The following is a 72089-nucleotide window of genomic DNA, read 5'->3' on the forward strand; positions in this document are numbered from 1 at the left end:
AAAAATGTAGATTTGTATTCCATTATGTATGTAGTGTATATTGTAGTGTACCAGGCGTTTTAGTAATGGCCTAAATTGTGTTTTGTAGTTTGTAAGATTTGTAATATGTAATGTATACAAGCATGTTTGAATAAAATGAACATTGTTTCCTTTTACTTCGTTCTTCTGAACATGCGTGCAAAATTTCGACTTTTGGTTTCCTGTATGTTGTGTTGTACACTTTGCTTCATCTGTTTTTTCCTTGTCGAATCCGTCACCATGTGGGCACCATACTGTCAACACAGTAGAGCGTGAGGATTGGCCGTTGGTGGAGCCAACGGCCCTCCGATGCTTAAGTCAGTATGGAGCAACATAAAAATGAGAGGAAATTACGACAAGGAGAAAAAAAGAAAGAAAGAATTCAAGGAGAAATACGGGACGAAGTCGAGTCGAGTCTTTATGTTCGTTATTCCTCCTAAGTGTATACTTATGATGTTGCCAACTTGCCACGGTGTTGTCTGCAAAACAAGACGATGGCGTGAGGATTGGCCGTTGGTGGAGCCAACGGCCCTCCGATGCCTAAGTCAGTAATGGTGATAACATATAAGGAGGAAAGAAAAAAAGATAGAGGAGAGGAACTTAACTTCTTGTTACTTATAAGTGTATATAGTTCGTGATGTTCTCGACTTCGTAATACGCCATGCCCACTCTGTTTCGGGGGTATCGACATAATGGTGATGAATGCTAGAGTACCTGTTGCGTTAGAAAAACTAGAAAGCAAAAAGTATTTGAGTGTTCAGAAATGGTACAGTTTTAGGTGTGTCGCATTCCAACTTCTTGGGATGGGTGTGCCGTCTTTGTCGACCAACTCGTATGCGCCATGTCCTGTTCGTCTCACGATCTGGTAGGGACCTTCCCATGTCGGGGCCAATTTTCCGTGTCGAGGATCCTTTTTATTTGGGAAGACCTTGCGTAGGACCCAATCTCCCTGCTGAAATACTCGAACCCTCACGTTCTTGTTGTAGCTATTTGCAACTGCTTGTTGATAGGACGCCATCCTAACCAACGCTGCTTCTCTGAGTTCGTCAACAGTATCGATGTCGTAGACCAAGACTGAGTCGTTCATTCCTGGAGCCATGAAACTACTTCTTGCTGTGGGGAGCTCGACTTCGGGAGGAATGACTGCCTCGCAACCGAAGACTAAGGAGAAAGGAGTGTGATTGGTCGCCGTCTTGGGCGTCGTCCTGTCAGCCCAAAGGATCATAGGTAACTCGTCTTCCCATCTTCCTTTGGCGTCGTCGAGGCGCTTCTTGAGGTTGTTGATGATGATTTTGTTACTTGATTCGGCTTGGCCATTCGCTTGAGGATATCTTGGTGTTGAGGTGTGCAAGGTGATGTTATACCTACTGCAGAATTCTTTGGTTTTGTTGCTGATGAACTGAGAACCATTGTCGCAGACGATCTCGGAAGGGATACCGAACCGACTTAGGATATTTCGTTTGATGAATGAGATGACTTCGGTATCTCAAACTCCATTGGACGCTTCTGCTTCGATCCATTTGGAGAAGTAATCAGTCATTGCCAACATGAAGACTCGTTGTCCTGATGCTTGTGGTAAGGGACCTACTATGTCCATCCCCCATTTCGTGAAGGGCCAAGGGGACAAGATAGGGTGGAGTACTTCACAAGGTTGATGAGAGATGGAAGCGAACCGCTGGCAGGAGTCGCACTTCTTAGCAAAGGTGATTGCGTCTTTCTTCATGGTGGGCCAGAAATATCCCATGGTAAGGTTTTGTGGGCTAAGCTTCTTCCTCCGGCGTGGTTTCCACATTCCCCATCATGTATGTTGCGCAATGTCGACTCAATCTCGTCATGATCAAGGCATCTCAGGTACGGTCCTGCAACTGACTTTCTGAACAATACTCCATGGATTAGGATAAATCTGGAGGCTTTCCTGCGGAAGGCTTTTTCGTGGGTGACTCCAGGTGGGGCGGTGTTATGTTTAAGCCAGTGTATGTAAGGGTCGCGCCATGAGGGAATTTGAGTAGGTTAAGACTGTTCGGTGATGGGTAGGTTATCTTTGGCGATGGCTGGATACATTAAGTGGACTACGGGGATGGAGGTGAGTTTAGGTTTGATGTTTGAGCCAAGATTGGCTAAGGCGTCAGCCTGGGTGTTTTGGTCTCTTGGTATTTGTTGTAAGGTGCATGAGTCGAACTTGTTCACGAGCCTTTTTGCTATTTCCAAGTAGGCCTGCATCTTTGAATCCTTCGCTGCATACGAACCGTTAATCTGGATGATAATTAATAAAGAATCGCAACGTACCTCAAGTCGGCGGATATTCGATCATGTCGAGTGCTAATGACAACCCCAAGATCAAAGCTTCGTATTCTGCTTCGTTGTTGGTAGCTTTGAACTCGCAACAGACAGATTGTACTATGGTGTCCCCTTGTGGCGACTTTAGCACGATGCCGAGGCCTGTCCCCCGTATGTTGGAGGAGCCGTCAGTATGTAGGGTCCATATTGACGAGGATCCATTGTTGGTCAGTGTGTTGACTTCGTGATCGACTTCGTGTTGGAGGCTCGGGCTGAAGTCAGCCACAAAATCATCCAGGGCCTGCGACTTGATGGTTTTGCGAGGTTCGTACCTGATGTCGTAACAACCTAATTGTATTGCCCATTTGGACATCCTGCCAGAAAACTCGGGTTTCCTCATGATTTACTTCATGGGATAGTTAGTTCTAACAGTGATAGGATGACATTCGAAATAAGGACGCAATTTAACAGAAGCAACGACTAAAGCAAGGACAAGTTTTTCGAGATGAGAGTACCTTGTTCCACGCTAAGTACAGACTTACTGACGTAATAAACAGGTAGCTGCTTTCCGTCTTCTTCTCGTACTGACACGGCACTGATGGTCGACTCTGTAACTGCGAGGTATACTTGTAGCACTTCATTGTTTTTTGGTTTGGATAGTAACGGGGGGTTTGACAGGTATTGCTTGAGTTGCTGCAACGCGGCTTCGTGTCGGTCAGTCCAGCTGAACTTTCCATTCTTCCTGAGGATATCGTAGAACAATTTGCATTTGTCGGACGACCTGGAGATGAAGCGGTTGAGAGCAGCCACTCTGCCTGCTAATTTTTGTATGTCCTTCTAGTTTCGAGGTGATGGTAGGTTGATGATTGCGCGGATCTGATTGGGACTAGCTTCGATGCCTCTTTGAGTAACCATGTAACCTAAGAATTTTCCAGAAGAGACTCCGAACGAACATTTGGTGGAGTTGAGTTTCATGATGTACTCTCGCAACACGTCGAAGGCTTGCTGAAGATGCGTGATGTGATCCGAGGCTTTCTTGGATTTCACAAGCATGTCGTCGATGTAGACTTCCATTGTGTCGCCCAGCTGTTTTCTGAACATTTTGTTGACTAGGCGCTGATAGGTGGCGCCTGCGTTCCTTAAACCGAACGGCATGACCTTGTAACAATAAGTTCCCCGTTCCGTGATGAAGGCGGTTTTCTCTTGATCTTCTGGGCGCATCAAAATCTGGTTGTATCCACTGAACGTGTCCATGAATGTAAGCATCTCGTGTCCCGCAGTAGCATCAACCATGGCGTCGATGTGGGGTAAGGGAAAAGAGTCTTTAGGGCATGCTTCGTTGATATCGGTGAAATCTATGCACACTCGCCATTTCCCATTCTTCTTCCTGACTACGACGTCATTGGCCAACCAGTCTGGATATTTTACCTCCCTGATCTTTCCTGTATCTAGTAGTTGTTGAACTTCATCGTTGATAATTTGGTTGCGCTCTGGAGCGAATTTCCGCCTCTTTTGTTTGACGGGCTTATGTCGGGGGTCGACACTGAGTTTGTGAGTGATGATGTCTGGGCTGATGCCTGGCATATCTTCATGTGACCACGCGAAGCAATCCGCGTTGGCTTTGAGAAATGTAACAAGTTCCGACCTGATGTCGTCGGGTACATCACATCCAATAAAAACGACCTGTTCTGGCTTAGCAGGATCCAAGATGATCTCGTCGAGTTGTTCAGATTTGGGCTCTTCGTAGCTTGCTGGTGACGGATTGGACTGTAATTGCTATAATGAGGATTTATTTGTGGCCGATGGCTTCAGGGCTGCCTTGTAGCATTCTTTGGACTCTTGCTGATCTCCTTTGATTTCTTGAACCCCCCATCGAGTCGGGAACTTGATGGTTTGATGATATGTCGACGGGATGGCCTTCATGTCGTGAATCCAGGGCCTGCCCAAAATAATGTTGTAAGATGAAGGGCAATCAATAACACATAACTTTACCTATTGGTTGATTCCTTGTGCGTAAACGGGTAGGGTAACTTCTCCGAAGGTGGTTTTTGCTTCGCCACTGAACCCTATTAGCACGGTGGATTTTTTGACGACATCTGTGTCGGGGTTGAGCCCCATCTCCTTGAGGGCGTCGAGCATCATCACGTTAGTTGAGCTACCATTGTCGACAAGGACTCGTTTGATCATGCAGTTTCCAACAGGAATAGATATCACCAAGCCGTCGTGATGTTTGTCCTAGATATCCCCTACATCAGATTCATCAAAAGATATGGGGGTTAGGTATTTGGCGGCTACGGCTCGGACCGGCCTGTCTATCTCGTTTTCTCGGGCGTGTCTCTTCGCTGCAGAATAAGTTAAACCACAAATGTCAGAACCTCCAGCAATAAAATTCACAGTTTTAGTATGAGGGGGAGGTGGAGGAGGTCGAGATGGGGAGTTAGAGTTGTCTTTGTTGACAACGCCACGAGCTTTATCAGACATGACGTCCTTGAGGTAACCATTTTTCAGTAGGTAGGCTACTTCTCTCCTCAACGCAACGCAGTCGTTGGTTGTGTGACCGATGTCGACATGGAAATCACACCATTTAGAGGGATCCTTCTTCGACTCGGGTTTGCTGGACTTCGGCGGCCACTGCACTGCTTTCCCCATCTTCGAGAGGTGGTTCATCAGACCTACAGTGTCAACACAGAAAGAATATTCGTTAATTTTTGGGGGCAGATCCGGGTTGTTCTTCCAGCCGGAGTCATCGTCTTCCTCCACCACTGCTAGATGTTGAGGTCGGGAGTAAGGAGCAGGACGATCGTTGCTCCTCTTGGGATAGGGCAGCCGTCTTTCCGTCTTCGAGTAATCATTGCCCCCTTTCCGAGAATGGAGAGTTTCTTCCAACCTAACTTGGGCCATTGCTTTGGCTTGAGCATCTTCGAACGTCTTGCAGGGATATTTGATTAAATCCCTCCAAAGGTCGGTTTCGCCATATAATCCCTGTCTGAACGCTTCGATGGCTGTCGGGACATCACATTCAGGAACAGTCACCTTCTCCCTGATGAACCGGGCTATATAATCCTTCAGGGGTTCGTTAGGACGTTGGATTACTCGGTATAAGTCGCTTGTCTGCTTCTCTAAACACCTGCTGCTAGCAAACTGTTGGTTGAACATGTTGTCGAGGTGAGCAAAAGAGGTAATGCACCCATTTGGCAGGCTAGTCAACCACTTCAAGGCGGGCCCAACCAATGTCGAACCGAACCCTTTACAGAGGCTGGCTCCTCTCATGTGTTTGGGGACTGGAATGGTCATCATCCGTTGCTTGTAGGTCAAGATATGTTCTCTTGGGTCGGTCGTCCCGTCGTACATGGGCATGTTGGGTGGGCTAAATCGTTTTGGGATGTCTATTGCATCAATGGGATCAGCATATGGGGAGTCGACATAACTGTCTAGGCTAGCTTCTTTGATTGGTGTTGGTACACCAGGGATTTTGTTTATCATAGTCATGATTTGTTGGAGTTGATGATTGGTATTTTCACAGATGCTGTTGAGCACCGGGACGAGGGGGCTAAATGTTTCGGGAAGGCTGGCTTGGAGATGTTGATAATAGGTACTCTGCGGGTATACGCCATGAGGCTGGTGAGGAGTGAACTGCGGCACCACTTGTTGCATGTAAGGGGACGTTCCTTGAGTAGCGTGGGTACCTGCAACATAAGGAAAAGGAGTTACGAAACCGTGACTAACTGGAGCGACTGACCTGTTAAGAGGAGTGTATGGAGAATAGTTTCGAGAAGAGTCAGGTCGCATTAGGGCATTGGGAAACGCTGGTTGTGGCGCCTGGCTAGCTAAAGGAACCGTCATCAACTGGGGAGGTGCTCCTGGCGCCGAAGTGACCAGGTTGACAACAGGTTTGACGACTTGCTGAGAGAAGAGTTGATCCCATGGCATTTGAATCGCTGGCGTTGATCCTTGCGCCGGAAGCGTAACAGGCAGGGGCATTGACATGGTCACCATTGGGGGAGGCAACAGACGAGACACCGGAGCGGAGGTGGGAGTCGTCACCATGGTAGATGCTGTCATGCCGACCTGGGTGGGGTTGCCCGGGCAGCCGTCGTGGTGACAACTGTCGTCGATGTTCCTGCAGAAGATGGTTGAGGTTGAGGTGGGGGAAGCCAACTCGGGTTAGAACGGGGTTGATTCGGTAATGGATCGAATTCGCGGATCTGCTGGAGAACAGGACCCCCAGGTTCGCCAAAGGGTACATGGAGGGGGTGATCTGGAGCGGCGTCAAGATCCAAGCGGCGGTTTAACCCGGAGGTGTCTCGTCGGTACCGGAACCTGGATCCGGTGGCGATGGAGGCGGTGGACCTAACTTGAGAGTCCAACGCTTCGTTCTCCTTTTGGAGGATGTTGATGCGCTGCTCCATGGCTTCGAAGCGACGAGTGATATCATCGGATGAGCTAGCATTTCCAGCCATGGTGATTGGAATGGTATTATCGAGCTGCTTTTGATTGTCAGCCCCACGGTGGGCGCCAAATTGTTTTGGGAAAATTCGACATAGAGACGAACTTGCCTTGATGAAGGTGCTAACAATCGATCGAGCTAGATAATTGAGAAAGGTGAGAGCAAGTTGTAATAGCATAAGATAATCGTAGCTTTATTGCTTGGAAAATCATGTATGTAAAATAGACAAGATTGAGCCATTTTATAGGCATTTACAACAAAAGTGTAACGCTTATAGAATAATTGCCCATAATTAGATAATAAATGCGTAATGAAGGCCGGCTTCATCAAGGGTTTGTAACGTTCGTTTTGAGCCCAGCAGTTGGGAATACCGTTCGAATAATGCCACCTTGCGCCTTGTTGGCAGCCACGTAAGCAATGCTTGTCACGTATGCCCATGTCACCAAGTATTTTCCCCCTAACAATGATTTCTCGTATCTGGTCGGGGCTGGCCTCGATTCCTCGTTGGGTGACGATGTAGACTAGAAATTTACCTGCCGACACTCCAAAAGAACATTTAGTTGGGTTATGTTTCATACCGTACTTCCTTAGAATTTCGAACGACTGTCGCAGGTGTTCCACGTGGTCGTTCGCTTTCTTTGATTTCACTAGCATGTCGTCGATGTACACCTCCATCGTGTCTCCGAGCTGATCTTTGAACATCCTATTGACCAGTCGTTGGTACGTCGCACCTGCATTTTTAAGACCAAAAGGCATAACTTTATAGTAATAAATTCCTCTATCTGTTACAAAAGAAGTTTTTTCTTGGTCCTCTAGGTGCATAAGTATCTGGTTGTATCCTGAATAGGCGTCCATGAAGGTGAGTAACTCGTGACCGGCGGTGGCGTCGACCATGGCGTCTATGTGTGGCAGTGGGAATGGATCTTTGGGGCATGCTTTGTTGAAGTCGGTGAAGTCGATGCACACTCTCCATTTGCCGTTCTTTTTCCCAACGACGATGACGTTTGCTAACCAATCTGGATACTTGACTTCTCTGATCTTCCCCGAGTCTATCAATTTTTGAACTTCTTCGTCTATGATTTTATTCCTTTCTGGTGCGAATTTCCGTCGTTTCTGTTTTACTGGTTTGAAGTTGGGGTCGACGTTGAGCTTATGGGTGATGACGACTGGGCTAATTCCTGTCATGTCTTCGTGTGACCAGGCGAAGCAGTCCAAGTTTTCTCTTAGGAACGACACTAGCTGACTTCTGATGTTGTCAGGCAGTGATGCTCCGATTCTTACGACTTGGTCTGGTTTCGTCGGGTCTAATGCTACCTCGTCGATCTGTTGATCGTCTGGCTCATTTGTGGTCGACCCGGGTTGTAATTGCTAGATGGAGGATTTTGATGGTTTCAGTGCGGTTTCGTAGCATTTGTTTGCATCTCTTTGGTACCCTTTGATTTCCATGACCCCCCATCTAGTCAGGAATCTGATGGACTGGTGGTACGTCGAGGGTACTGCTTTCATTTTGTGGATCCATGGTCGTCCCAAGATGACATTGTATGCTGACGGGCAATCGACGACGTTGAATTTCGTCATGACATTGACTCCTTCTGCATAGGTGAGCAATGATATTTCTCCAACAGTTCGCAATGATTCTCCGCTGAACCCTACTAGGACCGTTGATCTCTTAATGATGTTCTTTTCCTCGAGTCCCATTTCCTGCAGCGCCTCCAAGAATAACACGTTTGCTGAACTTCCGTTGTCGACCAATATCCTTTTGATCAGGGCGTTGCCTATTGGAAGTGATATTACCAGACCGTCATGGTGCTCTCGCTGTGTATCTACTGAATCTGAGTCGTCGAAGGTGATAGCCATTGCTGTCAAGGACTTGTTTAATATGATTTCATCCTCTGTCTGCCCCTCTTCGATGGCTCCTGATTCTCCTCTGTTGATTTTTTTAGCTGCAGAAGAGGTTAGTCCACAAATATCTGATCCACCAGAAATAACATTTACCACTTTGTTGAACGTAGGTGGGTCTGGTCGGTCGCTGCTCGTCGTCGGGTCGGGTTGGGCGGTCTGTTCCTTGTCGAATGTTTCCTTCCCTTTGTCGCTCAGCAGCTCCTTCAAATGCCCTCGTTTTAGGAGAAATGCGACCTCCTTTTTGAGGGAGATGCACTCCTCGGTTTTGTGACCGTTGTCGCGGTGGAAATCACACCATTTGCTCATGTCTTTCATTGAATCTGGTCTGTCACTTTTCCGGGGCCACCTGACTGTTCCACCTACATTTTGAAGGGTGTTCACCACGCCTCCGATGTCGACGTTGAAGCCGTATTCGGAGATGTTGGGGTGGTCGGCCCGCTCATTCCTGTAAACATTGTTAGTATCATCATATTGATTGACATTTTGTACCTGGTTCTGGCGGTTGTACGGCTGGTGTCGCCAGTTGTTGTTCCTTGGGGTGTACGACCTCCTGTCGTTGCTGCCCCCTGCTGGTCGCTGAGAAGCCATTCGTGTAATCTCGTCGTCTTCGATCCGCATCTGGGCAGTGGCTCTCGACCTGACCTCCTCGAAGGTTGCACAGGGATATTTGGTTATCTCCCGGTACAACTCCGAGTTGGGGATGAGACCTCTTTTGAATGCTTCGATGGATGTCCTGACATCACAGTTTTTTATACTAATTTTTTCACAATTAAAACGGTTAAAGTAATCGCGTACCGACTCGGTTGGTCCTTGGACCAACCGATAAAGGTCACCTGTTTGTTTCTCCAACTGGCGACTGCTGGCGAATTGCTGGTAGAAGGCGTTGATGAGGTCGGACAGGCAGTAGATGGATCCAGGTGTGATGTTCATGAGCCATTCCAGAGCTTCTCCGTCGAGGGTTCCTCCGAACGATTTGCACATGACGGGTTCGAGCAGGTTATAGGGGATGCCGATCTGCCACATTCGCTGCTTGTAGACGTTGACGTGTCTGTATGGGTCGGACGTTCCGTCGTACAGGGTGGTCCAGGTAGGGAGTCGGAGCTGGTGTGGGACCGTCACCCTGGCGATCGCCTCATAGAATGGCGATGTTGCATGCCCGTCGGTCGGTTCCGTTTCCACAGGTGTGGCTGCCCCTGACTTTCAGCTAGGGTCGACACTAACTAAGCAATGAACGAATAAAGCAAATAAAAGAGCAAGCATCGAGCGACAAAGGAATTAGGAAATGCACACTTGTCCCTAAGGACAAGTGGGAGACTGAAGGAAGTAATGCCCTTGGTCCAAGTATGCATTCTATGTTAAGTCTAATAAATGCGGTTCAGTATTAATTAACAAGTTAATAATTCAGTGAGATCAAGTGAGCTGAATGCCTAGCTAGAGGCCGCTTCAGTTCAAGTGGAATTAATGATATTAATCCACAGCTTACTCTTGACTGAACCCGTAGGGTCACACAAATAGTACGTAAACGGATCAAGTATTTAATAGCATTAAATACTCCATCTATGGATATTCGGAATCGACGGATCTTGGTTTCAGTGGGAGCTGAGATCGTCACAGGCAAGAAATGAATACTCCGGAAACGATGATATTGCCGGAAACGGAAATATGGATCGTATCGGAAATATAAATATTATCCAAGTCGTAGATGTTGCCGGAAACGGAAACATGGTACATATCGGAAAATATTATCGGAAATGGAAATATTGCCGGAATCGGAAATATTGCCGGAAACGGAAATATTGTCAGAATCGGAAAATAATTCCGGAAACGGAAATATTAAATATTTGTTCGAAACGGAAATTAATTCCGGAATCGGAAACATTAAATATTGTTCGTATCGGAAATGAATTCCGGAATCGGGAAATTAATCGGAAGCGTATCGTACGAATTAGCATCGGACGAGGCCTGCCAGACGAAGGCCCAGCACGAAGCCGGGCCATCGCCCAGCAAGCCAGCGCGCCACAACGCACCAGCCAAGGCTGCGCCAGGCCCACCGCAAGGCAGGCCCAGCGCGCGCCAACGCTGCGGCAGCGTGTGGGCCTCGTGGCAATGGGCTGCGAGCTCGCGGGCTGCGCGCGCGCGCATGGCGCCCCTCGTGGGCTGCTGTGCGTGCGTGTGTGTGTTTGTGTGCTATACGAATCCTAAAGCTATCAGGTTTCGACATATGATTAAATTCCTAAACCTAAAAGGATGAATTAATTAAATAAGAATTCTATTAGGATTCTAGTTTAATTAATTCGTATCCTAATAGGATTCCAGTTCCTTTTCCATACCTCTATAAATAGGTGCCTAGGGTCATAATTTATAGACACAATTAAAGTATTCAAGTATTCAAAGTGATTTTTGAGAGCAAAAATTCAGTCACATAATTGCCTACAATAGCCGAAAATTCTAAGTACCTCAAGGGCGATCCTAGTTGGTCAAGCTTAAGGCGGATCCGGACGTGTTGTGGACTATCTACGGAGGGACAACACTTGGAGTCCTAAAGACTTGTTCTTGTTCGGTTCGGGCGCAGCTAGGGAAGGCACGCAACAAAGTGTATGCATCTAAACTATGCTAAATGATTATGTGTAAATAATATGCTTTCCTGGCTTTATGGTTTTTCCGCATGATTTATGAATTGTAATATGTATCATAACCTAACAGTGGTATCACGAGCCTCTTATTATTTTCATAATCTAAATTGCATGAACATGGTTAAATATTACAAATTTGCAAGAATTAAAAGGGATGATTAATTTTCGTAATTGTTAATTAATTGCAAATTGCGTTTATTTAATTATACGGACGCAGTTTTTCGGCAGTTTCTTCGTTACTCATCCAAATCGAGTGATTTTTGTGTCAATTCCACATGTAAAAGGCATTCTAAAATTTTGACAAAAAGAGTCTTTTTCGGCCGAACCCAGAATTCTCAATTTCGAAGCCGAACTATGACTTTTAGGAGGTTTTAGTTTTTCGAATGCAAAATTTCGTAAATTTAAGATGTTAAATTAAATATTTGCGATTCTTGTTGATAAATCTTGAATTTTTGATTGACCTACTGTATATGTTTAACAAGTTTGAATGCCTAGCCTTGTTATTTATGCAATCTAATTTGTAATTATGATTAATTTGTTGAAAATTGGAATAATTTAGAATTAATTTGATTTTCATAATTAGTTATAATTTAATTAGATACCTATAATTAAAAACCACCATAAAAATTGTAAATTTATGTTAAATTTTAAATTTTTATGACCTAGACTTGAATCCATGTTAATCGGAAATCAATTAAATAATAAATTTTCGATTTTTCGCCCTAAAATTATGAAATTAATATTATTTATTAATTTGTCATTAATTTTGAATATAAATTTTTAATTTTTTATGCGACTCGCTCATATAACTTGCACGCACAAAGCAATGGACGCTACGTGTTATCCTTAAGGGGTGTTGTATAGTGCGGGCATGCGACGACGAGCAAGGGAGCTCGTCGCCCATGCGGTACGAATGCAGCGAGCAAGGGCATGGTGCACGAGCACAAGGCAGCAGCCCTGCCTTGTGTCGTGGGCTGTGAGCAATGGGCGTGTGGGCAGGGGCGAGAGCAAGGCACGAGCAGTCGCGTGTGGGCAGCAAGCGTGCTGCGCCACAGCGCGCACTGCCTCGCGCAAGCATGCGGAGCCTCGCGCGCAGCGAGCGCAAGCTCGCGTGCCACGAGCGCTACGTACAGCGTCGATGCCTCGAGCGCAGCGAGCGCCAGCTCGCATACTGCTGCCTCGTGCGATGAGCGCAAGCTCGCGTGCGGAAAAGGCAGGCGCGCAGCGAGCGATGGCTCGCATGGATCGAGCGCAGCGAGCGATGGCTCGCGTGCATCGAGCGCTGGCGCGCGCAGCGAGCACCAGCTCGCGTGATGCCTTGCGATGGTGAGCAGCAGCGATGCGACGCAGCGCATGGGCTGCGCGTACATGGCCAGCGATGGCTGTGTACGTGTGGCCCATGGGCGTGCGTTGCGTGGGATTGTTGCGTTGCGATTAGATCGTTTTGAAATTTTAATTTGAAATTTTCAGTTTACGTAATTTTAATTAATTTTAAAATTAATAATTTAAATTATTTTCTTGGATTTTAATTTTGAATATTGTAATTATAATAAATTTTATTTATTCTAATTATTTTACTAAAATTAAAATCATGAATTAATTTAAATACGACTGAAATTAAATTAAACTTTTTGGATTCAATTATAAATTTATATGAGCTTTAAATTTTAATTAAATTTGTATGTTTCCGGTTAGACTAGAAATACATTTTTATGTTTAAAATTAGTAAAGCATATGAATTTATTGGTTTAAGTGGGAGCCCTTTTTAGTCATAAACTGTTGATTAGGTCTACAAATCCTTAAGGTTAAAACAACTTGATTAGAATTAATAAGGACTGAATAATTTGTAGATTATTGGTGCCCTTGATTAATAGCTGCAAATGTTTATGTGATGCATAATGTGTTTTACTAACCAGCTATGTGGGCCATTCATGATAATGAATGGGTGAATGGTATATATTGTATATGTACTGTTTTGCAGGTCATGAAGTGACTAGTATGGCCCAAATAGGATAGAAAATATGGTCTGCGTACCATTAATTTGAATGTAATTGGTCTAAAGTACCAAAGTTGTTTTTCAATTCAAATATGGTCTGCGTACCATCAAATAGTTGTAATTAGTTTTAATTATAGCTTATCCTATTTGAAGAAAATGGTGCCTCCCACGGAGATTTTCAAGACGGACTTTGAAGTTAAAGCTTCAAGATGAAGTCGGGCCATACTAGATCACATTTATCTTATGCATGTTTTAAGGTATTTATTGCTTTTAAATATGTCTTAAAATGCATGAGATCAAAGCTTGATTATGTTGCATGATTAAGGATTTTAGTTCACTTAAAATCTAACCAACATAGTAAGAGCCTTAAGTTCCAAACTTAAAAATTGAGTTAAAAGGTGCCATGCCAAAATATACACTTGCTTGGATATCCTTTACATCAATCTAGTAATAGTTTTCGCTCAGCGAGGTGTTACTTATTGGTCCTAAAGGGGCAAGGTACACAAATAATTGTGAGTACATGTTAGTTTTGGTGAAACTCAACGATATAAGTAAGGAGTCCTTTTATGTCATGGCAAAATCGATAGGTTTACCTAATAAGTTCTTAGACGTACCTATCAACCAAGAATAGTTTCTAGACTATTAGCAAAAGGATTTTGCTTACCTAAGATGTTTTAGAATTGAGCCGACAAACTGTGCTTAGTTCTTCAATGATTTTAGGATCTTGGAATCATTTTATTCACACCTGACGGAACACGTAACTTGAATAAAATGCTTAATGAACATTGAATTATGCATGTATGCTAGAATTTAAGTTTATTAAGAGAAACTGTGAATGGTTATTTATTTGTTTATTCTTTTCAATTGTAGTTTTAAATATGGCAAACAACAATTCATTCAACATTCGATCAATTCTCGAAAAGGAGAAGTTGAAAGGGAAAAACTTCCTTGACTGGCAAAGGAACTTGCAAATAGTTCTTATGCAGGAAGAAAAGGAGTATGTCCTAGAAGAGGCGATGCCCGAAGCCGCAGGCGACGGGGTCACTCAGGCAGCCCTCAATCGTTGGATTGATGCCAACAAGGATGTGAAATGTCTAATGCTCGCCACCATGAGTGCAGATCTGCAGAAAACGTTCATCAACTCAGATGCTTTCACAATCATCAGTGAGTTGAAGAACATGTTCCAAGATCTGGCTCGAGTCGAAAGATTCGAGACTCATAGGCAAATTCTTGAGACCAAGCTTAAGAAAGGCGAGCCCGTAAGTCCACATGTTCTCAAAATGATTGGACTCATTGAGAATATGAGTCGGCTGGATCAGCAATTTTCTGAGGAAATGGCTATAGACACCATCCTCCATTCTCTTCATAGCGGGTATGATCAGTTCAAACTGAACTACAGTATGAATAGTCTGGACAAAACGCTCACTGAGCTTCACGGTATGTTGAAGACCGCTGAAAAGACGCTCAAAAGTGATAAGCAGGATGTGCTTATGGTGCGTGGGGGCAAGTTCAAGAAATCTGGAAAGAAGAGGAATGCTAAGAAAGGTGGCAACAAGGCCAGCCCAACTAAGCAAACTGGCGCCAAATCTGTAAAGAGGAAGGTCAGTCAACCCACTTCTGAATCCGAATGCTTCTACTGCAAGAAGAAGGGGCATTGGAAGAGAGATTGCTTGAAGCTAAAGGAAGATCAGAAGAACGGAACAGTCGTTCCATCTTCAGGTATTTTCGTTATAGACTGTATACTTGCTAATTCAACTTCTTGGGTATTAGATACAGGTTATGGCTCACACTTATGTTCTAATCCACGGGGACTAAGAAGAAGTAGAAAGTTAAGCAAGGGTGAAGTCGACCTACGAGTGGGAAATGGAGCACGGATTGCTGCATTAGCTGTAGGAACTTATTATTTGTCGTTGCCCTCCGGGCTAGTTTTGGAACTGGAAGAGTGTTTCCATGTTCCAAGTCTTACTAAAAACATCATTTCAGTTTCTTGCTTAGATGCTAGGGGATTTTCCTTTTTAATAAAAGACAATAGTTGTTCGTTTTATTTTAAAGAGATGTTTTATGGATCTGCTAGATTAGTCAATGGACTTTATTTATTAGATCACGACAAACAAGTATATAACATAAATACCAAAAAGGCCAAAAAGGATGATTCAGATCTCACCTATCTGTGGCATTGTCGATTAGGCCATATAAACTTGAAACGCTTAGAAAGACTTCAAAAGGAAGGAATTCTAGAACCATTTGACTTAGAGGATTATGGTAAATGCGAATCATGTTTACTTGGCAAAATGACAAAGCAACCTTTCTCTAAAGTTGGAGAAAGAGCAAATGAACTATTGGGTTAAATCCATACAGATGTATGTGGACCAATGAGTACAAATGCTAGAGGTGGTTTCAGCTACTTTATCACTTTCACTGATGACTTCAGTAGATATGGTTATGTCTACCTAATGAAGCATAAGTCTGAATCCTTTAACAAATTCAAGGAATTTCAGAGTGAAGTAGAGAATCAATTAGGCAAGAAGATTAAGGCACTGCGGTCTGACAGAGGCGGTGAATATCTGAGCTATGAATTTGATGACCATCTGAAAGAATGTGGAATTCTATCAGAATTGACTCCTCCTGGAACACCACAATGGAACGGTGTGTCGGAACGGAGGAACAGAACCTTGCTAGACATGGTCAGGTCAATGATGGGTCAGGCCAAACTTCCATTAGAATTTTGGGGACATGCACTAAATACAGCTGCACTCACTATAAATAGAGCTCCGTCTAAAGCCGTCGAAAAGACTCCATATGAGTTATGGTTTGGAAAACCTCTAAATGTGTCTTTTCTTAAGATTTGGGGATGTGAAGTATACGTCAAACGATTAATTTCAGACAAACTTCATCCAAAATCTGACAAATGTATCCTTGTGGGCTATCCAAAGGAAACAAAGGGGTATTACTTCTACAATACATCTGAGAACAAGGTGTTTGTTGCTCGAGATGGTGTCTTTTTGGAGAAAGATCACATTTCCAAAATGACAAGTGGGAGAAAAGTAGACCTCGAAGAAATTCGAGTCGAACAACAAACTCTAGAGAATGCTCAAGATGACATTCAGGATGAAACTCAGAGATCTTTAGAAGAATCTGGTGAGAATCACGGTCAATCTAGAAATGTTACCCCGCGTAGATCGCAAAGATATAGATCTCAACCGGAAAGGTACTTAGGTATTTTGACGAACGAGAGCTATGACGTTCTATTACTTGAAAGTGATGAACCTGCGACTTACAAACAAGCTATGACGAGCCCTAGCTCCAAGCAATGGCAAGAAGCCATGCAATCTGAATTAGACTCCATGTCTGAAAACTAAGTATGGGATTTGGTCGATTTGCCAGATGGCTACCAAGCCATTGGAAGCAAATGGGTTTTCAAACTGAAAAAGGACAAGGATGGGAAACTTGAAGTTTTCAAAGCTAGATTGGTTGCAAAAGGTTACAGGCAAGTCCACGGCGTGGATTACGATGAAACCTTTTCACCAGTTGCAATGCTAAAGTCTATTCGGATAATGTTAGCAATCGCTGCATATTACGATTACGAAATATGGCAGATGGATGTCAAAACTGCTTTCTTAAACGGCGTTTTAACAGAAACTGTGTTTATGACACAGCCTGAAGGTTTTGAGGATCCAAAGAATGCTAAAAAGGTATGCAAGCTAAAGAAGTCAATCTACGGATTGAAGCAGGCATCTAGGAGCTGGAATATACGTTTTGATGAAGCAGTCAGTGACTTTGGTTTCATCAAGAACGCAGACGAATCTTGTGTATACAAGAAGGTCAGTGGGAGCAAAATTGCTTTCCTAGTATTAAATGTCGACGACATATTACTTATCGGAAATGACATTCCTATGTTGAACTCTGTCAAGATTTGGCTTGGGAAATGTTTTTCGATGAAAGATCTAGGAGAAGTACAGTACATATTGGGCATCAAGATTTACAGAGATAGATCTAAAAAGATGATCGGACTTAGTCAAAGCACTTATATCAATAAGGTGCTTGATAGGTTCAAGATGGCAGACTCCAAGCGAGGCTACCTACCCATGTCTCATGGAATAACTCTAAGCAAGACTCAATGCCCAAAAACACTTGATGAGCGTAGACGAATGAATGGGATTCCATATGCATCATTGATTGGTTCAATAATGTATGCTATGATATGTACACGCCCGGATGTTGCGTACGCACTCAGTGCTACGAGCATATACCAGTCAGACCCAGGAGAGGCGCATTGGACTGCTGCCAAGAATATTCTGAAGTACCTAAAAAGGCACAAAGATGACTTCCTGGTCTATGGTGGAGATAATGAATTAATTGTTAAAGGCTATACAGACGCAAGTTTCCAAACCGACAAAGATGATTTCAGATCACAGTCTGGGTTTGTCTTCTGCCTCAACGGAGGTGCAGTAAGCTGGAAAAGTGCTAAGCAAAGCACCATTGCGGATTCTACAACTGAAGCGGAGTACATTGCTGCACATGAAGCAGCAAAGGAAGCTATATGGCTAAGGAAGTTCATAGGTGAACTTGGTGTAGTCCCCTCCATTAAAGGACCAATAGCCCTGTATTGTGATAATAACGGAGCTATTGCACAAGCAAAGGAGCCTAGACACCACCAGAGAGTCAAGCATGTACTTCGTAGATTTCACCTTCTACGAGAGTTCGTTGAAAGAAAAGAAGTCGAGATAAACAAGATTGGAACTGATGACAACATATCAGATCCATTGACTAAACCTTTGCCGCAGGCGAAGCACAACTCGCACACTGCAGCTATGGGAATCAAGCATATTGGAGAATGTCTTTGATATCCCTGTTTAATGTTTTAAAGTTTTAGAGTTTAAATCTTTGTAAAACATTATTGGTTAATCATTCACAATAAATGAAAAGAATTCATTTTTCCATTTAATTTGTGGTTTATTAAATGATGAGTCCCTTCAATTTGACGATATATTCAAGATAGACTGTCAGGACCAGTCCTGTGACTAAGAAATGTCTATCAAGTGAACTTGAATGTCAAAGGTTGAAAATGGTCCCTAGTCGGAGTTTTCTATAAAATTGGACGCATAGAAAACGTTAGACGATTAGAATGCAAGATGACTAGTAGTTTTGTTTCTTGAACTATGTGGACATGGCAATGTCATAATCATTTGCATAGATACTTACTTTGGGAAGACTAGTATCGGACAAGACCTATGAAACTTTACTGTAACAGATGAAAATCTGTCATAAGTAAATTTCATTAAAATTATTAGACACTAAATCCTCAATACCTGAGTGATTTGAGATTACTTGTTTGAGAACTGGTTGCTTTGACGTTGACCAACCGTCGCACCGTAAAAGAAGGCTATAAAGGCAACGCTCAGGTAATCACCTATCAAACGAAGTCTAATCTCAAGATCGCAAGATTGGGATTGTCCTCCCATAAATCGGGATGAGATGCTTAAAAGTTGTACAAGGCCACTCGGTAAGCTAGAAACTGTGAAATGCATGGCCGTGCTCGGATGAATCATAGGCTATGATTATCTGTCTATTTGATCAGTTGAACTCTGAAACCGAGGAACACCTCTGGACATAATAAGGATGACAACTCTTACCTTATGTTCAAGAGCAAGCATCGAGCGACAAAGGAATTAGGAAATGCACACTTGTCCCTAAGGACAAGTGGGAGACTGAAGGAAATAATGCCCTTGGTCCAAGTATGCATTCTATGTTAAGTCTAATAAATGCGGTTCAGTATTAATTAACAAGTTAATAATTCAGTGAGATCAAGTGAGCTGAATGCCTAGCTAGAGGCCGCTTCAGTTCAAGTGGAATTAATGATATTAATCCACAGCTTACTCTTGACTGAACCCGTAGGGTCACACAAATAGTACGTAAACGGATCAAGTATTTAATAGCATTAAATACTCCATCTATGGATATTCGGAATCGACGGATCTTGGTTTCAGTGGGAGCTGAGATCGTCACAGGCAAGAAATGAATACTCCGGAAACGATGATATTGCCGGAAACGGAAATATGGATCGTATCGGAAATATAAATATTATCCAAGTCGTAGATGTTGCCGGAAACGGAAACATGGTACGTATCGGAAAATATTATCGGAAATGGAAATATTACCGGAATCGGAAATATTGCCGGAAACGGAAATATTGTCAGAATCGGAAAATAATTCCGGAAACGGAAATATTAAATATTTGTTCGAAACGGAAATTAATTCCGGAATCGGAAACATTAAATATTGTTCGTATCGGAAATGAATTCCGGAATCGGGAAATTAATCGGAAGCGTATCGTACGAATTAGCATCGGACGAGGCCTGCCAGACGAAGGCCCAGCACGAAGCCGGGCCATCGCCCAGCAAGCCAGCGCGCCACAACGCACCAGCCAAGGCTGCGCCAGGCCCACCGCAAGGCAAGCCCAGCGCGCGCCAACGCTGCGGCAGCGTGTGGGCCTCGTGGCAATGGGATGCGAGCTCGCGGGCTGCGCGCGCGCGCATGGCGCCCCTCGTGGGCTGCTGTGCGTGCGTGTGTGTGTTTGTGTGCTATACGAATCCTAAAGCTATCAGGTTTCGACATATGATTAAATTCCTAAACCTAAAAGGATGAATTAATTAAATAAGAATTCTATTAGGATTCTAGTTTAATTAATTCGTATCCTAATAGGATTCCAGTTCCTTTTCCATACCTCTATAAATAGGTGCCTAGAGTCATAATTTATAGACACAATTAAAGTATTCAAGTATTCAAAGTGATTTTTGAGAGCAAAAATCCAGTCACATAATTGCCTACAATAGCCGAAAATTCTAAGTACCTCAAGGGCGATCCTAGTTGGTCAAGCTTAAGGCGGATCCGGACGTGCTGTGGACTATCTACGGAGGGACGACACTTGGAGTCCTAAAGACTTGTTCTTGTTCGGTTCGGGCGCAGCTAGGGAAGGCACGCAACAAAGTGTATGCATCTAAACTATGCTAAATGATTATGTGTAAATAATATGCTTTCCTAGCTTTATGGTTTTTCCGCATGATTTATGAATTGTCATATGTATCATAACCTAACAGTTATGTCGTTAGTCCAAAAAGTGGGATAACAGTTTTCAACGAATTTCAATAACTACTTCAATAATTATGATGCTAGGAAATCAAATATTCAAGTTTGATATTGGGGAAGGTTATAAATATGTTTAGGATGTATTTGAAAAGCTTTATTATGGCTGCGAATGATTAGAAATTGATTGGGAATATTTGTTGGTTGTTTTAGGCGGAGAATTCTCTTTAGGCGATTTTTGAAAGTGTTAAAGTGGCCTATCAGTTTGTTTACACCAGGTACATACATACCTGTGTGCTTGGAGATGTGTGTTATTATTGAAACCATGTTGAATTTGTCGATGAACTTGATTATGTTGAAATTTACATGTTTAATATTGTTGGATGAACATGTTGAACATATATTTTGTTATGAGAATTAGAACATGTTAGTATGGATGATTGATGCAAACATGTTGGTTGGGAATACTAGATTATTTTATATATATTGGTTTAGATCGATTTATCGTTGTTCCCTTTTAGCTTTTCACTACTTTATGAGGGCCGATGACCTTGTTTAGTAAGTTGAAACCTTGTACCCATATAGAGGGGTTGATCATTGTTAAAGGAAAGGTTGAATTAATTGGAATGAATCTTGATTGATACCTTTGTGATCACTTACTTAATTCCAAGATAAAAACAGTTGTGAATAATTGTTGATTGTATGACTTATGTGATTGTTGAGTCATAACAGAGTTTTAATCTGTAAACCGTGTAAAGTGAAACTGAGTAGCAATAGCTTTAGACTGTGCCCGTCTGAAGTGACGGATAAACAGGAGTTGGGGTTCATGGTGGTAGCCCATGGCCTTTTCTGGGACCGGATTGATCACCGTGTTCTATTTTTATTCAAAAGTTCCTCAATATCGCAGGTCACTGAGTTTACGGAGTCGCGCCTGTACCTCGTCTTCCTTAGTGAAGCTTCTAGCTAGACAACTCGGTCCATTGACTATTTCAATTAAAGTAATATTAATGTTATAAAAGTCTAGTCCAGTCTAGTCTAGTCTAGTCAAGTGTGGTATTCAAGTTAATATGTTTTTGTTGTCCTTACTTATGTTTTATTAGTACCATGTTAGGATTGTTCGTTTAATAGAATCATGTTAGGGTGATTATTGATTTAGTATGTAGTACTCAGCTTTGCTGATTACGTGCTTTGTTTGTGTGTGTTGATCATGGCTATGCCTTATTGATATTGTGATGACCCATTTTGGTGAGCAGTCTCTAAGGGTCAATAAGCGTTGCCATCTACAGGTTTGAAGATGATGCATCATTGGGATCGGGATTAGAGAGCTTGTATTTAATTTATTTTGCTAGGTGACTTGGGTTTGTTAAGTTGGACTTTAAACTTGTCGTACTATTTACATTTCCTTATTTTCATTGATTGGTTTTTGGGACTAAATCTGTAATCGATTATTTATAAACCTAAAGTTAGTTTTATGTTTTCCGCTGCAAAATTCTGAATAAGCCGTTACGTTTTCACACGGGCGACAATGCCTTGATAATTCTCTATGTTTTATATTAAAAGGTTATTTTAGAAAAGGAGAATTGTCGGTGTGTTATAATCATACACTGCCTTATTGCTTAATAATATACTACCCCCTATTCCGTAAGAGTTTTCCATCTTTGTTCCCATCATCTTTGTATTATCTTGCTCATTCGGATTGTTAGCACCCCCTTCGACGAATTCGACCCTAGGTATAATTTGTCCAAAACAGTACCCGTGCATTAGCACGGACATAGACTAGTTTTAATTAATTAAATCTTTGTGAAAATCTAACATGACATATGACAAAAAATTTAACTCTTAAGATGACCCCCTTGATATTACTCTAGTTTTGAATTAATTTAATGCAGTAGCTCTTTATTACGGGGTGCCAAAAAGAAAAATACAAACGATTAAGAAAATGCACAACTTAATAAAATACGGAGAGTGTTACGCATCTGAACCAAACTTAGAAATGATCCGACCTGTATAGTGACGGACCGAGTCCGAACTCCGAACCCGGCAGCTGTAAATTGACAAGCATGGTAAGAGAAGAAAGAAGAATAGGATAAACAAACATGGAACCCACAAAATGGTGACGCCAACACACTGATCCAGTCACGTAGATGAAAGCGGTGTTTATGGATCTACCCTCCTCTTTCAGACAACAACTCTTCTCTCTCTCTCTCCTTCCCTATAATCAATCCGTCTGTTAACACGCACTTGAAATTATTTTTTAGCACATACCCCTATCTTTAGCATCATCATCACCATCCATCACCATTTCCTTGTTTTCACAAACAAAAACCGTTAATACACATTGGACCGCCGTTATTTTTAATCAATCTTTTTTGGTATTCTGTGCTGTTTAATTTTTCCAATTTTCAAGGCCACCTCAATTCATAAAATCTGTCAGATTTTAAGGAGGGATTTCTCTAAAGTCGGTTGTTTGATTGCATAAAGCTCAATCATGGTGTTTAATCCTTTCCTTAGGACCAGGGTTTTCTAGCTACCAACATCTTTTCGCTTTGATTTCCCGCTAAAATTCCCACTTTCATCAACCTCACTTTTCTATTGTCATTATTTGAATTGGGTCTTTCAGTTTTTCTCAGATTATTATCTCACACTAACTTTGAATTCACTGGCTTATTTCATCTCAAACTTGTATCTGATTTTCAGCCTCAGTTGACTAAGCTAAGGTATACTCACTTCTCTTTTTCTTCTAGTTCAATTACTGTTTATTATTATATGATTAATTTGAATGATTCTTTGCTTTTTTTTTGTTCATGCTCAGTAATTGAGTTATTAATTTGGACTTAGATTTTAAATGCGAATTGATCATTTTGTTTATACGCCTCTATGAAAATTCTCAATTTAGTTATAGACCAAGTAATTTATTGATGTAAATTCCACCTTTCACTGTTTTTGTCGTCGTCTTTATGATCCATTCTATATCCGGGTATAAATTGTCAAAATGGTTTATTCTTACTGTTTTTGGTTCATGCTTAGTCATTGAGTCCGAAAAACGATTTTGACTTTGTTTTAAATGGATTATTCATTTAGCAAATGCGTGTATGAAATATGAGTTTTTCCTCCTTTTTGGGGTCAACTTAATTCATATGCAACTTAATCAGTTACTTTTTGGATGCTCACTGCATGATGAAAATATAGCCTTTTTTTTTTTTTTTTACTTTAACTTGCCTCCGCATGTAACTCGCCATTTACTAGTTAGTTCACTTTTCCATGCCGACAAAAGCTACATCGTCTATGTTTATCTGAGCTTATTTATCTGATGTCATCAGACTTTCTGAATCTTTGATGAATTTAATATGATTTATTTTATGTTAGGTCTTCTTTTTGAACTAGTTGAATTGCAAGTTGCAAGTTTGTGGAGTGAACAGTTTTGAAATCGTTGTCGCGTACTTGCGTGTTAGTTTAACCAGGTGCAAATGGGCGTCAGTGTTGAAGACTTTCTGGGTTTGATATTCTAGGAGGTAATTTTGTAAGTAAAATTCAATGGAATACTCCTTTGCTCCAAAGGAAAAGGGAAATAGTATTTGGGGTTCTAGTTGTCCTCAATCAGATATCCCTATGGCAGTTGATAGCGAAGCCATGAATTCGACTGAACATCATCACTTCGTTAACATGTCGGAGATGATGAATTTGGATAGTTTTGGTGGATGGTGTAACAACCTTTCAACGAATGAGCAGTTGTTAGCATCTTATGCGTATTCATCAATGCCTTCGAATTATACTTGTTATGATCAACTTAGTTTTGCTGAACAAAGCAATTCTACATTTCCTATGAATGATAGTGACTGCAGTACCCTGAATGTGTTTGGAAGTCCTCTTGATTATGTTGATAAAATTGTGTTCGCACATAAAGATGCACAGCTTAGTCCTCCTTTAGGTTCCTTGGAGGATAATGACTGTTCTTCAAAACAAGAGAACATGTTCATGCTGTCACAGAATAGAGTTCCTCGGTCACTTGGGCAGTCGCTCCCTGAGAGGATGCTTCGTGCATTATCATTATTTAAAGAGTCATCCGGAGGAGGGATTTTGGCTCAAGTGTGGGTTCCAATCAGATCTGGAGATCACCATATATTGAGCACGTGTGAGCAGCCATACTTGCTTGATAAAATGCTGCTAGGTTATCGCGAAGTATCTAGGTCATATACTTTCTCTGTTGAGCAGAAACCAGGTTCCTTTCCGGGGCTTCCAGGGCGAGTTTTTATTTCCAAGTTACCAGAGTGGACTTCAAATGTTAGCTATTATAGTTCTGCTGAATACTTACGGGTTAAACATGCTCTTGATCATGAAGTTCGTGGATCTGTTGCGTTGCCCATTTTTAATTCTGATGAAAGTTCATGTGTTGCGGTGTTGGAGCTTGTCACTGTAAGAGAAAAGTCCAACTTTGACTTAGAAATGGAATCTGTTTGCCGTGCTCTTGAGGTGAGTTTACCAATTTACTTGGTGGGATAATTTATTCTGCCTATAAAACATGTTAGTTTCATTTCATGTTTGGTGGGAGCCTTTTTTGGTGTGCTATCAGAGATCTTCATTGCATATATGTTAGTTATTTTGATAGGTAGGTGGTGAACCACTTGTTGCCCTACTTTTGTGTGTTAATTTTATTCAGATTTTGAAACTTGGTTGTAATATCAAAATTGTTGGCTTAAAAGTAAAACTAAAGGTGCTTTATATTCACATTATTTTCACTTATCTAAACTTCAGCAAACTAATTTGAACTTACGCTAGTTGTGAATTGTAGTTGGGTTATCATTATCAACCCTTATCTGAACTTATTTGAACTTGTTAATCTTGAAATAAGGCTCCGTTTGGTAGGGAGTAAAACATTTTCATTGAAAATGATTTTCCCCTCTGTAATCAGTTTACGTTGTTTGTTTGGCAAGGGATACAAAATAATTTTCCATAACTCTCTCAAAGGTGGAAAAACCTTTTCCATTTAAAAGGGAGGAAAACCATTTTTCCACCTTTCCCCCTTACCACCCTCTCCCTTCTTCCCTTCTTCCCTTCAATCTTCACCGTCTTCTCTCATTTTCTTTTAAGGAACCAAACAAAGAAAAACTAGATTGGAATTGTATTTTCCCTTGAAAAATGTTTTCCAGGGAAAATCATTTTACAATGAAAACGTTTTACACCAAACTATCGGAGCCTAAGTGAAAATAAGCTGAACATAACAGGGCTTTTCATTGAACCAGAGGACTGCCTTGGCTTTTCATCTCGTAACCTATGTATTGTCATTTACAAGATATTCATAGCATAGCATATCATACATAGTTTTAAGCTTTTCCAATCTCCCCTAATCCGCGCTGTTCATTTCAGGCGGTAGATTTGAAAACAACTACGCCTTCTCGTCTTCTTCCCCAGGTATTGATCTAAATATTTTTGGCAGTCTCAATTTGCTCCTACATCTCACCCCCAGTATGTGATCCGAAATTATTTAGCCAAATCCATCTCTTTTTATTCTGTTTTATTTTATTTGGTACCCACAGCGTCTTTCATTGAACCAGAAGACTGCCTTGGCGGAGATAACTGATGTGTTACGAGCTGTATGTCATGCCCATAGATTGCCCTTGGCTCTTACATGGATCCCCTGTACTTTTGAAGAGAGAGACGGAGAACAAAAACTTAGAGTACATGTTAAAGATAATAGTTTAGATGTAAACGAAAAGTCCATATTGTGCATTGAAGAGACTGCTTGCTATGTCAATGACAAAGAAATGGAAGGATTTGTCCATGCATGTGCAGAACATTTTCTTGAGGAAGGCCAAGGTGTTGCTGGAAAAGCCCTTCAATCAAATCTCCCTTTCTTCTTCCCTGACGTGAAGAATTATCATATTAGTGAATATCCTCTCGTTCAACATGCCCGGAAATTTGGACTAAGTGCTGCTGTTGCAATTAGGTTAAGGAGCACTTACACTGGAGATGATGACTATATATTGGAGTTTTTTCTGCCTTTAAACATGAAAGGAAACAAGGAGCAGCAACTACTGTTGGATAGCCTCGCAGGTACCATGCAGAGAATATGCAGGAGCTTGAGGACTGTTACTGATGAAGAACTGATTAGTTCTCCAGATACTAAAGTCGAATGCTGTGATGTGTCCAAAAGCTTCCTCCCAAGAGATGTTTTTTTGACGAGTTCTCCGCAGTTACATGCTCAAAACGGGTCACATGGAACTAACCAGGTGTCTTGTGATAAACCCAGCATGAGAAATGATAATATCAACGAAGATGGTAATTCTGACCAGGTACTTTCTCTAGATTGCTATAATTTATGTCTATGTTACTGATATCAAAGATGTCTGTTCATTTCTTATTGATCTCGCTTTGAAATACTAGTAGTTAGTGTCCAAAAGAGCTGTGTATGTGGACTTCTTACATGTCATTTGGTCAACTTTTTTGCAGACTGTCGGGCACACTGGGGGGGGGGGGGGGGGGGACTTGTGACTAGTTTACATGTTGAATTGCCTGTGCTTTGCTACTTTTGATTCATATAGTACTAGTTCTCTTGTTTGTGGCTGCTTTGAATTTGTTAGAAATTTGTTGGGCATGCTCCCTGTCCATGAATTCTAAACTGTGAGGTGCTATGTGATGAATGGTTTCTGATGGCAATGCCGCTTTTGTCACGCATATGATCTTCACATTATCAGCACACAACAGATTATTTTAACTTCCTTTTTGTAAAAATACAGTGCGGATGAGAAATAAAAAGGAGAGAGAACCAAACATTTAAATCAGAGAAAAATTTGTCAGCCCCTAGCTTTTATGACCTTTGTTTTGCGTACAGGTACCTACCAACAGAATCCGACTAACTGATCGGCATAGACTTTTTTATACTGCGTCTCCCTTCCTTTTTACGGAGTATTATTTCTCTCTCCTCAAAAGCTGTGCTATCTTATGTTGAATACTACTCCTTTTCATCATTTCCTTGGACTGTTAGCTGTTGGCAGTACCCCTTAATTGTTTAGTGCTTCTTAGAATTTTGTTTGTCACTTCTCAGTGATGGATCTTGTATCTGGTTGCTCCCAGGGATTGTCTGACACTTGAACAAGAGGAGCAGACCCTTTCATGCACCTTTGTCTTTTTTTTCCAAAGTCTTCTGTACTTACGGTTGATATGTTCATATATGAAGTAATATTTATTTAGTGCTCCTTGAATCAATGGTTTTATTTTGTAATAATTTTGATAATTTGTTGAACTGATGGTGGAAAGGAAAGGAAAGGATGTTCCTAATGATAATTACTGTTCTTATAGGCAAGTGGTTCAAGAAGACCAATGGAGAAGAAGCGAAGTACATCAGAGAAAACAGTAAGCCTGAGTGTTTTGCAGCAATACTTTTCTGGAAGTCTTAAGGATGCTGCGAAAAACATTGGCGGTAAGTTTTGTCACTTTGTTCTCCTGGTTTTTATCTCAAAGTAAGATGTAGAGTGGAGCTAAATGTAACCACTTGATCATTAGGTTGCATCTGATCTTTGGAGAAATTTTTATTGTGAGTTTTTACTTGACCTTTTGACACGTTTTCTTTAGTTTCATGGTGAGTGATATTTTTCGAATCTTTGCGTAGTTCAGGTTTTCCTATCTTTTAACTCCTGTCATACAGCTCAATTTTATGATGTTATTCGCAACCACCGAGGCTGTTGCTTTGACTGCTAAAAATATCATTCTACAATTACATTCTCTTGTGAATATTGAGATTTTCTGTCCTCCCAGCTTCTAGGATTTAGGAAAAGGTTTTGGAAGGTGTGTATATTTACAACGTAAATCTTGAAGTGGGTCTTAATTTATCTGTTGCATACAGTTGTAGGGAGTTGGTGCTTTATTTTCCACAGAAAATTTATGAGTAACTCCCTTGTGTCAGCCGCTTGTTGCATCGAGATTGTTGTGTTGTTGATCTTTCACAGAGTATGTCTAGATTAGTAAAAGGATCTAATCCTCAGATTTCCCAATGATGTTGCAGTTTGTCCGACCACATTGAAGAGGATATGCAGGCAACATGGTATCTCAAGATGGCCTTCACGGAAAATAAACAAGGTGAATCGGTCACTGAGAAAAATCCAAACAGTTCTTGATTCTGTTGAGGGAGTAGAAGGGGGATTGAAGTTTGATCCAATGACAGGGGAGCTTGTGGCATCAGGGTCTGTGATTCAAGAGGCTGGTGCTCGTAAAAGCTTATTTTTGCCCAGCAAAAGTGTACCTTCTCAACAATGTGAAGTAGGGAAGCAAAATGAAATGTGCTTTTATGAAAATGGAGAAATTCCTAAGGTTAAACCAGAGAATGGTTCTGATATAATTGAAAGTCAGAATGAAATAGGTATTTCCAGCAATTTTGTTCAAGAGTTGCGAAAATCATCAGGTGTGGATTATATTAATTTAGTTAGTCACCCAAACAGCTGTGAGATAGAAAGAAGTGATGGAGGAGTGAGTGAGCACCATCATGCTACTTCTTCAGGTATGACAGACTCATCAAATGCCTCTGGATCTATGTGTAGCTCACCCAGACAATCTAGTAATGATAAGAGGAGAAAATCAGAAGAAAAAATGAGCAGTGAAGATGGAAGATCAAGAATCACTATAAAAGTAACATATAAGGAAGATACAGTCCGATTCAAGTTTGAGCAATCTACTGGATGCCTTAACCTCTATCAAGAAGTTGCAAATCGATTCAATATCCAGCTTGGAAATTTCCAACTCAAGTACCTTGATGATGAACAAGAATGGGTGATGTTAGTAAATGACTCTGATTTGCAGGAGTGTCTAGAAATAATGGAATATCTAGGGAAAAACAGCATTAAGTTTCTTGTCCGTGATTTGACTTTTGGTATGGGCAGTTCAGGCGCTAGCAATTGCTACTTAACACAAAGTTGCTAAATCCCATGCCTTCTCCAAAGTTGATCAACTAAAGTAGATATAGGTTTGTACAGTTGAGTTAGTAGCTTTTTATATATACATGTGGTATGAAGCTGAGTAAGGCTATCCCTCTTCGTAGAATTTTTTAGTTTCCTAGTTTAATATTTTGTATAGCCAACTTTTTTGAGTGAATCCAATATCAAGTTTTGAAACTTTCATTTCATGCCAAATAAAAAATCTCTGTTATATGTGTAACCAGGGACATAGATATTCCATCATGTAATATGATAGTGTAAGAAGGGGAAAAAGGTGAATAAACATTTTCTGAAAGTTGACGGTGTCTCAAAGATCTTGAAATCGAAATGGAGAGATTTTGGAGAACATTTCGTCGATGTGCAAGTATTGTCTTGTGTGAGAATAAATATGGGTCATTTCATTTCGTTTGACGCATGATATTTATTTGTCATTTTTCGTAATATTTTGAATTCTTAACCCAACCTTAGTTTTCACCCCAAATTAATTTTCTCTAAAAAAATAATTCAGCAACTCCATTGAATCTCAAACTCAAATTAATGAAATTCTTAACAAATAAGAAATTTTCATCGATTTTTCAGAAATTTAATATATATATATATATATATATATATATATATATAGGTTGACTTCCATCGGTAAGAATTTAACTTCGAATCTTCATTCTTTCCCTAGAAAAACCAAGGCTAAATTGTGTTGATCACAAATACTGGAAGTATCACCCGTCGGGAAATTTTACTATCAAATCAGGATATGCCTTCCTATCTGGGTTTCTACAGGATGATCACCAACAATCACAAAATTTCTTAAGCCTAATCTGGAAGTTGAAAATCCTGCCGAAATGGAAGGTGTTCCTTTGGAAGTTGTTTCATAAGGCTTTGGCTACCAAAGATAACCTTATCCACCGTGGTATAGAGGTGAACAATGAGTGTGACTACTGTGGAACGATAGGTGAATCGAATCAACATATATTTTCGAACTTGTAACCTTGCAAAATTGGTTTGGGACTTATGCCCCCTTACAATTTGCTCGGATAATGATGGATCCATTGCCTTTGAGGAATGGCTTCAACGATATATCCTGCTCTTTCATAGCGAGGGTGGTAAGGACAGCCCGAGAATTGATACCTTTGTGGCAGTTTTATGGAGTTTGTGGATTACTAGAAACTCTAGAATTCACAAAAACGAGGAAGGTCATGCAAGAAAGGTTTTAATTGGAGTAACAAAGGAAGTGTGTAAGTGCAACATCTTCAAAAACACTCAATCTGGGCCAGGAAATGATGATGCTTCTTTGAACACACAGCACCTAGTTCAACCTCCCGGATTCCACCATGTACAGCTTGGCTAAGAACAATCTTTTTTTGCTAACTTTGTTTTGCAGGTGGATGGATCGTGGGACAAAAACACAAGGAAAGCAGGAGTAGGATGGGCTATTTTGGATACGATTTCAAAGACAATTACAGACGGGGGAGGATCCTATGGGTTAGCTCACTCTCCGTCACAATCGGAAGCTTAGGCCTGTCTTAGTGGCTCAGGAGAGGATGGCTGTTTTGGATACGATTTCAAACTGCCTTTTCTCTTTGTTGTTGTTGTTCTGCCTTGTGCCATGGAACTGATTTGGACCTTGCCTTTCGGTCCCTTATTATAACCTGCATTTCTTTTAGTTTCAACAAGATTAGCAGTAGAGGAAGAATGGTCAATAGATTTCCCCTTGGTTTGGATGCGGTTCTGCTCTTCAATCTTAATGTGGGAAACGAGTTCTTGAAGGGTAAAGTCTTTTTGTTTGTGTTTCATGGAATGGACATAGGTTTGCCAAGAAGGGGGTAATTTCTCAAGGAGATAGTTGTCTTGGAAAAGCTCACAGATTTTCATACCCTCAGCAACAATATCAGCACATAAATGTTCATACTCATGAACTTGATCAAGGACAGGCTTATCATCAGTCATACTGAAATTTAACCAACGACTACAAGCATATTTCTTAGTCCCAAAATCATCAGTCCCATACTTAGTTTTTAGAGCATCCCAAATTTCCATAGCAGTCTTAGACTTACTATAAATCATATAAAGAGAAGCAGTCATGTAATGCAACAACATCCAACGACAAGTTTTGTTATCTTTCTCAAAATCCCTAGTGGAATTAGCAGGGGAAGCAAGAACAGTAAGTCAATAATCTACCCCAATTTGACCCAAGAAAAACTCCATCTTATCAGACCACATCTTATACTTCTTCCCATCGAAAGGATCTAACTTAGACATATCAGGGATAAAAGGGTTGGGAAGGATGGCAGGCGTAAAAGGGATAGCAGTAGGGATATCACCAGCCATTGTAAAAATAAAAAACGGAAGAAAAAGTTCAACTTTAGATTGTAGGAACAATGACTAGTAATGAACGAATAAACTTATTTTTAACCAAGTTGTGGCGTGTATGAACACTGCCCTAAAGTTGAATTTGCCCCGTTACGTACACACGGCCTCTTGACAATCAACTTCCAGGGGTACACGACATCTATCTCGTTGGTGTAGTACAAAAAGATAGATTGAAAACGAGATTGAACGTTGCCCAAAACCGAGCCAGAGAGTATGTGTTTGAGAGGAAAATTTCGGAGAACAATTATTTTTGTCTGTGTCTTTTTTGTGAAGAAGAAAGGCATAATAAATAACGAAAAGGCTGAAGGAATTATTTCAGAAGGAAATAAATTCGGTAATCAATTAGAATCAATCAATGACTCAAATTACGGAATAAAATCTATAACCGTTGTAGAAAATATTCGCTTACCAAAATATGACAAACTAGCCGTTACGCGAGACTGAGCGGCGGCAAAAAGGGCCCCACCCACACCTGCGACCGCGCCGCGCCATTCGCCCGGCCCAGCCCGCGCGCGCGCGCGCGTGTGCGGTGGCCTAGAGCCTCCTCTCAAGTCTTCTAACAAACCTATTAGTGGAGTGTGGATATATAAAGTGGGTAAAACTCTTATTTTTTGTCAATGTGGGACAAGCACAATTTTATTCATTTGGACCAAAACTAACTTATGGAAGGATACTTCCAACAATATGTTCTCTAACTCCTTGCAGTTTAGTACCTCTATAACTTTATGGTTTCCTAACACTACCTTAAGGGATTTTAATTGGCTTTTTATTTATTGCACCGCAAATAACATGTGGACATGTGTATAGACATCGCAAAGTTCATGTAAGGGATTAACCTTTTAACCATGGGGACTAAACTTTCAGATTTATTAGTGTGGCCGGAATATACTTTACGGGTCCTTAACGGTGAAAAAATGTCCTTAACGGAGAAAATTGCAAAGGTTAAGCCCCATTCTTCATCTTAACTCCTAAAATAGTTTATCACTTGGCAGGTGTATCATCGTGGCGCATGATCGAAAGTTCGAAACTTGAAGCACCATGTATGAATCGACTTGGACAAAGGGTGAACTACGGAATACATTTCTGTTATGTAATAGAGATTGTATCCAATTCCTTCAAAAAAAAAGAGATTGTATCCAATTCCTTCAAAAAAAAGAGATTGTATCCAAATCATTGTGCTATTACAATATTATTATTTACATTTCTTACATATACATAGATTTTAGATTTTTTGATTAATGCAATTGTTGTAATTAGTTAAATATGAACTTAGATTGCAAAAATTGACCTATAGTCTGACCTTATTGTTTTTAAATATGAACTTTGTAAATATTTGCTTGCCTAATATTTGTTGTGATTAGTTGTAATAATAATATTTTAAGTTTTTTATATAATTTCGCACGCATCGCGTGCATATAAGACTAGTGAATTCTTTATTCCATTATGCTAAATTGTTTGGTTGATGCATATTTGAAGCAGATTTCGGCAAGAAAATTGAAGAAATTGGGGGTACAAATTAGAGCGAAAATAGGAGAGAAATTGGGGGTTTGTTGTTTTAGGCTGAAGAAATTGGGGTAGGGTTGAGAGATGATGCGAAATTGGGGTTTTAGTATTTCGGAAGGGAGAGAGGACTAGAGCTAGCAATTTCAACCGATTTCGATGGATATCCATCCACCCGATCCATATGATATGGACGAAAACCCGAAAATAAGCGGATGGTTGACGAATGATGGATGGATCGGATGACGGGTGGGTTGGATATGGATGAAGGTGCATCCAACCCACCACCCGATCCATCACCCGATCCATCAACCTATTACATTAGTTGTATGATTTAATTTATCATCATTTACTTTCATAGTATATTTATTTATTATAAATAAAACTATACTAGACATAAGCGTAACACAAAATATTGTGTTCCCTTACTAGGATAACACAAAGATACATCTAAAGCTTTGTAAAGGTTATGTTATGGTTTTTCAAAAAGAAAAATAGTCATGTGGACTATATATGGACTAATTTTTCTTAATTGCAATATGTGTTACTTTAAGTTTTTTTTATTTATCTTCAAATATATTTCACCCGATTCTCACCCGACCCACCCGAATCACCCGTGGATGATGGATGGATCGGATGTGGATGAAGAATTTTACGGATGATGGATGAGTTGGATGACGGATGAAATGACATGGATGGATGCGGATGAAGAATTTTACGGATGATGGATGAGTTGGATGACGGATGAAATGACATGGATGGATGCGGATTGAGCCTCACCCGATCCAAACCCGATCTATTGCCACTGTAACACCCTAATAATTCCTTGCTTTTATAAAATCATTTTCCAACTTAAAATAAAGGAATTACTAAAGCATTACCGCCACCGTGATAACGGTTAAGGCTATTACCAGAATTATGCAGCGGAATTTAATGTCAACTAACTTTTAAAAACATAATAAATGAAATATCGAGGCCTCCTACAATTTGGAACCATGACGGCCCAAAAACCAAAGTATAAAAGGCTCAACAATTTCAAACATAATTAAAGTATTAAATAAAATAGTTTCAAAGAACGAAAGCATGCAACTCTCTCAATCATCTCAAGCCACATGATTTCGATCGTACTTTGATCTATCAACCTGCTATATTATTCTACTCCCCAACAATGCAAGTGCAAATGATTGATCACCATAGGGTCATTAAGGCAAAGGTCATGACCAGAAACACACAAAGCACGTAGTCAGCAAAAGCTGAGTACTTACAAGAATAGAGTGAAACAAAACTAAAACATGCATCACTCAATAAGTACTAATCATCATGCAAAAGCCATTTAAGAATCAACAAACCAACCATGAATACAAGACTCGACTCTTGACTCACAATTTAATTAGAATGAGCTTCGAACGGGCCAAAAGAAAGTTCCATAAAGGAAAGGTGATGGGAGCCAACCATACACCAAGTAATAAATAATAAAATCGGGCCATACCGAGTGTCGGGCCATACCGACGGAATTCCTGCGCATAATATTAATGAAACAACGTCTTGTATCATTAGTAGGAGTACGAGCTTTCCGGCAAGACTCCCCCCATTGTTCATACTCAAGGTATATACGTTCCAAGAGTTTTGAAGCTTTTTCTGGTTGCACTTTACGTTTATTAATATTTTATTAAAGGTGAACTCAAGACTCAATAACATACATACATTAATAAACGACAACCAAAATAATCTCATTTTAATCCTTTAGGACTTGTGATCAATCAACCAAGACGTAGTGAAATTACTACCAAGTTCCTTCTCACAAAAGGTGAGATTCCACATCATGCCTATTAACATGAGGGTTGTGCCCTTGCACGACAAATCCTAATTCATTTCATACAAAATATTCCTAACTGAACCCTTCATGTGCGGTGGCTTACATGAGCTAACCCTTCACATGTGGTAAATAAATAGTACAACGAATTACGAATAATTGGCTCAAAGTATGCTAGACATCCCGTACAATAGCATACAAATAAATAATCCATCCCTTGCATGTGAAACAAACCATACATGCATAAATATTGAACAACATGATTGACAATGAAATCCATACTCATAATAATCCCAACATGCTTGTTCAATCAACAAATCAATAATTCCAACAATAATAATTCACATGATTGTCCACCGAATCAAATACGAATTCACCAAGTTCACGTAATACAATTCACATCCATAAACAATCATGTAATGTCCCTTCACAATTAATGTGGTCGCCCTAGACTTGTACGTACCTGAAATACCTAAGTACGGGGGCCACTGTGCGAATCACAACTTACTAGAAATCAACTCCTATAAACACAATGGAGAAACTTAATTATTATCCATGTTTACTAAATTTCCAGCAACTTTGTTTAGTTTCAAAACACTTGAATTAATTAGAACTTAATCGTTCATTAATAAAATAATTGTCTCAATCAATCGTTTAAAACCCTAGCATGAAATTAATTTATTTTCATGCATAAAACCATTAAAAATCGACGTTTTAAGTCTTTATAATATTCTGAAAAATATAATTGATTATCATAATTAAATTCATCATCTAATTATGCTAATCAATCACCCATAAGGCTTATATTAAAACTCCAATCATAGTTTGTAATTAAAACCATTAAAATTAATAAAAATTGAAGCTTTAATATATACTTCAAATCTGAAAATTATAATATTTCAATTCAAAACATCCTTCAATAATTCAAACATACAAATCCTCAAAATTCGGTGTTCATAACCGATCCCAGCATTTTAATTAAACAAAACCAATAATATTAATATAATTTAAAATACGGAATTGAAATAGAATAGGCAGGGAAGAAGAGAATTATACCAATCCGGCCTATAGCACGGAACAACCACGAATTTAAGTGATTGGGCGAAAAAGATTGAACAACGAACAAAAACAACACACACACGTTCCGTGTGTGCGCGCGCGAGCAGGATCGAAGGCAGGCACAACAGCAGCAGCTGGCGCGCGGGACAAGAGGGCGAGCAAGAGAGTGAGGCGAGGGGCGTGTGGCTGGGCGAGAGCAGCGCACACAGCTACAGCAATAGCACACAGCAGCAGCGCGCAAGGGGAAGGGCGAGCGCTGCGCGAGGGAGCAAGAGGGAGAAAAATTACTGCATCAGGATTTTAGAACGCTCATAACTTTTGATCTACAACTCGGAATTGATCGATTCTTGAGGAAAATTTCAAGAAATTTTTGAGATCTACAACTTTTCAGAAGAAACCTTTTTCTGAAAACGAATGGAAGTAGGAGAAAAACGGCCAAACATAAGTTCGACGAAAGAAAGAAGAATTTAGGGTTAGGGTTTTGTTTTTAGGTTTAATGAATAATAGGGAGCGATTTTGAGGGTGAGCACCTATATTTATAGATTTAGGAAACTCAAAGATGGGCTAGGCTTTAGAATTCTCTTTCGGGCTTCATTAAACATAGGATGGGTTTGTTTAATTTGTTTGGACTTGAACTTGGAATTGAATTGGGCTAGATTCATTTAAAATCGTTTTACTTTTGAAACCCAATTAAATTCCTAACATTAAATAATAAATTCGCTTAATATTCTAATAAAATAAAATACATGTAAATAACATTTAAATGCGTTTTAAATTCTAAAAATCATAAAAATACTTTATAAAAATAATAAAATATATTTATAAAATACAGAAAAATACGAGGTATTACAGTCTACCCTCCTTAAAAGAAGTTTGGTCCCGAAACTTGGGCTCGGAAATCAAAACTTGAAATAAAAACTTGAGACTTTATGAGACTTTATTGCGTTTTCTTTGCAAAAAGTTTTAGTTGTTGTACTCTTTAAGTAATTCAACATGATAATATGAAGTGCAATATCCATAGAAGGCACTAAATTAAGCACAGAATGAGGGAAAATAAGGTAAAAGCGCGAAATTCTACCGAACTCTACCCCCTTAAAAGAAACGAGTTACGGCCCCGTAACTCAACTACCCTTGGGAAATAGCTAGGGATAATTCTTTCTCATGTCGCCTAAGCTTCCCGGGACCACAGAACTTCATTAGACCACAAAACTTTCACAATATTAACACCCTTAGTTCGTGTACTACGACTTGACAATCCAGGACTTTGACTGGTTTTTCCTTGAAAGATAAAATTTGGTCTAATTCTATGGTTTCTGGTTGCAACACATGTGACTTATCCGGAACATACTTTCTCAATTGAGATATATTAAACACATTATGCATTCTATGCAGGTCCATGGGTAAGGCTAGTTTATAAGCTACCTTTCCTATCCATTCTAGGATTTCATATGGGCCTATATACGTTGGGCTAAGCTTTCCTTTCTTGGCAAATCTTATCACATCTTTCATTGGTGAAACTTTGAGTAACAATTTGTCACCCACTAGAATTTTTTTTGTCAAGTATGCATAACTCTTTTGGCGATCTTGCGCTGCTTGAATATTTGATTGAATAGTTCTCATTTGGTTCATTGTGTCCTCTATCATTTGAGGTCCTTACACAATTATCTTACTGACGTCGCTCCAACATAGTGGATTTCTACATTTCCTTCCATCCAAGGCTCAAATGGTGTCATTCCTATACTGGCATGATAGCTATTGTTATAGGAAAATCAATCAAATCTAAACTATCTTCCCGTCTTCCTTGGAAATCTATTTCACATGCACGAAGTATATCCTCAAGTGTCTAAGTTTGTCCGTATGTGGATGGATAGAACGTTATACTCATTTTCAATGTCGTGCCAAAGTTTTTCTGTACACTTTCCCAGATTGAAAGAAACCTTGAATCCTTATCTGGCATGATATCCTTAAGAACTCCATGTAGTCTCACAACATACTTAATGCAAGCCTTAGCAAGTTGCTCCATATTTCTAGCTTCTTCACTGGTATAAACACTGCTGGCTTGGTCAGTCTATCTACCATAACCCAATTGGTGTCATTTCCTAACTTTGACTTGGGTAAACACGTGACAAAGTCCATTGAAATATAGTCTGGTTTCCAACTTGGGAATTCTAATGGTATAACCTTTCCTTGAGGTCTCCTACGTTCAATCTTATCCTTTTGACAAGTCAAGCATCTTGCAACAAATTCAGCTACTTCATTCCTCATTCTTTGCCACCAATAGACCTTTTTCAAATCCTTATACAACTTGTCACCACCCGGGTGCACAGAATATGGCGTATTGTGACCTTCTCCCATCAATTTCTCCTTAAATTCACCACATTTTTTGAGGCACGCACCTCCTTCCTTTGTACCTCAAACTTCTATCATCATGGATCTTGAAATATAATTCCTTTCCTTGCGAAATCTTTTCCTTGATTCGCTCCAACTTTACATCACCAGCCTGATTCTCCTTAATCTCACCCATGCAAACAATATGGCTGCTAGCTCTATGTCATGGGTAGGGTACTTAGGTTTATATGGTTTTAATTTCCTTGATGCATACACAATAACCTTCCCGTTCTGTATCAATACACACCCTAAACCATTTTTTGATGCATCACTATACACATTATAGGTATCATTTCCATCCGGTAGGGTTAACACTGACACGGTTGTCAAACGCATCTTTAGAGCTTGGAATGCTTCCTCACAATTCTCATTCCACTCAAACTTAGCTTCTTTCTTCATCAAGGTAGTCATTGGTTTGGGTATCCTAGACAAGTCTTGCACAAAGAGTCTATAATATCCAATTAAACTAAGAAAACTTCAAATTTCAGTGACACTCTTTGGTGTAGGCCATTCACTAGCAACTTTAGACTTGGCATGATTCACTGCAACTTCTTCTTTAGACACTAGATACCCCAAAATGTGACATTCTCCATCCAGAATTCACACATAGATAGTTTGGTATAGAATTGGTTATCCCTAAGTCTCCTTGACATAGACCCAAAATATTCAACATGTTCTTTATTGCTCTTCGAATACACCAAGATATCATCTATAAAAACACTAAAAGCTTATCCATAAATGCATGGAACACACGATTCTTCAAGTCCATGAATATTGTAGGTTCACTGGCCAACCCAATGGCATAGCAGTGAACTCGAAATGACTATATCTCGTCCTAAATGCAGTCTTTGGTATATCGTTATCCGCAATTCTCAATTGATGATAACCTGATCACAACTCGACCTTCAAGAAAATTCCTTCTTCTTTAAATTGGTCAAAATAGGTGTCTATCCTAGGCAAAAGGGTACTTTGCTCCTAATTATGACCTCATTGGTTTCCTTGTAGTCTATACAATGTCTCATACTCTTATCCTTCTCTTTCACAAACACAATTGGTGCTCCCCGTTGTGATGCACTTGGTCTAATATAACTTTTCTCCAACAAATCTTTCAATTTACCCCTTCAACTCACTCACTTCTTTTGGAGTTATTCTATATGGAGCTTTCAAAATAGGTGCATTTTCAGGTTCTAAGTTTATAGTAAAGTCAATATATAGGTCGATTGGGAGGCATTTCCGGGGTCTCTTCCGGAAACACATCAAGAAACTCATTCACAACTTCAATGTCCTCAGGTATATTCTTAACTTTATTATTAAGGTCTCTCACATTGCATAAGAATAGTGGGTTCCCTTTACTAACTAGCTTCACGAGTTCAATTTCCGTGATAATTCATATGTTTCTAGGCTTACCCAAAACGACGATAGGTACTACTGTACTTAATCTAGATCTCAAATCAACCTTCTTCTGTTCGCAGTCACTTCTATCTTTGAATATGGCCAACCAATCCATCACTAAAATCATCTCCAATTCTCCTAATTTAATTTCAATCAGGTTAGACAGGAAAATGGTTTTGGCTATGGTCAAGGCACATTATTATGAATCTTGGTACTTATTATACTACCAGTTGGTATAATTATGGGTACCTCAATATATCTGGTTCCTAACATCCTTTCTCTTTTTGCCAGTTTCACTTTCAATCTTGTTCCTCCTCACTTGTAGTCCATACAGATGAGCAACATTTCCATATATATAGGGTATCTAGAGAATTAGAGGTCTCTCCAGATAGTAACAACTATGAATCCATTTGACAATCCATTTTCAAACCTTTGAGACCTAAGCTCCTCCGTTGCCACCACTTCAGGTGCAAATCTAGATAATTCTATCACTTAAAATAGTATTCTGTCACAACCATCCCATCCATCCTTAGCTCAATGTATTCTTGGGCTTTCTGCTTTTTCAAGTACGGTTAGTAACATTTAGTTTTTAAGGCATCTTTGAATGATTCCCATCCAAATCCAGGTGTAGCTCTCAAAGAGTTCTCACACATTTGCCACCACAAATCAGTTTCTCCCATAAGATAATACACAACATTATTAGCCCTAAGATTCCCTGGACAGTTTACAACAACCATCAATTTATCAAACTTTCTAAGCCAGTTCTCCAGTACATTTGGGTCAGACTCCCCTTGGTACAGTGGAAGATTATTCTGGACTACTATCTTGAACATTCCCCTAGCAGGGTCATTAATTGAATTTTTCCTAATCTCTTGCTAGGTTCTGAAGTACTGCGGCTAGTTGCCTAACAACATTGGCTATTCCTTGCTTATCCAAGACTCACTTTAATGACTGGGTTTGACATGGACAACACTAAGGTTACAGAACAACAAACCAATCAAATTACTTTGCAACAATGCATAAAATTTCAAACATGATGGGGAAAGTGGAGCCACCTACTAGCCACCCCCTTGAGTTGTTCGAACCACATAGCTAAGTGGAAACTAACCACGATGCACTTAGTTAATAATTAATTCGAGAAATAAAACACATAATCCTTTTGCGATACCCACGAAACTTTTAATCGAGATTTGAACTCAAGAGATAACAAAAGGAATTCGATGCTTTTATTAATACTTCAATGAAAAGGCCTTACATCCATCAATAACATTGCTTTTATTTCTCCAAACCATAATTGAGATAATAACCATAAATAGTAGCTTTGCTACTTTATTAATCAACAAAATAAATAACTAAGGATTACAGTTCTTTAAAGACTAATGTCATCACGATGATCATCTCTTTCTTTGTATTGTTCTGGAGTAAATTCTTGATCATTAGGATCATCCATGTTGCCTTCCCGATCAGAATATTTATCTATAACCTCATCATCCTGTTGTGACACTCTATTAACCTCATTATTAGCTTTCGGTTCTATTTCAAAGCCACTAGACAACTAAATTGTAGTTTCATGAACCACTGGATTCGGATTTTCAACCTCAACAACTTCACCATCATCATTCAATTTCTCATTTTCTTCCATTTCATACTCATCATCATCGTCATCACTATCTCATACTCATCATCATCTATGTCACCTAGACCTAATCTAATAGCAAGCATACCATCTTCATAGCACCTTTCTGCTAATTCAATGATAGTAGTCATAACCTCAGTATCATACCTTCATCTACCATCTACAATACAATACTTCCTCCAACTAGGTGTATCATTCTCAAAATGCATATCACTGAACTTATGCTTAAGCTCTATATAAGGTGTACTATGGGGTAAACAATATACAATCATCCCAGGCATAACATCAATTTTCCTCAAATATGGCAATCCTTAAGCGTCCCAAAATAGTTGTATGCAAGCTCAATCTTCTCCACATACACATATGGAGTCTCACTATCAAGGTTCTCTAACTGTCCTAAATTGGAAAACTTTGAAGGCAACATTCTTAAGTCCTAAAAACACACACTTAAGAGTCTCACTAATCGTGTTCCCAACAAAATTCAACCCCCAAGGATACAATAAATAGTTCGTGGAGCCAGACAATTTCAATGCACAAGTATATGCTCAACATGAAATATGATGCAAATAATCACATAAAGCAAGATAAAACATTGTCAGAACATATACATGGCAATTAATAAATCACATTATCATATAAAATGCATACTTAAACTAATATGCCCTTCTTAATCTACCCATTCCTCACTTGGAAGTAATATTAATTTTCGAAATTAATTAAGAAATAACTCCTAACTTAGTTGAAATTATTAAAATTAAAATCGAAAATTAACAAGAATTATTTATTAATTAAATAAATTAATTTCGAATTTTTTTTTAAAAAAGAATCCGAAAATTAAATAAAATAAAAAAATATAAATTCGAAAAAGATTCGAATAAATAAATAAATAAATAAATAAAATAAATTCGGATATTTAAATAAGAGAAAATCCGAAGATAATAAAAATAATTCGAATTTAATTCGAAAATTTCGAATAAAAATGAATTCGGAAAAATTAATTAAATTAAATAATAATCCAAACTTTTCAACTCATTTAAACGACACAAAATAATTGGTATTTGACCTTTAAAATATTGAGTACTCGAAATAATACGTTTTGGCTTTAGGAAAATAATATTTCAAAATTCTAAAGTTCCGCAAATACCACTTTGTAGTATGAATTACTACAAAGAAGCATTAGTCTCCGATTACCACTTTGTAGTATTGCTTACTACAAAGAAGGAATGAAACTAAGCTCTAGTATACCACTTTGTAGTACCCTAATAATTCCTTGCTTTTATAAAATCCTTTTCCAACTTAAAATAAATGAATTAGTAAAGCATTACCGCCACCGTGATAACGGTTAAGGCTTTTACCAGAATTACGCAGCGGAATTTAATGTTAACTAACTTTTAAAAACATAATAAATGAAATATCGAGCCCTCCTACAATTTGGAACCATGACGGCCCAAAAACCAAAGTATAAAAGGCTCAACAATTTCAAACATAATTAAAGTATGAAATAAAATAGTTTCAAAGAACGAAAGCATGCAACTCTCTCAATCATCCCAAGCCACATGATTTCGATCGTACTTTGATCTACCAACCTGCTATATTATTCTACTCCCCAACAATGCAAGTGCAAATGATGGATCACCATAGGGTCATTAAGGCAAAGGCCATGACCAGAAATACACAAAGCACGTAGTCAGCAAAAGCTGAGTACTTACAAGAATAGAGTGAAACAAAACTAAAACATGCATCACTCACTAAGTACTAATCATCATGCAAAAGCCATTTAAGAATCAACAAACCAACCATGAATACAAGACTCGACTCTTGACTCGACTCTTGACTCACAATTTAATTAGAATGAGCTTCGAACGGGCCAAAAGAAAGTTCCATAAAGGAAAGGTGATGGGAGCCAACCATACACCAAGTAATAAATAATAAAATCGGGCCATACCGACGGAATTCCTGCGCATAATATAAATGAAACAACGTCTTGTATCATTAGTAGGAGTACGAGCTTTCCGGCAAGACTCCCCCCATTGTTCATACTCAAGGTATATACGTTCCAAGAGTTTTGAAGCTTGTTCTGGTTGCACTTTACGTTTATTAATATTTTATTAAAGGTGAACTCAAGACTCAATAACATACATAGATTAATAAACGACAACCAAAACAATCTCATTTTAATCCTTTAGGACTTGTGATCAATCAACCAAGACGTAGTGAAATTACTACCAAGTTCCTTCTCACAAAAGGTGAGATTCCACATCATGCCTATTAACATGATGGTTGTGCCCTTGCACGACAAATCCTAATTCATTTCATACAAAATATTCCCAACTGAACCCTACATGTGCGGTGGCTTACATGAGCTAACCCTTCACATGTGGTAAATAAATAGTACAACGAAGTACGAATAATTGGCTCAAAGTATGCTAGACATCCCGTACAATAGCATACAAATAAATAATCCATCCCTTGCATGTGAAACAAACCATACATGCATAAATATTGAACAACATGATTGACAATGAAATCCATACTCATAATAATCCCAACATGCTTGTTCAATCAAGAAATCAATAATTCCAACAATAATAATTCACATGATTGTCCACCAAATCAAATATGAATTCACCAAGTTCACGTAATACAATTCACATCCATAAACAATCATGTAATGTCCCTTGACAATTAATGTGGTCGCCCTAGACTTGTACGTACCTGAAATACCTTAGTACGGGGGCCACTGTGCGAATCACAACTTACTAGAAATCAACTCCTATAAACACAATGGAGAAACTTAATTATTATCCATGTTTACTAAATTTCCAGCAACTTTGTTTAGTTTTAATACACTTGAATTAATTAGAACTTAATCTTTCATTAATAAAATAATCGTCTCAATCAATCGTTTAAAACCCTAGCATGAAATTAATTTATTTTCATGCATAAAACAAATAAAAATCGACGTTTTAAGTCATTATAATATTCTGAAAAATATAATTGATTATCATAATTAAATTCATCATCTAATTATGCTAATCAATCACCCATAAGGCTTATATTAAAACTCCAATCATAGTTTGTAATTAAAACCATTAAAATTAATAAAAATTGAAGCTTTAATATATACTTCAAATCTGAAAATTATAATATTTCAATTCAAAACATCCTTCAATAATTCAAACATACAAATCCTCAAAATTCGGTGTTCATAACCGATCCCAGCATTTTAATTAAACAAAACCAATAATATTAATATAATTTAAAATACGGAATTGAAATAGAATAGGCAGGGAAGAAGAGAATTATACCAATCCGGCCTATAGCACGGAACAACCACGAATTTAAGTGATTGGGCGAAAAAGATTGAACAACGAACAAAAACAACACACACACACGTTCCGTGTGTGCGCGCGCGAGCAGGATCGAAGGCGGCACAGCAGCAGCAGCTGGCGCGCGGGACAAGAGGGCGAGCAAGAGAGTGAGGCGAGGGACGTGTGGCTGGGCGAGAGCAGCGCACACAGCAACAGTAATAACACACAGCAGCAGCGCGCAAGGGGAAGGGCGAGCGCTGCGCGAGGGAGCAAGAGGGAGAAAAATTATTGCAGCAGGATTTTAGAACGCTCATAACCTTTGATCTACAACTCGGAGTTGATCGATTCTTGAGGGAAAGTTCAAGAACTTTTCGAGATCTACAACTTTAGAGAAGAAACCTTTTTCTGAAAACGAACGGGAGTAGGAGAAAAAGGGCCAAACATAAGTTCGACGAAAGAGAGAAGAATTTAGGTTTAGGGTTTTGTTTTTAGGTTTAATGAATAATAGGGAGCCATTTTGAGGGTGAGCACCTATATTTATAGACTTAGGAAACTCAAAGATGGGCTAGGCTTTAGAATTCCCTTTCGGGCTTCATTAAACATAGGATGGGTTTGTTTAATTTGTTTGGACTTGAACTTGGAATTTAATTGGAGTAGATTCATTTAAAATCGTTTTACTTTTGAAACCCAATTAAATTCCCAACATTAAATAATAAATTCGTTTAATGTTCTAATAAAATAAAATACATGTAAATAACATTTAAATGCGTTTTAAATTCTAAAAATCATAAAAATACTTTATAAATATAATAAAATATATTTATAAAATACAGAAAAATACGAGGTATTACAGCCACCCCTAGGAAGGACAGAAAAGAAAATGGGAGGAGAGAGAAGTAAACTGGAGGGAGGAGAGAAGGAAGGGCTAAAGTGAAGGTGTAGGGGGTAATATTGTAAATTTCAAGAGGGACCCGAAAAGTGATATTACCAAATTAAACTCACCTCTTGGCTTATATAATAGAGAAGAGTTTTTAAGTTAAGATAAATAACATTTGAGTTAAAATAAATAAAATTTGAGTTAAAATATACGGATATTTCATGAAATACCCCCGAGTTTTGAAGTAATTCACCAAATGCCCATCAAGTTCCAATAATTCACCAAATAGCCCTGACAATTGACTTAATGCCCCCCCCCCCCCCGAGGGGGGATTAGGGGGGGTAACGTCCTTATTTGCTGCTCCTGTGCTCTTTCTCCTACTGCTGCTCCTGTGCTCTTTCTCCTACTCCTGATGAAGGACCCCGAAGGGCACCCAAAATACCCTTACTTTTAACGGTCCGTTAGTCCGCCGTTATCCTAGTTTCATAATTCACCAAATACCCCTATTATTAAAATTATTTCACCAAATGTCCCAAACTTAAAAATAGTTATTCTGATGTTCCAACGACTAGTTTTTTCGTTTAAAAAGTAGCTGTTGGTCTTGCTTGGCTATAAAAAACCATTTTCTGAATGTTTCTTGTAATTTAGATGTTGTTTTGATTTGCTTTGCTAATTTCATTAGATTTGTGTCATGAGTTTTGTTTCAAAATCATCATCCACACACAATGAGTCCACATATATTAGAGTACCTAACCAATTTTGCTATTGTGATAGGAAATTTGTCATCTGAAGCTCCGATACCACACTCAATAATCCACAAAGGTTGTACTACAAGTGTGATCCTTGCAACAATCTGAGATGGTGCAAGGGAGTAGTTGAGCAAGAAAACAGGGGCAACAACATGAAGGACAATACAAAGGAAGCTTAGATGAAGGAGAAAGTACTGAAAATAGGGGAAACAGTAAGATGCAATAGGACTTGAAGCAAATGAAGAAAAAGTTGATACTGTAATGTCAATACAAGGCATCTTACTTTGACTTTGAAATGAAGAAAGGCTAATCCTATTTATGTCATGGTTTGGGATGGACAGGCAGAACTTAGGACTCAGGAGAGCACGCAAGTACTTTTAGCAAAGAAAGGTTAGGACTTCAGAGAACTCTTAGCAAAGAAATTGAGAGGTGTTGTTCCTAGGTTTTGGTTGATGACACACGCATTGCAAACTTCCTGATTGTGGTTGCTAATGAATTTAAACAGGTAAGTGCCTGAGTTCCTATTGGAATGGGAACATGGATCAGCTACTGAAGTTCCTGATATGCACTTGGAGCAGCTACTGGAGTTCCTGAGTTGGAAGCAGTACAAGCTGAAGTTTCAAAGTCACCAAAGTCAAGAGCAATACCTATTACAAATCGAGTGTTTTTCACATACATAGGAAAAGCTACAGACACATGGTTCTGAGTTCCTTCATGAACATAAGAGGAACTCATCAATGTTCCTGAGCAGGAACAAGTGAAGCTTCAGAGTTGAATGCCTCACAAAAGGAAAGACATATATGTCTAGGTAGTCTACTTTACTTAGATTATATGTAAAATATTAATATGCTAGGTGTTATATAAGGAACAGGAGGAACTTAGATTACTTGGTTGTTTTTGTCAAAATATCTGGCAATACAGTTTTAAGGAAATTGTTTTAAATAAAATATCTCTTTACGTTTAATAAAAATCAGGTTCTTATTTTATCCTGTTAATTAAATAAAAACAGTTTTAACCTCCCTAAAACTTCTCCTAAATATTTTGATAAAATAAATATTTTTTTTTAAGAAAACAAAGGTGATTGACTTGGTCTTAAGCACGTCCAGCAGTTGAGGAAGTGGAGTGGGAAGTGGTCTTCCCTTGTTCCTCAAGTCTAGGGACGTGACAAACAAAGTGTCAATTAGTTGGCAGTTGAGTTTTTGAAGGGAACAAACCCTAAGGACAAAACTCTATATAAAGCCACGAAGTTTTCTGGAAAAATACACAAACATTCCTTTAGCTTTGCATTTCCTAAAAACGTTTTAAAGAGTTTTCTAAAAACGAGTTTGTGTCCTAGTTTAATCCAAGTTCCTAAAGGTCTTTATATATACTTAAGCTTATTAATATCTAGTGTTCTCAAAACAAAATTGTATTTCAGATTAGAAAGGATAGAGTTATCCTGTAAAGACTTAGACTTTAAGTTTGAGAGAAAGAGAAGAAAAGTGAGTTGTAATCTAAGTAGGTTACTGTGAGGAACTCGAGTTTGAGAGGAACTCTAGTTAGAGAGTTATTATAATCAAGGTATTACTATATTATAAAGTAATTCTCTTCTTGATTAGTGTCAAGAAGTTTTCTAAATTGTTGCTTTTTCTTTTCTAAGTCTCAGTTCCTTTGTTATTTCTAAGTTCCGCAAGAAACTCTCGCAAAGTTCGAATTACAATTCACCCCCCCCCTCTTGTGTGTGTTCCTACTAGAATATCAATTGCTATCAGAGCCAGTACTCACTAAAACCACAGGAAACCCTGTTTGAGTCAAGTTCCTGATAGTATGAACTGTAACACCCCAACAATTCCCTCTTTTCTAAAATAACCTTTTAATATACGGTTTTTTCATGAAATGCCCCTGAGGTTTGCAATAATGCACCAAATACCCCTGCGCGTTTCAAAATTCATAGAATACCCCTATTTTTTCCAACTGTTCATAAAATACACTTGGACTTAACGTCCGTTAGTCCTCCGTTAGTAGGAATTTACGTTTTTACCCTTATGTGCCTTAAATCCCATTCATCTGCATACTTTCTCTCTCCCACTCAACCCACCCAAACTTTCTCTCTCCTCCCACTGAACCAACACCACTCCTCACCCCGTCACCATCTTAGCCCCCGCTACCGTCGCCAACCTCAGCCAGGATTTGACTTTCTCTGTTGCACCGTCGATGGCATCGGTGACCCGGTCAACTCTTTATCTCCTCCATTGGCGTTGTCGACGAGTGAGATTTCATCAAGGTGAGAGGCGTTGATTAAGAGGAGGAGAAGACAGCGGGAGGAGTTGATCCCGGAGCGGAGGAGAGAGAATTAGAAAAAATCGGGTTGGCGGCGGAAGAGGAGCTTCCACCATCGTTGGGTGGAGATGACGGAGGAGGGACAACACCAGAAACGTTTGTTGTTGGCGTGGTCATGGTGGGTGAATTTGGCGGCGATTTCGGTGGGAGAAATTAGGATTTTGAGAGCGGTTTGATCTTGTTCGATCTTCTTGTGGTTGTTGTTGGTGGAGGGGGAGGTGATTGATAGATTGAGCTTGGGTTTCTTGGGGGTATGGGCGCCATTTTCAGGGGAGGGGAGAGAATCGGAAGCCATGGGAGGTGGGAGGTGGGAGGAGAGAGAAATTTGCTTGAAAGCCACTCAATTTTTGTGAAGTGTACTGTGTGATGATGGAGTAACTACATTTGGGTTGAAAGGTATTGAAATAATGGGAAGAGTTGATAGTTATCTTAATTCTAAAACAACAAATTAAGTATCAAGTATGGAACTATCAAGTTTTGAACATTAGAGATCTAAGACTGTGAAGTACGAGATCTGAAGGCAAGGGTTTAGGTGAATATTCAGAATTAGCGGGGGTTCCACAAATGGACTGGGAAAGCGTGAAAACAATAATACAGGGCAGGCATTGTTGACTTTGTTTCTAACCCAATTATGCTACAAGAACCTTATTTTTATGGCACACTGCATCTCAAGTTCCTGAACATCATTATATCATGTCTCTGAACAGCACTCTGAAGATCAGTCATCAGTTAAAGCTCTATTATAAAGCTGGTGACATAAACACGATTCAGCTGCAAAGAGATTATCAGATGAAGGTTAAAGGCGGAATATTTGAAGTTATTACTTTGGTTTGCTGTTGGAATTGGGACTGCAAAACTAATTTGCGTTCTACTGGTGTAGTTCTTTCTTAAGGGTGGAAATGGCTCAAGCAAGGTAACCAAGAATGTGATGCATTGTAGTACAAGAGTGATTGTAAATGTTCATTGCAAGGGTATTATTATCGGCTTACTTTGAATTTTCAAGAGCTTTTATAGACTTTCAAATGTATATGGCAATGGAAATATAATCAGAGTTTTTGTAAAGCTACTCTGCAAATTAATCGGCTTTTTATGGAATATAATTCCTATTTATTGCTGGAAATTTGTTACAAACTGCACTACTTCATTGCTAGGAAAATTAGAAATTCAACCTAGCCGTTGGATTCAAATTCTGCAGTTTTAAAGGAATTTTGGGTATTTGATGCAAAGAACTTTATAAATAGGTGTATATTATGCAATAACTTTATATGTAGGTGCATTTTATGAATTATAAACATGACTTAACGGAGTACTAACGGAAAGTCATAATAGGGGTATTTGGTTAACAGTTTGGAAAAAATAGGGGTATTCTATGAATTTTGAAACGCGCAGGGGTATTTGGTGCATTATTGCAAACCTCAGGGGCATTTCATGAAAAAACCGTTTAATATAAAACGTAGAGAATTATCAAGGCATTATCGCCCGAGTGAAAACGTTACGGCTTATTCAGAATTTTGCAGCGGAAAACATAAAACTAACTTTTAGGTTCATAAATAATCTATTACATATTAGGTCCAAACCAATTAACTGAATTAAGGAAATACGAATAGTACGACAAATTTCAAATCCAAGTTAACAAATTAAATCACTTAATTAAACGAATAGAACTACAAGCTCTCTAATCCCGATCCCAATGATGCATCATCTTCAAACCTGTAGATGGGCAACGCTTATTGATCCTTAGAGACTGCTCACCAAAGATGGGTCATCACAGGATCAATAAGGCATAGCCATGATCAACACACACAAACAAAGCACGTAATCAGCAAAGCTGAGTACTACATACTAAAACAACAACAATCCTAGCATGATACTATCAAACCAACAACCCTAACATGGTACTAATAAATATAAGTAAGGACAGACAAAATATAATAATTTGACGACTATACTTGACTAGACTAAGCTAGGCTTAATAACTATAATATTATTCTAGTTGAAATAGACAATGGACCGAGTTGACCATCCAGAAGTCTTCACTAAGGAAGACGAGGTACGGGCGCGACTCCGTAACCTCAGTGACCTGCGATATCGAGGAACGTTTAAATAAAAATAGGACACGGTGATCAATCCGGTCCCAGAAAAGGCCATGGGCTACCACCATGAACCCCAACTCCTGTTTGTCCGTCACTTCAGACGTGCACAGTCTAAAGCTATTGCTATTCAGTTTCACTTTACATGATTTATAAATTGAGATTCCGTTATGACTCAACCATTACATAAGACAGACAATTCACATTTGTTCACAACTGTTTTTATCTTGGAATTAAGTAAGTGATCATAAAAGCATCAATCAAGACTCATTCCAACTTAACCAACCTTTCCTTTAACCATGAGCAACCCTGTATATGGGCATAAAGTTTCAACTTACTAAACAAGGTCCTCCGCCCTTATAAAGTAGTGAAAAGATAGAAAGGGAACAACAACCAATCGATCCAACCCAATCATATAGAATAATCTAGTGTTCCCAACCAACATGTTTGTATCAAACATCCATACTAACATGTTACAGTTCTTATAGTGCAAAATAAGTTCAATAAGTTTGTCCAACAGTATTAAACATGCACATTCGATATAACCCAGTTCGTCTATAATATCAACATCACCAAGTTCAACAATAATATCAACATAACCAAGTTCAACAACAAGATTCAACATGGTTTCAACAATTAGCACACATTCCAAGCACACAGGTATGTACGTACCTTGTGTAAACAAACTGATAGGCCACTTTAACACTTTCAAAAGTCGCCCACAAAGAATTCTCCGCCTAAAACAATCAAGAAACGTACCTAAATCAATTCCTAATCATTGGAAACCATAACAAAGCATTCTAAATGCATCCTAAACATATTTAGAACATTTCCCAATATCAAAACTTAAACCTTTGATTTCCTATCATCATAATTATTAAATTAGTGATTGAAATTCGTTGAAAACTCTTTGCAAACATCGTACTTTAAATTTTCAGAAACATAACTAATTTCAAACTATTCCAAAACATAATTAACATTCTTAAGATCATAAAAATAATAGCTTTAATAATGTATAATCATTCTATTATGATTTTAGAACATTAAAACCTTAAAAATCCATGCTTTAATAATTAAATTCCTTATTTCAATTCAACTATGTAATCTGAAAATTAAATTATCAATTAAGCATAATGTATAATCTGAAAATCTAACTTAATCATAAAAACTTATAATTTATATTCACGAAACATGAATTACGTTAATAAAACTTCATTAAAACCCTAATTTAAACGTAATTAACAAATCTGAAAATAATTAAATTAATTTCGACAACATATAATCTAAAAATTAGTAATTAAATCATAAAAATCATAAATTTATTCAATCAAAACATAAATTAAATTGATAAAATATAATTAAAATATTTAATTACTTAGGGTTTAAGAATTAACCAAAAGAGAGAAGGAAAGAAGGCTGGCCGGAGGTGGTTCAGCGGCGCGGCGGCGCGACGGCAATGGGGCGGTGGTGCGCGCGGTGGTGGCTGCCGCAACAACATAACACGAGTGAGGAGGATGAATAAACAACAAGGGAAAGGGGAACGAAAGGGAACAAAAGAAAACGAAAGGGAAGAGGAAGAGGTACCGACGGAGGACGGCTGGTGGCAGAGCCGCACACGGTGGTGCGTGGCTGGGCGTAGTGACGAATGCTGGTGGTCCTCGGTGGTGGTTGTGCGAAAAACGAAAGCCACAATTAAGGGGAGAGGAGGAGTGATAAACGGAAAGGGAGATCGAAGAAGAAACAGAGGGGAGAGGAGAGTTACCGGCGGCGGCGTGCAGGTGGAAGGGTGGTCGCGGCGGCGGCTGTTGATGGTGGTTGACGCAGGCGGAGAGGGGGCTGCAAGGAGGAGAGGGAGGAGGTTGGTTTCACGTGAAGGAGGAGGAATAAGGAGGGTTTGGGATTTGAGTTTTACGTGAAGTAAAAACAAGGAGAGGGTTATGGGTTTACTTGGTAGTTTATTTAACTTGGGCTTTACTACTTGGGCTAGGATTAAGATTTAGTTTGTTGAATCCAAAATGGTTAGGATTGCTTCCTAATTTCAATCGAACGGAATTTCGTAATTCGAATTCGTTTTAACTTAAAATTCTAAAATCATTTTCAATTTCGTAAATCGTTGAAAATATTAAAATGTAATAAATAAATATACGTTAATTATATTATTTATTTCCAAAATTCGTAAATTCTATTCAAATACAATTAACTATATTTTAAAATTTATTAATAAAATTTATAAAATTACGGGGGATTACAATCTACCCCTCTTAAAAGAAGTTTCGTCCCGAAACTTGACAAGAAATTTCCCACACTTTCCCCAAAAGCTTTTAACTTATTCTTACTAGAGAAGTATTTGTGCCACCTAAGTGCACTATTTTGCCAACTCAAAGCTGTTTGTGTTACTCATGAACACCTTTTCTTATGCGGAGAATCTATTTGCTTTGCATCAACTTGTAAAGGTTGCTAAAAATAAGCATAAAATGCATAAAAATACCATAAAAATAGGTAAAAAGCGCGAATTTCTATCGCATTCTACCCCCTTAAAGAAAACGAGTTACGCCCTCGTAACTCACCTCAGGGAATAGCTAACCAAAATTCTCTTTCGACGAATTCTCTTTTCAAAATTCCCATTTCATTAAAACTACTAACTTTAGACTTTTCACTACAGATGACGAAACAAAAGAACAAGTCACCACGAATTAAATAATGCTTAACTTGCGCGGAGTTAATAGAAAAGTACCAGAATCTATATCGGCAGATCGTTCATCCTCATTCTGATTCATCATGTACAACTTTCCTGGAGCCTTATTCGGGTTGTTGTTATCATTTGCAGGCTTATTATAGTTCTCTTGATTGTTTTGTGCCCCTCCAGGCTTTGAATTTTGACCTCCAGACTGGTTAAACCTCACTTGGTTTCCAGCTTTATTACTATTTTGTTCCTTTCTGTGCTTAGTGAAGCACTCATACTCCCTATGTCCCCTTTTCTGACAATAGTTGCAGGTCACTAATTCTCCGTTGCAGTTCTTACCAGGGTGATTGCTACTGCACATCTTGCAATGATGCACTATCTTAGATTGGTTCGAGTTGTTGTGGTGCCCCTGATTGCTTCTTCCCTGAAAATTTCCATTTCCACTCTCATTCCTATTCACGTTTCTATTCTTCTTGAAATTCCCTCGGTTTTTCCCAGCATCAAACTCTTTTCTTTTCTCCCCAACAACATTTTTCTTGTCCCTTCTAGACTGTAAACCATGAATATGGGCGGTTCTCTCATACGCATTCTCTAAAGGTATAAAGGTTTCTCCACCTAATTCCAACTAGATCTCATCGGTCAACCCTTGCTCAAACATCTGAGCCTTTATCTCCTCTATGGCTACAACCTCAGGTGTAAACTTCGACAACGCTATAAATTTGCTATAATATTCAGCGATGGTCATACTCCCCATCCCAAGGTTTATGAATTCCTGCGCTTTTCGTTTTGTAATAAAAGGAGGATAAAACTTTTCCCTCAATGCAACAACAAATGAGTCCCAATTAAATCTCTCGGCAGTACTTAGCCTAGTTTCATTCTCTCTCCACCACAGATCGGCTTCATCTTTTAGGTAAAGGACAGCTTGACCTACTCTCATACTCATAGGGCAACTCACAGCCTCAAACTGTTTCTCAAACTCCCTAATCCAATTTTCTAAGAAGGTAAGGTCTGATTGTCCCTTGAAGTATGGTGGTTTAACCCTAGCAAGTCTTTCAAACATTTCCCCTGCAGAATTGGGGCGCTCAGTTCTTTCCTGAGTCAGCTTTTCCGCCAAGAGGCGAATAGCCACGGCTAGATCATTGTTGTTGGCCATTCTAGAACGTGACCTGCAATTAGAATACTCTACTTTAGGTTTGAAACATCACCTATACGTTATCCCATACAATTTAATACTTGAATTGACCATAAAGATCGTCTCAACCAACACTGTTCACATTAATACACATCATTTACGAAGGCACGACAATCGTTTACGAAGGTGCAACGATCGTCCACAAGATGCAATAATCATTGAAAAATAATCATCCTCAATAATTCACGAAAGACATTCACACACTGCACATAAGGCATAACATTTTGAATCATATTGGTCATGAGGGTCTAGATTGGCCCTCACTTCCTTTATGTACTCAAATCATTTAATATTATTGTGGCAATTAAATTGATCCACAATTCACACTGAGTATGCAACCAATAGAAAAATTAATCCATGACGTGTTACCTAAAGGTTGTGGTATTATGGAATCCTCAAAATAGAATAAAGAACAATTCCTTGAAAACTTTAACTTTTATTGCTAACTCCATAAAGGTTTATTACATCCTTCAAAATAATAAAGAACATTTCAAACTTCAATAAACTTTAACCTTAAACTGTTTTAGCTTTGCTACTTATCCTTTAAAACATAAAAGAGCTAATTAACTATTTATGACTTCAAAATATTTGTGGCCTCTTGCCTATCCATCGCTCCTGAAAGCTTTAGGAGTGACTTTAGATCTCAAGATCATCGAACTCTTCTTCAGGGTCTTCATCGGGGTCTTCCTCAGGGTTTGCATCTTCTTCCATGTCTTCATCTTGATTAGGCTCACTTGCCATCTCCTGTTCACTTTCGAGCTCTTCATCTGAATCACTAGAAATCTCAATGGTTGGCTCATGGGTCGCTGGGTTAGGATTCTCTGCCTCAATATCTACATTCTCATTCTCCACAGCTACATCATTTTCCTCTAGGTCATTATTTACACTTATTCCCATAGGTTCTTCTGTAACTGCATCTCCAACATGACTCCCTACGATTTTACCGTCTCTAAACCCACTTTCTGCCGCCTCAATAATGGTGGTCAGAATTTCTGAATCATATTTCCATCTACCATCCCAAGTCCCATACTTAGTCAAGTTTGGAGTTCCATTATCAGAATGCATGTCTTTAAACTTTTCCTTGAGTTCTAGGTATGGAAATTTGTTAGGTAAGCAATTAATGATAGTGGCTGCTATGATATCCTTTCTCATTAAGATAGGTTGCCCATGAACTTTAGCATAATATTCACATCCAAACACAATTTTCTTCACGTAAATATCAGGGGTTTCTATATCAAGTTTCTCGAAGGATCCTATGTTGGTATACTTGGAAAGAAACATTTTATTCCTGAAATAAACAATTCAAGGTCTCACTAACGATTTTCCAGCCAAAACATAAACAAGGTTCAATGATCAATAAGTTTGGTGGAATCAAACAATTCTTTATGCACATGTAAATGTAACACTTAAACAATTAGCACACGCACGTACATAACAATCAATTTCTAATGCTAGCGTTGACTAGCTACTAATGCACATATAATTCTATCTTATATGCCCTTCTTATACTACCCATCTCTCATAAACTAAATCATTGAAATAATTTAAATGACGAAGTAAAAGAACGATAATATAAGAAAATTATAACATAGAATAATAACATAAATAAAAATATAAAATAAATAAAGTAAAATGAATTAAGTAAATGCGTAGCGAATAAATTCGAAAATAAAGTTATTAATTCGAAAAAGATTTTATATTTCCTAACTAACGAATTCTAACTTTTAAACCAACTAAAAAAAAATTGAACTCCTTTTTAAAAAAAAAAAAAAAAAATTGTATTCATATTATTTTTATTTATTTGTTTGAATAATAAATAATAAGAAAAATAAAAATGTCGAAAGTATCACTTTAACTTGGAAAAATAATTTGATTTCGAACGTAAATAAGGAATATCGTATACTTTCAAACAAGATAAAAGGAAATCGGCCCCCCAAAAAAAAGTACCAATTTTTGAACACTATAATCCGTAGAAACTCGATTTTTAAGAAATTTATTTTGAATAACTAGATGGTTAGGCGCCTAGAAATTTATTAAAATAAAACCTTAGCTTCTAGATACCACTTTGTAACACCCCGACAATTCCCTCTTTTCAAAAATAACCTTTTAATATAAAACGTAGAGAATTATCAAGGCATTATCGCCCGTGTGAAAACGTTACGGCTTATTCAGAATTTTGCAGCGGAAAACATAAAACTAACTTTTAGGTTCATAAATAATCTATTACATATTAGGTCCAAACCAATTAACTGAATTAAGGAAATACGAATAGTACGACAAATTTCAAATCCAAGTTAACAAATTAAATCACTTAATTAAACGAATAGAACTACAAGCTCTCTAATCCCGATCTCAATGATGCATCATCTTCAAACCTGTAGATGGGCAACGCTTATTGATCCTTAGAGACTGCTCACCAAAGATGGGTCATCACAGGATCAATAAGGCATAGCCATGATCAACACACACAAACAAAGCACGTAATCAGCAAAGCTGAGTACTACATACTAAAACAACAACAATCCTAGCATGATACTATCAAACCAACAACCCTAACATGATACTAATAAATATAAGTAAGGACAGACAAAACATAATAATTTGACGACTATACTTGACTAGACTAAGCTAGGCTTAATAACTATAATATTATTCTAGTTGAAATAGACAATGGACCGAGTTGACCATCCAGAAGTCTTCACTAAGGAAGACGAGGTACGGGCGCGACTCCGTAACCTCAGTGACCTGCGATATCGAGGAACGTTTAAATAAAAATAGGACACGGTGATCAATCCGGTCCCAGAAAAGGCCATGGGCTACCACCATGAACCCCAACTCCTGTTTGTCCGTCACTTCAGACGTGCACAGTCTAAAGCTATTGCTATCCAGTTTCACTTTACATGATTTATAAATTGAGATTCCGTTATGACTCAACCATTACATAAGACAGACAATTCACATTTGTTCACAACTGTTTTTATCTTGGAATTAAGTAAGTGATCATAAAAGCATCAATCAAGACTCATTCCAACTTAACCAACCTTTCCTTTAACCATGAGCAACCCTGTATATGGGCATAAAGTTTCAACTTACTAAACAAGGTCCTCCGCCCTTATAAAGTAGTGAAAAGATAGAAAGGGAACAACAACCAATCGATCCAACCCAATCATATAGAATAATCTAGTGTTCCCAACCAACATGTTTGTATCAAACATCCATACTAACATGTTACAGTTCTTATAGTGCAAAATAAGTTCAATAAGTTTGTCCAACAGTATTAAACATGCACATTCGATATAACCCAGTTCGTCTATAATATCAACATCACCAAGTTCAACAATAATATCAACATAACCAAGTTCAACAACAAGATTCAACATGGTTTCAACAATTAGCACACATTCCAAGCACACAGGTATGTACGTACCTTGTGTAAACAAACTGATAGGCCACTTTAACACTTTCAAAAGTCGCCCACAAAGAATTCTCCGCCTAAAACAATCAAGAAACGTACCTAAATCAATTCCTAATCATTGGAAACCATAACAAAGCATTCTAAATGCATCCTAAACATATTTAGAACATTTCCCAATATCAAAACTTAAACCTTTGATTTCCTATCATCATAATTATTAAATTAGTGATTGAAATTCGTTGAAAACTCTTTGCAAACATCGTACTTTAAATTTTCAGAAACATAACTAATTTCAAACTATTCCAAAACATAATTAACATTCTTAAGATCATAAAAATAGTAGCTTTAATAATGTATAATCATTCTATTATGATTTTAGAACATTAAAACCTTAAAAATCCATGCTTTAATAATTAAATTCCTTATTTCAATTCAACTATGTAATCTGAAAATTAAATTATCAATTAAGCATAATGTATAATCTGAAAATCTAACTTAATCATAAAAACTTATAATTTATATTCACGAAACATGAATTACGTTAATAAAACTTCATTAAAACCCTAATTTAAACGTAATTAACAAATCTGAAAATAATTAAATTAATTTCGACAACATATAATCTAAAAATTAGTAATTAAATCATAAAAATCATAAATTTATTCAATCAAAACATAAATTAAATTGATAAAATATAATTAAAACATTTAATTACTTAGGGTTTAAGAATTAACCAAAAGAGAGAAGGAAAGAAAGCTGGCCGGAGGTGGTTCAGCGGCGCGGCGGCGCGGCGGCAATGGGGCGGTGGTGCGCGCGGTGGTGGCTGCCGCAACAACATAACACGAGTGAGGAGGATGAATAAACAACAAGGGAAAGGGGAACGAAAGGGAACAAAAGAAAACGAAAGGGAAGAGGAAGAGGTACCGACGGAGGACGGCTGGTGGCAGAGCCGCACACGGTGGTGCGTGGCTGGGCGTAGTGACGAATGCTGGTGGTCCTCGGTGGTGGTTGTGCGAAAAACGAAAGCCACAATTAAGGGGAGAGGAGGAGTGATAAACGGAAAGGGAGATCGAAGAAGAAACAGAGGGGAGAGGAGAGTTACCGGCGGCGGCGTGCAGGTGGAAGGGTGGTCGCGGCGGCGGCTGTTGATGGTGGTTGACGCAGGCGGAGAGGGGGCTGCAAGGAGGAGAGGGAGGAGGTTGGTTTCACGTGAAGGAGGAGGAATAAGGAGGGTTTGGGATTTGAGTTTTACGTGAAGTAAAAACAAGGAGAGGGTTATGGGTTTACTTGGTAGTTTATTTAACTTGGGCTTTACTACTTGGGCTAGGATTAAGATTTAGTTTGTTGAATCCAAAATGGTTAGGATTGCTTCCTAATTTCAATCGAACGGAATTTCGTAATTCGAATTCGTTTTAACTTAAAATTCTAAAATCATTTTCAATTTCGTAAATCGTTGAAAATATTAAAATGTAATAAATAAATATACGTTAATTATATTATTTATTTCCAAAATTCGTAAATTCTATTCAAATACAATTAACTATATTTAAAAATTTATTAATAAAATTTATAAAATTACGGGGGATTACAATCTACCTCTCTTAAAAGAAGTTTCGTCCCAAAACTTGACAAGAAATTTCCCACACTTTCCCCAAAAGCTTTTAACTTATTCTTACTAGAGAAGTATTTGTGCCACCTAAGTGCACTATTTTGCCAACTCAAAGCTGTTTGTGTTACTCATGAACACCTTTTCTTATGCGGAGAATCTATTTGCTTTGCATCAACTTGTAAAGGTTGCTAAAAATAAGCATAAAATGCATAAAAATACCATAAAAATAGGTAAAAAGCGCGAATTTCTATCGCATTCTACCCCCTTAAAGAAAACGAGTTACGCCCTCGTAACTCACCTCAGGGAATAGCTAACCAAAATTCTCTTTCGACGAATTCTCTTTTCAAAATTCCCATTTCATTAAAACTACTAACTTTAGACTTTTCACTACAGATGACGAAACAAAAGAACAAGTCACCACGAATTAAATAATGCTTAACTTGCGCGGAGTTAATAGAAAAGTACCAGAATCTATATCGGCAGATCGTTCATCCTCATTCTGATTCATCATGTACAACTTTCCTGGAGCCTTATTCGGGTTGTTGTTATCATTTGCAGGCTTATTATAGTTCTCTTGATTGTTTTGTGCCCCTCCAGGCTTTGAATTTTGACCTCCAGACTGGTTAAACCTCACTTGGTTTCCAGCTTTATTACTATTTTGTTCCTTTCTGTGCTTAGTGAAGCACTCATACTCCCTATGTCCCCTTTTCTGACAATAGTTGCAGGTCACTAATTCTCCGTTGCAGTTCTTACCAGGGTGATTGCTACTGCACATCTTGCAATGATGCACTATCTTAGATTGGTTCGAGTTGTTGTGGTGCCCCTGATTGCTTCTTCCCTGAAAATTTCCATTTCCACTCTCATTCCTATTCACGTTTCTATTCTTCTTGAAATTCCCTCGGTTTTTCCCAGCATCAAACTCTTTTCTTTTCTCCCCAACAACATTTTTCTTGTCCCTTCTAGACTGTAAACCATGAATATGGGCGGTTCTCTCATACGCATTCTCTAAAGGTATAAAGGTTTCTCCACCTAATTCCAACTAGATCTCATCGGTCAACCCTTGCTCAAACATCTGAGCCTTTATCTCCTCTATGGCTACAACCTCAGGTGTAAACTTCGACAACGCTATAAATTTGCTATAATATTCAGCGATGGTCATACTCCCCATCCCAAGGTTTATGAATTCCTGCGCTTTTCGTTTTGTAATAAAAGGAGGATAAAACTTTTCCCTCAATGCAACAACAAATGAGTCCCAATTAAATCTCTCGGCAGTACTTAGCCTAGTTTCATTCTCTCTCCACCACAGATCGGCTTCATCTTTTAGGTAAAGGACAGCTTGACCTACTCTCATACTCATAGGGCAACTCACAGCCTCAAACTGTTTCTCAAACTCCCTAATCCAATTTTCTAAGAAGGTAAGGTCTGATTGTCCCTTGAAGTATGGTGGTTTAACCCTAGCAAGTCTTTCAAACATTTCCCCTGCAGAATTGGGGCGCTCAGTTCTTTCCTGAGTCAGCTTTTCCGCCAAGAGGCGAATAGCCACGGCTAGATCATTGTTGTTGGCCATTCTAGAACGTGACCTGCAATTAGAATACTCTACTTTAGGTTTGAAACATCACCTATACGTTATCCCATACAATTTAATACTTGAATTGACCATAAAGATCGTCTCAACCAACACTGTTCACATTAATACACATCATTTACGAAGGCACGACAATCGTTTACGAAGGTGCAACGATCGTCCACAAGATGCAATAATCATTGAAAAATAATCATCCTCAATAATTCACGAAAGACATTCACACACTGCACATAAGGCATAACATTTTGAATCATATTGGTCATGAGGGTCTAGATTGGCCCTCACTTCCTTTATGTACTCAAATCATTTAATATTATTGTGGCAATTAAATTGATCCACAATTCACACTGAGTATGCAACCAATAGAAAAATTAATCCATGACGTGTTACCTAAAGGTTGTGGTATTATGGAATCCTCAAAATAGAATAAAGAACAATTCCTTGAAAACTTTAACTTTTATTGCTAACTCCATAAAGGTTTATTACATCCTTCAAAATAATAAAGAACATTTCAAACTTCAATAAACTTTAACCTTAAACTGTTTTAGCTTTGCTACTTATCCTTTAAAACATAAAAGAGCTAATTAACTATTTATGACTTCAAAATATTTGTGGCCTCTTGCCTATCCATCGCTCCTGAAAGCTTTAGGAGTGACTTTAGATCTCAAGATCATCGAACTCTTCTTCAGGGTCTTCATCGGGGTCTTCCTCAGGGTTTGCATCTTCTTCCATGTCTTCATCTTGATTAGGCTCACTTGCCATCTCCTGTTCACTTTCGAGCTCTTCATCTGAATCACTAGAAATCTCAATGGTTGGCTAATGGGTCGCTGGGTTAGGATTCTCTGCCTCAATATCTACATTCTCATTCTCCACAGCTACATCATTTTCCTCTAGGTCATTATTTACACTTACTCCCATAGGTTCTTCTGTAACTGCATCTCCAACATGACTCCCTACGATTTTACCGTCTCTAAACCCACTTTCTGCCGCCTCAATAATGGTGGTCAGAATTTCTGAATCATATTTCCATCTACCATCCCAAGTCCCATACTTAGTCAAGTTTGGAGTTCCATTATCAGAATGCATGTCTTTAAACTTTTCCTTGAGTTCTAGGTATGGAAATTTGTTAGGTAAGCAATTAATGATAGTGGCTGCTATGATATCCTTTCTCATTAAGATAGGTTGCCCATGAACTTTAGCATAATATTCACATCCAAACACAATTTTCTTCACGTAAATATCAGGGGTTTCTATATCAAGTTTCTCGAAGGATCCTATGTTGGTATACTTGGAAAGAAACATTTTATTCCTGAAATAAACAATTCAAGGTCTCACTAACGATTTTCCAGCCAAAACATAAACAAGGTTCAATGATCAATAAGTTTGGTGGAATCAAACAATTCTTTATGCACATGTAAATGTAACACTTAAACAATTAGCACACGCACGTACATAACAATCAATTTCTAATGCTAGCGTTGACTAGCTACTAATGCACATATAATTCTATCTTATATGCCCTTCTTATACTACCCATCTCTCATAAACTAAATCATTGAAATAATTTAAATGACGAAGTAAAAGAACGATAATATAAGAAAATTATAACATAGAATAATAACATAAATAAAAATATAAAATAAATAAAGTAAAATGAATTAAGTAAATGCGTAGCGAATAAATTCGAAAATAAAGTTATTAATTCGAAAAAGATTTTATATTTCCTAACTAACGAATTCTAACTTTTAAACCAACTAAAAAAAAATTGAACTCCTTTTTAAAAAAAAAAAAAAAAATTGTATTCATATTATTTTTATTTATTTGTTTGAATAATAAATAATAAGAAAAATAAAAATGTCGAAAGTATCACTTTAACTTGGAAAAATAATTTGATTTCGAACGTAAATAAGGAATATCGTATACTTTCAAACAAGATAAAAGGAAATCGGCCCCCCAAAAAAAAGTACCAATTTTTGAACACTATAATCCGTAGAAACTCGATTTTTAAGAAATTTATTTTGAATAACTAGATGGTTAGGCGCCTAGAAATTTATTAAAATAAAACCTTAGCTTCTAGATACCACTTTGTAACACCCCGACAATATATTCCCTCTTTTCTAAAATAACCTTTTAATATAAAACGTAGAGAATTATCAAGGCATTATCGCCCGTGTGAAAACGTTACGGCTTATTCAGAATTTTGCAGCGGAAAACATAAAACTAACTTTTAGGTTCATAAATAATCTATTACATATTAGGTCCAAACCAATTAACTGAATTAAGGAAATACGAATAGTACGACAAATTTCAAATCCAAGTTAACAAATTAAATCACTTAATTAAACGAATAGAACTACAAGCTCTCTAATCCCGATCCCAATGATGCATCATCTTCAAACCTGTAGATGGGCAACGCTTATTGATCCTTAGAGACTGCTCACCAAAGATGGGTCATCACAGGATCAATAAGGCATAGCCATGATCAACACACACAAACAAAGCACGTAATCAGCAAAGCTGAGTACTACATACTAAAACAACAACAATCCTAGCATGATACTATCAAACCAACAACCCTAACATGATACTAATAAATATAAGTAAGGACAGACAAAACATAATAATTTGACGACTATACTTGACTAGACTAAGCTAGGCTTAATAACTATAATATTATTCTAGTTGAAATAGACAATGGACCGAGTTGACCATCCAGAAGTCTTCACTAAGGAAGACGAGGTACGGGCGCGACTCCGTAACCTCAGTGACCTGCGATATCGAGGAACGTTTAAATAAAAATAGGACACGGTGATCAATCCGGTCCCAGAAAAGGCCATGGGCTACCACCATGAACCCCAACTCCTGTTTGTCCGTCACTTCAGACGTGCACAGTCTAAAGCTATTGCTATCCAGTTTCACTTTACATGATTTATAAATTGAGATTCCGTTATGACTCAACCATTACATAAGACAGACAATTCACATTTGTTCACAACTGTTTTTATCTTGGAATTAAGTAAGTGATCATAAAAGCATCAATCAAGACTCATTCCAACTTAACCAACCTTTCCTTTAACCATGAGCAACCCTGTATATGGGCATAAAGTTTCAACTTACTAAACAAGGTCCTCCGCCCTTATAAAGTAGTGAAAAGATAGAAAGGGAACAACAACCAATCGATCCAACCCAATCATATAGAATAATCTAGTGTTCCCAACCAACATGTTTGTATCAAACATCCATACTAACATGTTACAGTTCTTATAGTGCAAAATAAGTTCAATAAGTTTGTCCAACAGTATTAAACATGCACATTCGATATAACCCAGTTCGTCTATAATATCAACATCACCAAGTTCAACAATAATATCAACATAACCAAGTTCAACAACAAGATTCAACATGGTTTCAACAATTAGCACACATTCCAAGCACACAGGTATGTACGTACCTTGTGTAAACAAACTGATAGGCCACTTTAACACTTTCAAAAGTCGCCCACAAAGAATTCTCCGCCTAAAACAATCAAGAAACGTACCTAAATCAATTCCTAATCATTGGAAACCATAACAAAGCATTCTAAATGCATCCTAAACATATTTAGAACATTTCCCAATATCAAAACTTAAACCTTTGATTTCCTATCATCATAATTATTAAATTAGTGATTGAAATTCGTTGAAAACTCTTTGCAAACACCGTACTTTAAATTTTCAGAAACATAACTAATTTCAAACTATTCCAAAACATAATTAACATTCTTAAGATCATAAAAATAATAGCTTTAATAATGTATAATCATTCTATTATGATTTTAGAACATTAAAACCTTAAAAATCCATGCTTTAATAATTAAATTCCTTATTTCAATTCAACTATGTAATCTGAAAATTAAATTATCAATTAAGCATAATGTATAATCTGAAAATCTAACTTAATCATAAAAACTTATAATTTATATTCACGAAACATGAATTAAGTTAATAAAACTTCATTAAAACCCTAATTTAAACGTAATTAACAAATCTGAAAATAATTAAATTAATTTCGACAACATATAATCTAAAAATTAGTAATTAAATCATAAAAATCATAAATTTATTCAATCAAAACATAAATTAAATTGATAAAATATAATTAAAATATTTAATTACTTAGGGTTTAAGAATTAACCAAAAGAGAGAAGGAAAGAAGGCTGGCCGGAGGTGGTTCAGCGGCGCGGCGGCGCGGCGGCAATGGGGCGGTGGTGCGCGCGGTGGTGGCTGCCGCAACAACATAACACGAGTGAGGAGGATGAATAAACAACAAGGGAAAGGGGAACGAAAGGGAACAAAAGAAAACGAAAGGGAAGAGGAAGAGGTACCGACGGAGGACGGCTGGTGGCAGAGCCGCACACGGTGGTGCGTGGCTGGGCGTAGTGACGAATGCTGGTGGTCCTCGGTGGTGGTTGTGCGAAAAACGAAATTAAGCCACAATTAAGGGGAGAGGAGGAGTGATAAACGGAAAGGGAGATCGAAGAAGAAACAGAGGGGAGAGGAGAGTTACCGGCGGCGGCGTGCAGGTGGAAGGGTGGTCGCGGCGGCGGCTGTTGATGGTGGTTGACGCAGGCGGAGAGGGGGCTGCAAGGAGGAGAGGGAGGAGGTTGGTTTCACGTGAAGGAGGAGGAATAAGGAGGGTTTGGGATTTGAGTTTTACGTGAAGTAAAAACAAGGAGAGGGTTATGGGTTTACTTGGTAGTTTATTTAACTTGGGCTTTACTACTTGGGCTAGGATTAAGATTTAGTTTGTTGAATCCAAAATGGTTAGGATTGCTTCCTAATTTCAATCGAACGGAATTTCGTAATTCGAATTCGTTTTAACTTAAAATTCTAAAATCATTTTCAATTTCGTAAATCGTTGAAAATATTAAAATGTAATAAATAAATATACGTTAATTATATTATTTATTTCCAAAATTCGTAAATTCTATTCAAATACAATTAACTATATTTTAAAATTTATTAATAAAATTTATAAAATTACGGGGGATTACATGAACTCACAAGAGAAACTGGAAGAAGGCTACTCCACGCAAAGGCCACCTATGTTCAGTGGTAAGTTTTACTCATACTTGAAGAACAGGATGGAGATATTCATCAAAGCTGAAAACTACCAAGTGTGGCGTGTGATAGAAGTTGGTGATTTTGAGGTAACAAAAACTAATGCAGAAAATGAGGTAGTTCCTAAACCAATGTCTGAATTTGCCAAAGAAGACTTTGAAAAATATGAGATAAATGCTATGGGTGTTAAAATCTTACATTGTGGGCTTGGACCCCATGAACACAATAGGGGTGCAAGAATGCAAAACAGATTTGGGAACTACTACAAGTAACCCACGAAGGAACTAATTAAGTTAAGCGTTCCAAAATTGATCTTTTGATGTCTAAATATGAAAGATTGAAATGCTTCCAAAAGAAACTATTCAAGAGATGTTCACTCGATTTACTAACATAACAAATGAATTAATTTCTCTTGGTAGAATCGTTCCCACTGATGAACAGGTAAGAAAGATACTAAGGAGCATGCCACAAGATGATCGTTGGAGAACAAAGGTCACTGCACTGTTTGAGACCAAGGACTTTACAAAGTTCAACATTGAACAACTTGCTGGTTCCTTGATGACACATGAACTGCATCTTGGAGCTGTTGTTCCTGAGAGCTCCAGAAACCGAGGACTTGCTCTAAAAGCTGAGGAACTCGATGAATCTGAACCAGATGAGGAAGAAGCTGCCATGCTGGTCAGAAGGATGAGAAAGCTCTACAGGAACTTCAAACCAGGCAACCAGAAAGGAAGGAACTTTGCAAGGAAAACTGCCAGTTCCAGAATTGAGCAAGGTTGCTTCAAATGTGGAGAAACTGATCATCAAATTCGTGAATTCCTTCTGTGGGAAAACGACAAAGTCAAAGGAAAAGGAAAAGGAGCAGGTCAAGGAGCGATACAATAAGTCCACCTTTAACAAGCCAAACTTCAAAAAGGCTATGATAGCTGCATGGGGCGAAGCAACAGACTGAGAAGATGATGAGGAACAACCAAATGAAGAAACTGCAAATCTTTTCCTCATGGCAAGAACATATGGAACTGAACGAGTTCCACCAGAAGAAGTAAGTTCCTCCACTCTTCAGTGTCTTTCAAAGTCAAAGCTAATTGAACTGTTTCTAGAAACTCTAGATGATTATAAAAAGCTAAGTATACTAAAAGCTCAAAGTGATAGAGCCCTGGAACTCAGTAAAGACCATATGAATTATCTAAACAATGTTAGATCTGATGTTCAAGGTAGGTTCTTTGAATTGCTAGATAGGAATACCTCCATTAATGAATCATTCGAGAAAGTTAGGAATGAAAACATCCTTCTACAAGTGGAACTCAGTCAATACAAGATGTTTAATTTAAGTCTAGACTCTACAAAATCCTTGGAAATTAACATGGGTATTTTCAATGTCGACCTAAAAAGATTAAACAAAGACCTGATCACCACAAAGGAACAGAAAGAGAAACTAGAAAGGGAACTAGCCATGGCCAGAGCCCAGAAACAACCACTAAAGTTTCCTCCCAAGTGGATTGAGAATGCTGAATCCAAGAGAACATAAGGTTTAGGTTTTAACCACAAAAATAGTCATAAGAAAAAGTATGTGGAACTCCCAAGTGTGAAAGTCTGTTTCTCGTGTGGAAGTGGAAGTCATGTAAGTACTGAATGTTCCAAGATGAAGGAACGGGATCAAAGAAACATAAATTATGTAAAGCAAAAATGGGTTAAGAAGTCAGATGTTGTAGTTGAAAAGGAACTCGAAGAAACCGAGTTCTTGTAACTAACCTTTGATTTCTTTACATGTTCTAGTGAAGGGGAACAGCTCGTGGTATCTCGACAGCGGGTGTTCCAAACACATGACATGAGACAAATCTAAATTCCTCTCACTAGAAGCCTACAATGGATGAACTGTGACCTTTGGAGACAACATGGAAGGAGAAATTGTTGGAATTGGAAAAGTTGGAAGGTCAAGTTCCCATGCCATTGAAAATGTATTTTTAGTCGAGGGCTTAATACACAGTCTACTAAGTATTTCTCAATTTTGTGACAAAGGGAACTCTACAAGTTTCACTTCTGAAAATTGTCAAATTATTAACAATAACACTGGGAAGGTTATTTTGGAAGGAACTCTTAAAGGGAACACATATTCTGTGGATCTCAATACGATTCCAAGGAACAACTTAACCTGCCTCAGTGCCATTGAAGAAGATCCCCTACTATGGCACAGGAGGTTTGGACATGCTAGTTTCTCATTGCTCGACAAACTAAGATCAAAGGAACTGGTTCGAGGACTCCCCTCAATCAAGTTCCTAAATGATAAAGTTTGTGATGCATGTGCAAAAGGCAAGCATGTCCGAAGTTCCTTTAAGCCTAAGAAATTGGTAAGCACAACAAAGCCTCTGGAACTCATCCATATGGACTTGTGTGGACCAATGCGAATCCAAAGTAGAAGTGGGAAAAGATATGTTTTAGTTATTGTTGATGATTATTCTCGCTTTACTTGGGTCATATTTCTAACAAGCAAAGATGAAACATTTGATGAGTTTATCACATTTTCAAAGAAAATCCAGAAAACTACAGGTCATCAATTGATCTATATAAGAACTGATCATGGAACAGAGTTTGAAAACTACAAATTCGATGAATACTGCAAGGAACAAGGTATGGATCACAATTTCTCAGCTCCCAGAACTCCACAACAAAATGGAGTAGTTGAGAGAAAAAACAGAACCTTGGAAGACATGGCAAGAACCATGTTAATAGCCAGTTCCTTGCCCAGGAACTTCTTGGCTGAAGCAGTTAATACAACTTGCTATGTTATTAATAGAGTTATGATTCGAGCAATCTTAAATAAAACTCCCTATGAACTGCTAAAAGGTATTAAACCCAACATCTCTTACTTTAGAGCTTTTGGTAGTAAATGTTTGTCCACAACAATGGCAAAAGGAACTTGGGAAAGTTTGATGAAAGAAGGGATGAGGCAGTGTTCCTAGGATATGCTCTAAATACACTAGTAGGAAAAACCTCAAGTGCTTGGGGTAAAATGCCATCAAGTGCTGGTGATTATGCCCCCATCACTTGAGGGTGAAGCACTTTGTAATATTTCAAGTGCTTGGGGTTTACGAAAAACCCCAAGCACTTAACTTGGAATTTCAGGAAAACCCCAAGCACTTGACATGTTAAGTGCTTGGGGTTTTAGGAAAGCCCTAAAACCCCAAGCACTTGACTTGTGAAGTGCTTGGGGTTTTCCAAAACACCCAAGCACTTGATATTAACAATATTTTTAAACAAAATCTGCTACTATCAAGTGCTTGGGGTAATTTTATAAAAAAACCCCAAGCACATAATATTTATTTATTTATTTTTTGTAAATTTTGTCAGGCCCGTACCACTTTAGCACAATATGTTATAGCTATAAAACCTGTACCTACACCAAACAACCTCATTCAACCACAACGTATATACTATACACCAATAAACATGCCCTTGGCTCATCCATACACCATTCAATAACACAAGTGAAAAAAAAACAAAATAAACATCAAACAACGGGTTAAAACATATTGTATCTAAATTGTTAATGGAAAGAGGTAGCAAACTACAATATTAGATTCATAATAATTCTAAAAAAGAGAACAATCAAAGACATTCATTAGTAATAAATCGTGCCAACTTGTCTCGAACACATTTTATTTCATCAGTCGTGAAGGAACGCTCCCTTGGTTTGTTCATGAATTCCTATAATCAAATCCAACAAAAAAACACGAAACATATTAGTAAGAGAAATGAAAATTGACAAATATAATATAAACATTATTTTAAAACAATAATTGAGTTATATGAACAATTTTACTTAAATGACCGTTTTCGGTCCCAACTCTTAACTAATGAACCTAAATTAGTATTTTGAACCTCTTACACGTTTATATACTTATTATTAGGTTGCTAAGACGCATTCTCATCTACTTTGGTCAAGTTATGCAAATTTTAGGTTCGTTTGACCGTAATAGGACATATTTTGACTATAATGGTCATTTTCGCTCCCAACTCTCAACTAATGAACCTAAATACCTATTATAAGCCCTTTAAATATTAAATGTAGTTAGTATTAGGTTTCTAAGACTCATTCTCATCTACTTTGGTCAATTTATGCACATTTAAGGTCCGTTTGACCGTTATAGGACATATTTTGACTATAATGGTCGTTTTCGGTCCCAACTCTTAACTAATGAACCTAAATAATTATTTTGAACCTCTTACACGTTTATATACTTAGTATTAGTTTGCTAAGACGCATTCTCATCTACTTTGGTCAAGTTATGCAAATTTTAGGTTCGTTTGACCGTAATAGGACATATTTTGACTATAATGGTCATTTTCGCTCCCAACGCTCAACTAATGAACCTAAACACCTATTATAAGCCATTTACATATTAAATATAGTTAATATTAGGTTGCTAAGACCCATTATCATCTATTTTGGTCAAGTTATGCACATTTAAGGTCCGTTTGACCGTTATAGGACATATTTTGACTATAATGGTCGTTTTTGGTCCCAACTCTTAACTAATGAACCTAAATAAGTATTTTGAACCTTTTACATGTTTATATACTTATTATTAGGTTGCTAAGACTCATTCTCATCTCCTTTAGTCAAGTTATGCAAATTTTAGGCTCGTTTGACCGTAATAGGACATATTTTGACTATAATGGTCGTTTTCGCTCCCAACTCTTAACTAATGATCCTAAATAGGTATTCTGAACCTTTTACACGTTTAATATACTTAGTATTAGGTTTCTAAAACTCATTCTCATCTACTTTGGTTAAGTTATGCACATTTAAGGTCCGTTTGACCGTTATAGGACATATTTTGACTATAATGGTCTTTTTCGGTCCCAACTCTTAACTAATGAACCTAAATAAGTATTTTGAACCTTTTAAACGTTTATATACTTAGTTTTAGATTTCTAAGACTCATTCTCATCTACTTTGGTCAAGTTATGCACATTTAAGGCTCCTTTGATCGTTATAGGACATATTTTGACTATAATGGTCGTTTTCGGTCCTAACTTTTAACTAATGAACCTAAATAAGAATTTTGAACCTCTTACACGTTTATATACTTAGTATTAGGTTGCTAAGACGCATTCTCATCTACTTTGGTCAAGTGATGCAAATTTTAGGTTCGTTTGACCGTAATAGGACATATTTTGACTATAATGGTCATTTTCGCTCCCAACTCTCAACTAATGAACCTAAATACCTATTATAAGCCCTTTAAATATTAAATATAGTTAATATTAGATTTCTAAGACTCATTCTCATCTACTTTAGTCAAGTTATGCACATTTAAGGTCCGTTTGACCGTTATAGGACATATTTTGACTATAATGGTCGTTTTTGGTCCCAACTCTTAACTAATGAACCTAAATAAGTATTTTGAACCTTTTACATGTTTATATACTTAGTATTAGGTTGCTAAGACTCATTCTCATCTACTTTAGTCAAGTTATGCAAATTTTAGGCTCGTTTGACCGTAATAGGACATATTTTGACTATAATGGCCGTTTTGGCTCCCAACTCTCAACTAATGAACCTAAATACCTATTATAAGCCCTTTAAATATTAAATATAGTTAATATTAGGTTGCTAAGATTCATTCTCATCTACTTTGGTCAAGTTATGCACATTTAAGGTCCGTTTGACCGTTATAGGACATATTTTGACTATAATGGTCGTTTGTTGTCCCAAATCTTA

At 38.2% G+C, this 72089-nt stretch overlaps 2 protein-coding genes across 2 annotated transcripts; one reads left to right on the forward strand and one right to left on the reverse strand.

The window, feature by feature from the left end:
• Window positions 1-8110: 8110 nt before the first annotated feature.
• Window positions 8111-9581, reverse strand: LOC110784866 (uncharacterized). The gene is made up of 2 exons (XM_021989313.2): window positions 9478-9581; window positions 8111-9377 (listed from the first exon to the last, which is right to left on the reverse strand). Exons 1-2 carry the CDS (start codon window positions 9579-9581, stop codon window positions 8111-8113), a joined length of 1371 nt encoding a protein of 456 aa, XP_021845005.2.
• Window positions 9582-22463: 12882 nt separating this feature from the next.
• On the forward strand, window positions 22464-29500 carry LOC110784876 (protein NLP9). The gene is made up of 6 exons (XM_021989325.2): window positions 22464-23073; window positions 23723-24826; window positions 25721-25765; window positions 25891-26646; window positions 27653-27773; window positions 28356-29500. The coding sequence occupies exons 2-6, from the start codon at window positions 23891-23893 to the stop codon at window positions 29264-29266; spliced, it is 2769 nt and encodes a 922-aa protein (XP_021845017.2). The 5' UTR covers window positions 22464-23073; window positions 23723-23890; the 3' UTR covers window positions 29267-29500.
• The last annotated feature ends 42589 nt before the right edge of the window (window positions 29501-72089 follow it).

Source organism: Spinacia oleracea, chromosome 3 (genome assembly GCF_020520425.1).
Source record: "Spinacia oleracea cultivar Varoflay chromosome 3, BTI_SOV_V1, whole genome shotgun sequence".
Classification (NCBI taxonomy): domain Eukaryota; kingdom Viridiplantae; phylum Streptophyta; class Magnoliopsida; order Caryophyllales; family Amaranthaceae; genus Spinacia; species Spinacia oleracea.

Excerpts from the sequence above, each read along its gene's own strand:
- LOC110784866 (XM_021989313.2), bottom strand. The coding sequence starts at position 9,581 with ATGGCTCATGAACATCACACCTGGATCCATCTACTGCCTGTCCGACCT. Across the intron at positions 9,378-9,477 it reads CCAGTTGGAGAAACAAACAG|GACATCCATCGAAGCATTCA; the intron begins GTGACCTTTATC and ends CTGTGATGTCAG.
- LOC110784876 (XM_021989325.2), top strand. The coding sequence starts at position 23,891 with ATGGAATACTCCTTTGCTCCAAAGGAAAAGGGAAATAGTATTTGGGGT. Across the intron at positions 24,827-25,720 it reads CTGTTTGCCGTGCTCTTGAG|GCGGTAGATTTGAAAACAAC; the intron begins GTGAGTTTACCA and ends TGTTCATTTCAG. Across the intron at positions 25,766-25,890 it reads CTTCTCGTCTTCTTCCCCAG|CGTCTTTCATTGAACCAGAA; the intron begins GTATTGATCTAA and ends TGGTACCCACAG.